At 41.2% G+C, this 72,089-nt stretch overlaps 1 protein-coding gene across 2 annotated transcripts; it reads right to left on the reverse strand.

Moving 5' to 3' along the window:
* Window positions 1-14,011: 14,011 nt before the first annotated feature.
* On the reverse strand, window positions 14,012-39,248 carry CUNH21orf91 (chromosome unknown C21orf91 homolog). Of its 2 annotated transcripts, XM_070406986.1 has the most exons (5): window positions 39,180-39,248; window positions 38,132-38,265; window positions 21,375-21,914; window positions 19,772-19,834; window positions 14,012-18,798 (listed from the first exon to the last, which is right to left on the reverse strand). In XM_070406986.1, exons 2-5 carry the CDS (start codon window positions 38,256-38,258, stop codon window positions 18,641-18,643), a joined length of 888 nt encoding a protein of 295 aa, XP_070263087.1. In that variant the 5' UTR covers window positions 38,259-38,265; window positions 39,180-39,248; the 3' UTR covers window positions 14,012-18,640. The 2 variants fall into 2 exon arrangements, with proteins under 2 accessions (XP_070263087.1, XP_070263088.1); XM_070406987.1 differs by lacking the exon at window positions 19,772-19,834 and having other exon boundaries at window positions 18,712-18,798.
* Window positions 39,249-72,089: the final 32,841 nt, after the last annotated feature.

The following is a 72,089-nucleotide window of genomic DNA, read 5'->3' on the forward strand; positions in this document are numbered from 1 at the left end:
AATAAAAATATATTTTAAAAACTATAGTATAGTAAACGCATAAACAAATCACATAGTTATTTGTTATCATTATCAAGTATTATATACTATACACTAGTAGCCCTGCACACGAATCCATGCACCAGTAGCTCACTGCTGCCCTCCAACAGCTCTCTGCCTGCTGCCCCGCCCTCCTATAGCTCCCTCTCCCCCCCCCCGGCCCCCCGCATAGCTTGCTGCCCTGCCCTCTCCTGTAGCCCTCCGCCGCCTGCTTGTAGCTCTCTGCCCCACCCTCCTGCTGATCCGTGATCCAGTCGTTACATGGTCAGTCGTTATGCTTCATGGTGTAACGACCATTTGCATATTACATCTTTATTATATAGGATAATTGTGTGTGCTCTACTTTATGGGACTGGCAGGGCAGGTTTGTTTACACTAGCATCACCATAAACAGGTGAGTAATGCATTGCACTATGACATTACAGCAGCTATGACATCCCTAGGTGGTAGGAATTTTCAACTCTATTAGAATCTCATGGGACCACCCTGGTCTATGTGTTGCTCATTGACCAAACTTCCTTATGAGGCGCGTGACTATAAGGGCACAGTAGGGTACTGCAAAGAGAAGCCTCTCTCTCTTTTCAGGGAGGAAGAACATCGGGACTGTTTCAGGGGCCTCCTGAGTGATCTCCCCTTCGCCATCACTCTCCCTGTCCTGCCCCAGAGTGACCTTCAATACGAATGTTGGGCTGCTTCTTTAGGAATTTGAAGATCATCAGGGATATAATTAGCAGTTGAAAACTCTCTCAAAGAAAACATCTTGGTCCCGGCCAGCATGGCTCAGTGGTTGAGCATTGACCTATGAACCAGGTGCTCATGGTTGGATTCCTGGTCAGGGCACATGGGCAGGTTGCAAGCTTGCCCCGCAGTGTGGAGCATGCAGGAGGCAGCCAATCAATGGTTCTCTCTCATCATTGATGTCTCTATCTCTATCTCCCTCTCCCTTCCTCTCTGAAGTCAATAAAAATACATGTTTTTTAGAAAAGAAAACATCTTGACTGTATAGGTTACAGGCTCTGTTGGCACAAGTCAACTGGGTGGGACTCATCAGTAGTGATGATGGTCACGAATTCCAGGTGGAGACCAAAACACACCTCCCAAAACTGTACAATTTTTTAAGTGTCACTAGGTTTTCATTGAATTTACTGCTTTAGTTTTCAAGATTCTTACTCTGTTCTGAAAACAAAAACAGTACTTTTACCTTATGGCCAAAATGTAAATATATCACATGTACTTTTCCCCAAACCGGTGACTCACTGCAGATGTAATGACATGCTATTGTCAGCTTGATAGTTGATCAGTGAACTGGATGTGAAACTGTAGGAAAAATTCAGTGTTGGGAAATTAGATAAGCAAGATTAGCTCTATAATAAATCTCTGCTTGTTAAAATTATCTGCTCTAGCCAAAGTTAATGGGTATCCAAATTTGGAAAGTATATTTACAGTTTCAACTCAGCCCTTCAACTTTAATTTAATGAGCATCTACTAACTACCAGTCCGTGTGAAAGGGGTGATAATACAAAGATGAGGAGACACTGTCTTGCCCTTAGGGCCTTTTCAGGTTTTGGCTGAGACTGACCTCAAATCAAGCTCGCCAAAATAGAGCTATAAGCAAAGTGTTATGGGAGCACAGAAATTTGAAGAAATCTTTTCAGAAGATTGGACATTTACAGTGGGTCTTAGAAGGTAAAGATAAATTTCCAGAGAGAGAGAGAGAGAAGTGAGTCCAGGTATTCCAGAAATAGCCAGAGAGCATCTATGGAGGCAGAAAGAAGGGGCCATACAGGTTGTATTTAGGGAATTGGCTGGAGGGTACATGTCATAGAAAAGTGTAGTAAAATTTAAAGTTAGTAAAAGTAATTGGGTCCAATGATACAGAGCTTTGAATACCCTTCTGATGGGTTTGAAGGTTTGAACCCCACCCTTAGGCAAGCTATCATTCATCACACATTTTTAAGTAGGAGTGTGACATGGAGCAACCAGTCTTTGAAAGTGAACTTGGAGATAGCCTGGTGTGTGGATGAGTCTGGAAGAGTTGGGACGTAGGGAGAGTGTATTAGTCAGCTTGGCTGCCATAACAAGTACCGTAGACTGGTGGCTTAAACAGACATTTATTTCTCACAGTTCTGGAGGCTAAGATGTCCAAGGTCAAGGTGCAGGCCAATGTGTTGAGGGTTGTCTTTCTGACTTGCCTAGGTCAGTCTTGTTGCTCTGTACTCACAAGGAGAGAGAGAGAGAGAGAGAGAGAGAGAGAGAGAGAGAGAGAGAAGTGGGAGGAGCTGAAGAAGGGGGAAGGGAAGGAGGGAGAAAAGAAGGAGAGCACTTGTGTTCTGGCATCTCTTTTTATAAGAATGTTAATCCCATCATGGTCGCTCATGACCTCATCTAAACATAATTACTTCTCAAAGGCCCATCACACTGGGGGTTAGGGCTTCAATATAAGAATTTGGCGGGGGAGGGATATGCATTCAGTGCGTAACAGAGAGGAATTAGAAGTTTCCTTAATAACCAAGACATTAACTAGCAGGGTTAGAATTAAGATTGGCAGAGTTACTCACATCTCATAAAGAATTCCTAGTGATGTTTTGGGGGACAATGTGGATAGATAAGACCTTAGATGGCTGATTAAATGTGAGAAGAAACAGAACTAAGGGTTAAGGTTAAGGATTAAAACTGTCAGTGTAATGATTAAACACACAGGTATACTAGTAAGAGTTAAACTACCAAGTTCACCCTTTAGCTGGGATATAGGGCTAAGTTCTTAAATTCTCTGTACCTTAGTTTCCTCATCTGTAGAATGGGGATAATAACTGTAGCTACCTCACAGAGCAGCTGTGAAAAAGTTAAATGTGATAATGCACCAAGAACAATGCTTGCCCTTCAGCAAGACTCTACAATGCTAGATAGTATTTTATTACCTACTAGAGGCCTGGTGCATGAAATTCATGTCCCTCAGCTCAGCCTGCACCCTCTCTAATCTGGGACCCCGGCGGGATCAGGCCTAAACTGGCAGTCAGACATTCCTCTAGAAATCCAGGACCACTGGCTCCTAACCACTCACCTACCTGCTGGCCTGATCTCCCTAACTGCTCTCCCCTGCCATCCTGATCTCCCTAACTGCTCTCCCCTGCCATCCTGATCACCCTAACTGCTCTCCCTGCCTCGGACCCACCACTATGGCTTTGTCCGGAAGGATGTCTGAAAGGTCATCCAGAAGATGTCTGGTCTAATTAGCATATTACCCTTTTATTAGTATAGATAACAATGAATAATATATTCACTAACTTTAGAATTGCTTCTTTCAGTTTGGTAACATTTGAAACCCTAAGCATCAGGATTTGAGTTGAGAACCATTATGTAATTTTTTTCCCCTTGGTAAAAACCTTTTCATTTATTTTTTATTTCAAGCACTAAATAGTCTTAATTGATATTTGTTGTTTATGTTTTAGCTTTCAGTGAATAAGACCTAAGAAAGACAGATGAATTTTTATTAAATTCTACCTTGTTCATTCCACCTAATGGCTCTTGGACTGGATTGTTCCAGGAGTAAAGGGTAAGGGGAAACACAACCATTCTTTGTTTTCCTAGGCCTCTGGACAGTGCCTGAAGATGGAAGGCGGCTCCCGGCCAGAGCGAAGGCAATGCCAGCAGCCAGGGGAAGGAAGGCCTTGGCTGTGGGCACTTCCTTCCCCTGGCTGCTGGCACTTCCTTATTGGCTGTGGGTGCTGCCATCTTTGTTGTGCAGTGACAGTCAATTTGCATATTCTGTCTTTATTAGATAGGATATATGGGGCATTTGGGGCTCTTACATACAGTTGCCATTCTCTTCTGTTGACAGAGGTAATCCCACCCACACAGTTCAGTCTCTCAACAACCATTCTTTGTTTCACTGAGCTGGTGCTATTTCTAACATCTCCTGGAAGGGGATTTTACAGAAGTTAACAGATGGAGAACAGCACAGCGCACGCAGACACGTGGCCAAGCTGCGGGCTGCACTCAGACACGAACTTTTGCTTGGCCCATCTCTACTTCTCTTCTTGTCCGTTAGCACAACAGGAAACCAAACTGTGGGTCATTGGAGAAGTCCTCCTTTTACTTCTAATGAGCATCAGGTTAGAGGTAATGACTAGGAAGAGGATTGCTTAACCAACAGTTTCAGATCTTACTCTAAAGTTTCTTTTATCTGATTAGGTTTCCATTTCAAATTCACCTTAGGTATGGGATTGGAATTTGGTTTCTTGATGAGCTTCTTTGCAGGTCCAGCTACATTAGCCTTCTCCTCATTAGTTCTAGGGTGTGGTACAACATAAGTCATTTCTGCAAAAGAGAGTAATATAATATAATAAAATATAATATAATATAATATAATAATATAATATAATATAATATAATTAATATAATATAATAGAAGCCCGTTGCACAAAGATTCGTGCAATAGGACTTCCTTCCCCTGGCAGCTGGCACAGGTTTTCCTCTGGCACCTGGGACCCAGGCCTTTGGTCCGGCCACAGTGAGGCTTGGCTTCTCCGCTTCAGTCTTGAGTCTTCACTCCAGCCGGAGCCTTCAGTCTTTGCTCCGTGCCTGCGTATGCAAATTAACCGCCATCTTTGTTGGGTTAATTTGCATAGTTGCTCTGATTGGCTGGTGGGCATAGTGGAGTGACACCAATTTGCATGTTTCTCTTTTGTTAGGGTAGATAAACTAGAGGCCCGGTGCACAAATTTGTGCATGGGTGGAGTCCCTAGGCCTGGCTGGCAATCAGGGCCAATCAGGGCCAATCAGGGCCGGGCTGATCGGGGCCTGATGGCAGCGGGGAGGGATGGGGTGCGGGAGGTTGTCTACCGGCCCTGAGGAGGGGGCTGGCCCTCAGCTCCTCTAGGAAAGGGGCCACATCCACCACCACCCATTCCCAGTTCCCAGTCTCAGCCTGGGGCCCGAAGGCCCTGGCAGGGTCAGCAGAGGAGGCCATGACAGCCGGGCCAGGCACAGAAGAAACGGGTGCCAGACACCAACACCGCCAGCCGGCCATGGGAGATAGGCTGTGGGAGTGCACTGACCACCAGGGGGAAGTTCCTGCGTTGAGTATCTGCCCTCTGGTGGTCAGTGTGCATAATAGTGACTGGTTGACCTGTTGTTCCGGTTGTTTGGTTGCTTAGGCTTTTAGATATATACTAGAGGCCCAATGCACAAAGATTTGTGCAAGAATAGGCCTTCCTTCCCCTGGCTGCTGGCACCGCCTTCGCTCTGGCCAGGAGCCGCCTTCCATCTTCGGGCACTGCCCAGAGGCCCAGAGTGTCGGGACGGGGCGGAATGCCTGCGACACAAGCGTCCCAGCCCGGCCGCCACCATCTTTGTCGCGTAAATTTGCATATTCCCTCCTTATTGGCTGTGGGCGCTGCCATCTTTGTCGTGAAGTGACAGTCAATTTGCATATTCTGTCTTTATTAGATAGGATATATGGGGCATTTGGGGCTCTTAAATACAGTTGCCATTCTCTTCTGTTGACAGAGGTAATCCCACCCACACAGTTCAGTCTCTCAAACATATGACTATAATAAAAATATGACTTAACACCTCTGCCTTGAAGAACCAGTCAGGATCAGCAGGGTATATATGTTTTCCCTTTTTTTCCTATCTAATAACAGGGGGCATTTATAAGCTTTGACATTTCCTAGGTATGAATTTTGCTGAAATTGGCCTTTTCCTATAAGAAAGGGCTCTTTTACAATGAAAACAAAATGAAATCAAATCAAACAAAGCTCTGAGATTCTCCAAGGGCCCTTTAGCACCACATATCTACTGGTTCCCTATGAAACTTATATAGCTCACATGCAGGTCCACTTTGTTCTCAGACAGGAGACCAGTCTGTGTCAATCTGGGACAGAAATTCCATCCATACATGGATGAAAAGCGGCGTAGCCCGGCAGGAAGCAGATGTCTATTGGTCTATTGGCTTGTACTTCGTTCACACAGGTAATGTGGCTTTGCAGGTCAGTAGCTCAACTCCCCCTGCATGTTCTCTTCTGTTAAGTGGGGGATACTCCCCCAATCTCTCTGCAGGGCAGCAGCAGTGTGCAGGGCTCCACATTTTCCTGGTGCTTTTGGGAGAAACAGTGTGGGAGCAACAGGAGAGAAACTTCGCAGGGGGCACAGATGCTGCCTTGTCTAGTTCCAGTTATTTACCCAGTAGTCATTGCGGTGTGTGTGGGGGGAGGTCGCCTCTCAAGCCCTCTTACCTCCCAGGACTGTGCAAATTTGTTTCAGGAATGTGTGCTTGGGGCAGGGGTGGTTGAGATTGAGCGGTATCTTCCTCTGATACAAAATAACTCCCTGGAGACTTATTTGTGGGGTGGAGGTGAGAGAGAGGAAGGAGAATCAGAGAGTTACAAACCAAACACTCAGTATTCTAACAACCTTCCAGAATTTATCTAAAATTATTGGGTTTTGGATCTACTGCAGTGGTCGGCAAACTGCGGCTTGCGAGCCACATGCGGCTCTTTGGCCCCTTGAGTGTGGCTCTTCCACAAAATACCACGTGCTCGCAAGCCGCAGTTTGCTGACCACTGTAGGGGCTCTGCATACTTTGTGTATAAAGTTCAGTCTTCAAATAATTTAAGACCAACGTCAGATTAAGAGAAAAAAAAAAGGTTATTTATAGGTGACTGTCTTTGTCACACAAAGGATTATTAAAAAATCTAACGGAAAGCTGTTCTTTGCCCTCTTAGAATAGTGTAAGAGCCTCCTGAGTGCATGTCCTTCTCTGGAGATCATGAAGAGCTGAGCTGAGGGGCGTGGGGAGTGCAGCCTCGAGGACACTGTCTGGTTAAGGCATTGCCAGATCCATGGCTTCCAGATGCACCAAGTTCATGGAGTATTAAAAGAAAATGAAAAGCAGAGATCAACTGAAATGGTTAATTTTATGTGTCTGCTGGGATAGGCTTTGGTCAAACACCAGTCTAGGTGTTGCTGTGAAAGTATTTTTTTTTTAGTTGTAATTAACATTTCAATCAGTAAATTTTAATAAAACATATTACTGGCCATAATGTGGGCGGGCCTCACCCAATCAGTTGAGGGCCTGGAGAGAAAAGATGAAGGCTCCCTGAGGAGGAGGGGTTTCTGCCTCCAGACTGCCTTTGGAATCAAGACTACAACATCAACGCTCGCCAGAATCCCCAGCCTGCAGCCTGCTCCGCACATGAGACTTGCCAGTCCCCACAACTGCGTGAGCCAATTCCTAAAATAACAAACCAACCTCTCTCTCTCTCTCTCTCTCTCTCTCTCTCTCTCTCTCTCTCTCCTCCCCCTCCCTCCCTCCACACACACACTCTATTGGTTTTGTTTCTTGGTTTCTCTGAAGAACCAACATAAGAGGCACCAACATAAGATCATAACATTGTTCTAATTTTTACCAACTAAGGCCTCAAAACTGAACAAAAAGGAAATCTGTCATCTACTGTTTTTATCCCTTCATAAAAGAAAAACTAATTTCTATTCCCACAATAAGAAAGATGTCATATCAGAGTAAAGGAGAGTGTGTGTGTGTATATATATCTTTATTGTTGAAAGCATTACATATGTCCCCCTTTTCCCACCATCGAAGGTCAGTTATATTGATTAAAGAAATTATGTCCTGCTAAATAGCTTACCACACTGCCCTCCACTTTCCATTTCCCATGCACAGCTGGAAGTGTCAGACCAGTCTTCAGGAGTTGTGCTGTAGTTGAGCCGCACATTTATACAAGTTTTAGATTCTCATCTATTTTCAGTTGTGCTCTCAGTTGAGTTTTCTCCAATTGCAACTTCTGATTGTTATTCCTAAGAGAACAGTCCCCCCTCCCCCCCCCCCAAACATATTGTCTCCTGCTATAAGAATGTGGGAGAGCAAAAAAGGACCATAAGCCTTGAATTGTCCTTTTTTCCTTTCTGCAATCAGGACATAAAAGATCGTATCTCTGTTTATGAGCCAGGCTGACTCTTCTGTCTTTTTTCTTTTGTCACAGATGATCATAGAAACAGCTTGCTGTGAAAGCACCTCACAGTTCTCACAGTTTCTTCTTAAATGAGACCACGCTTCCTTTATGTCCTTTGCTCAGCTCAGCTGTTCATGCAGGGGCTGGGGAGATTTTCCATTGCAGGTTTCTTAGAATTCATTATCCTTGGAGAGTGTTAGAGCTGGAATTCCCCTAAAGAGCATTGAGTTCTATTCCACTTGTTACAGATGATAAAAGTGAGGCTAAGAGAGGTGAGACAGTGCGCAGTAGTGAAGGGGAGAGTTAGAACTCAACTTCCCAAATGTCAGTTCAGCAATCGCCTTGCTCATCATGACTTCCTCTTCTGCCTTCATCACTTTCGATTCGGTTGCCACTTTCCCCTAGAAGAGCCCTTCTCATTTTACATCGCCCTTTCCTTGCTTTGAAGATTCACATCCGAAACTCTGTTTAACTATGCCTTGGCGTTCTTCCATATTCTATATATTGACTAGCCTCTCTGAACCTCCTTTTATTTAGGTTAGGTACTTCCCCACATCTCTCTGCTAAGCTGTAAGGGCTTGACCTTCAAAACAGTCTTAGTCCACTCGTGCCCGTGGAGCCTGAGAGGATGACTAAAAATACTTGCTTGAAATGATTGCCTATGTTTGTTAAAGCTACAGAATTCATTTTTCCTAATACAGTATTTTTTAAAAATATACTTTATTGATTTTTTACAGAGAGGAAGGGAGAAGGATAGAGAGTTAGAAACATCAATGAGAGAGAAACATCGATCAGCTGCCTCCTGCACACCCCCTACTGGGGATGTGCCCGCAACCAAGGTACATGCCCTTGACCGGAATAGAACCTGGGACCCTTCAGTCCGCAGGCCGACACTCTATCCACTGAGCCAAACTGGTTAGGGCACTAATACAGTATTTTTAAAATGTCTTTATTGATTGTTTTTGAGAGAGAGAGAGAGAGAGAGAGAGAGAGAGAAAGGGAGAGGGAGAGGGAGAGGGAGAAAGAGATAGAAACATCAATGAGAAAGAAACATCATCACATCATCCATCAGCTGCCTTCTGCACGCCCCCTACTGGAGATCAAGCCCACAACCCAAGCATGTGCACTGACTGGGAATCACACCTGAGACCTCTTGGTGCATGGGTCGATGACTCTCAACCACTAGGACCCATACAGTATTTGCAGTAGCTTTATATACTTGTCATTTTTCTGACACTTGACATTTCATCTCTTGGGTAAAAGGTGTTGCCAGTTTTCTTTTGGAGCCGCACATTTACCCAAGTTTTAGATTCTCATCTATTTTCAGTTGCGCTCTCAGTTGAGTTTTCTCCAATTGCAAAAATGGTCCATCTCGGTCCTTACTTACAGAAACAAAATCTGAACGCAAATTGAGAGTATCTCAACCAACAGTGAGTCATGGACCTCAGCCTCCACCCCTTCTAAGCAGTCCAGCAACCCTTCCTGTTATAGCCAAGACATCTCTCATTTCTCAGGAAGCAGCTATTCACCACTTCCCTTGTGTCTCTCACCTCATCATCTTTTTCTTCTCACTCATACAAAATAGAAGCAGCCAGATAGGGACTTTCTCATGTTACTCTACAATCAATCTCCCTCAAGTATATTCATGTGCAGTTTGACCTATCCTCAGTGTCAAAGCCTGAGGTGATCCTAACCCTCTTGACAGATCATGTGTGCTATTCTGTTCCATCTCTTCAGTACTTCTTTTATTGATGCTACCTCTCCATCTTCAACCTTTCTACTAGATCAGTCCTCTCAGCATTTATTCACTTTCAAATATTTCCCAACTTAGAAAAAAAAAACACAACAATAACCTTGGACACATCCTCTCTGACTTCAGCTTCACTTTATGACCAAACTTCTTAGAGATCATGCCCCAAATCCACTATCTTACTTCCCCATCCACGCTTTCAATCAATTGTGATCAGTTTTTTTGCTCGCAAAGGTCCATTAAAACTGTTCTCATTGAATTCCTGGTTGCTAAATACAACGGACATTTTTCAATCCTTATTTATTTGATCTCTTGGCAGAATCCTTTTCAGTTGACCAACAGTCTTGAAGGCTTTTTAACTCTGACCCAAAGCCTACAGGGCTTGTTAGAGTTCCTGGCACAAAACAAGTCTCAATCTGATGAAATAATTAAAATGGAAAACAGGTAGGAGCCAAATGGTGAAGGCTTTTACCTCTGAGCTGTGAGGATTTTTACTTTCTAGGCAATAGTAATCTAGAAAAGTCTTTGCGAAGGGAGTAGCATTGCCACATCTTCGGGGAAGTAAACTCTGGGGCAATGGATGGTTTGGAGCAGTGGTATGAATGTGCGATTTACATCACCGGGGAATTTGTGAGATGAAAATTCTTGGGTCCCACCCCTGACTATTAATTCTGAAACTCTGAAGGTGTGGCCCACTGATGTATGTTTCATAAAAGTCAAAATCAGAGCCGAAACTGGTTTGGCTCAGTGGATAGAGCATCGGCCTGCGGACTGAAAGGTCCCGGGTTCGATTCCGGTCAAGGGCATGTACCTGGGTTGTGAGCACATCCCCAGTGGGAGATGTGCAGGAGGCAGCTGATCGATGTTTCTCTCTCATCGATGTTTCTAACTCTCTATCTCTCTCCCTTCCTCTCTGTAAAAAATCAATAAAATATATTAAAAAAAAAAAAGGTCAAAATCAGAGAACCACTGGTTTGGAGGAGAAATGGAGACACAACAAATGAAAGTTAGCAAAAGCCTGAAATAGTCGTGAAGGTGGGTGGAGAATGGCGTATGTGGAGACAATGTGTAGTATTCAGTCACTGGATGAAGGCCTAGGCATTTTATTGAGTAGCTACTGACTTTCTTTTAGAGGCAGTCCTGAGGTTGCCTCAGAATTCTCTCATTCTCTCAGCAGATCCTTACTGGGCTGGGAGTCATTTAATATTAATGGGGAGAACACAGGCCAAGCCCAGAGCTAAAGTTATGACCATCACTGTTTCTCCTAGACCAGTGGTCAGCAAACTCATTAGTCAACAGAGCCAAATATCAACAGTCCAACGATTGAAATTTCTTTTGAGAGCCAAATTTTTTAAACTTAAACTATATAGGTAGCTACATTGTTATTAACTTAATTAGGGTACTCCTAAGGCTTAGGAAGAGCCACACTCAAGGGGCCAAAGAGCCGCATGTGGCTCACAAGCCACAGTTTGCTGACCACTGTACTAGACCATCTCCTCCAAGATCCTGGTAGAGTCACACTGTGAGCCCTTTTAGTACTTAGTGGTGGACAGTGGGAAGCTCTCCAAGGTCACCCCACCTGTGAACAATGAACACTTTTAACAGGAAAACTGACATTTGCATAACCAACAGGTTTACTCTTTCCAGGATCTTCCCTTCAGTTTCAGCTGGCCCAACAGGCAGTCCATGTGGTCCTGAGGGACAGCTGAGGTGTATGGTGGCTTGCAACAGTTCACTTTTAGAAACCAGTTTTCTAAGATCTCAAAGTAGGAGGTCATTGGGCATGGACATGGTCCAGTGGATGAAGTTAGGTGTGACAGAGTTTCAGTTGCAAGCTAGAGAAAACAACTAGTTGACTCAGGCTAAAAGGGAATTTATTTAATAGACAGAGAGCACCCAGGAGGATTGGAACCTGGCATGAACAAATGTGGATCAACTAGTAAGTTCATGGCCAGACTTACACAGAGCAATGGATACTCAATACCAGGAGCCTGCACTGGACATAGGATACCAGGTGTTGCCTCAATTGATAGTCAGACACAGCTGCTCTCAACATAGATCCTTTCCTACCCAGTTTCTTTGTGTCACTAGTCAAGGGTGGGGGGAGGTACACCCCAGATTCAAGGGAGGCTGGGGTTGTAGTTTTTTGCTTCCAGAGGTGACGGTGATCTGTGCCACCTGGGATGGACCTGATGCAGAGAACCAAAAACAAACAAGAAAACCCTACTGATGTAATTTCAAGTCATGTGGAGTTTTCAAGATAAAGGGATCTAAGACATCTTCTAGTTCAGATCCCCAAAGTCAAACCTTTGAAAAACCTTTATGAATAGAGGGCAAATACATAAATTATACTAGGGGCCCAGTGCACGAATTCATGCACCTTGAAAGGAACTGTGGGCTGTGAAGCTGCAGTAGGCACAGGGGCTGGTCCTCTGCACCCCCACCTAGCCCCTCCCACTGTGGCCCCATCTGCTGGCAGCCCTGCTCCCGCTGCTGCCGCTCCCACATGCTGACAGCTCGCAGCTATTGGGGCCGGCGCCAGCACGTGCGAGTGGCAGCTGCTGCCCCGATCGCCCCTCAGGAATAGGGGGAGGTGGAGAAGCCCTTAGGAGCGGTCGGGGCTGGCACTGGGCGCTGGCAGCAGGTGCAAGAGGCGGCTCCGGCGCCAGCAGCGGGTGCAAGTGAGGCAGGCGCCAGCAGCAGGTGAGTGTGCCGCGCGGGAGCAAAGAATTTTCAGTAACTACCAGAGGCTCGCCCAGATGACAGCAACCTGACAGCAACGGCGCCCTGCCTTGGTCTGGCATTCCCGCTCACCTGCTCCACCATCCCACTGTGGCTGATGCCTGCCATGTTCTGTGCTCTGCGCCTGCTGCCAACGCCCGCCATGCTCCGCACGTGCCCCTGGTGGTCAGCGCAATCATAGCAACCGGTTGTTAGGCTGTTCCGCTGTTCAGTCTATTTGCATAGTAGGGGTTTTTTTTTTATAAAGATAAAAGGGTGTCTGCCTGCAGCTCCCCCTCAACACACTCACATCTACTTCCAGTCTCTAAGACACCTGCAAAGGATTCAAGGTCTTACAATGACACTGAAAAGTGAGAGCAAATTTTAGTAAGTTTGAGAATTCTCAAGAAGGCTTGGAAGCTGGGCAGGAGCAAAGGCGAGAAAGTAGTTGGCAGGCTTATATTTTACCAATTGTTTGCTTGGTCGAGCTGAGTTAATTCAGGCTTAGAAAAGTGACAAATTTCACTTAAAAGTACTTAAAACTAAATAGAACAACTTCTTTTGTGGTTCCTTGGCCACCATTGTCTCTTCTGGAAAACAAAGCGGTGTGACTCAGACTATTAAAGCTTGTGAAGAGACTTCAAGGACAGTGAAGATCTCTTAGTACCTCATTAAGTGTTTCAATTCTCAAACATCCCTTATTTTGTATTCTGCCTGATCTTTTGTACAATGTCTTTGTTTCCTAGTTTTAAATTCCAATACTACACAATTATTTGTTACTTTAAAAATTATTCCTGGAAAAATGGTAATTTACTATTCAGATTCATAACACTAATCATAAGGGACCTTGAATATTTTGTTACATTTACAAATTCTCTTAAAAGCTAATTTAAAAAATTCCTAACAGCTTCATTCCTATCAGCCCCAAAGTGGAAACAACTCGAATGCCCATTAACAGGTCAATGAACAAATTATAATATATTCAGACAATAATTACGATTCAGCAAAAAAGGGGAATACACTTCTGATTCTTGCATTAATATGAATTTCAATACATCCTGTTGAGTGAAAAAGCCAGAGGTGAATGAGCACATACTGTGTGACAGCATTTATGTCAAGTTCTAGAACAGGCAAACGCAAATTACAGTGACAGGGATGAGAACAGTGGGTGGAAGGGATTGGGGAATAAGGAGATGGAAAGGGGTACAAACAGGTGACGGTTATGCAGTTGTAATGCATTTGTTAAAACTCAAGTATGCTTAAAATCTGTGTATTTACTGTTATGTAAAGTACAATCCAATTTAAAAAGTTACATAAACATCCACTAAGTGACAAGAATTTATTACCTGTGTCTGGACTCTTGGGACAGAGAGAATGTTCATTTAAGTCTCAAGGAAAGATTCTCATAAGAAATTAAGATAAGAAATTGTTAGATAACAATTCTAAGTGTAGATTTCTTAAGCCTGCAAAGCACGCCCCTCCCCACCCCATATAGGTCAACCATTAAAAAAAAATGCTCTCACTGAAAATATTCACTGAAACAGATAACAAAATATTTATTTTATTGTTATAAAATAAAAAATGGTAGACAAGCATAAGTAGTTACAGTTCCAAAGTAGAGCAATACAAAAATGTAAATTATTGCAGTTTTAAAAGAAAAGTGTAACAGCCAAGTATTGTCTAAACTTTTTAAAAACCAAGTTGGTTCTCACCATTAAAGTTGCATTTTCTTTTTCCAAATGTCTTAGCACAATGTTGTGAAATAAATTTCTAACACCACAGAGATTAAGTTCAATGACCATAGTGTAAGCTACTCAGACTTAAAGCAAAGTTAACACACACAACATATTGTAAAAGTGGGAATGGCTTTAAAACAGAAGTTGTTACTGAACATTTCCTAAACTGCCTCTTTTCAAGGTGGTAGAATGGAAATAAGCATTCTACATGTTTGAAAGAAATAAACACATTATTTACTAAAATTCCCTTTGCCTTGTGTGTAGGCAAGGGAAGTTCAACTAACACTTTTTGGGGGGTAAGAGGGTGGACAATACTCATTTCCATGATTTTGTTTCACTCTAGTATGGCTAAGTGCAGTCATAATCTGGACTCATAAACTAAAAAGAATAGAAAATGTATGTTACAAACTAGATGCTAAAAAAAAAATCTTAATGCTAGAGACTTGCTGTGATGTGGTTCTCAGCAACACGACCAAATTGCTTAATACATTGGACTACTTTATGGCAAGAACAATTAGGAAAGGACAAAGGGAATGAAAATACTGGGACGCAAGACAAAACCTTGTTATTCCACACACAGTATTATATTCCTCCTCCAGGACGTCTGCACTTGTGCCAGAGCCCTGTTACCTCAGTACTCAGGTAAGTCAGCCCTCTCTCCTCCCATCACCAAAAGACTTAACTTGGCAAGAATAACCTGTGGAGTTTTGTCTCGTACTGTTTTTTTTTGCCACAAATTTTCTCAAATAATTATTCCCACCAACCTAAAGTGAAAAATGCAATTAAACACTGAAATGAAATCAATTATCTTTGTTTTACAGCCACATCTGAACAAAATATATTTAAGGAAATTGTTAAGAGTACTAAACTTCTTATTAAGTACTTGAAAATACTCAAATATCTTACCTTATCATAATCGATAACATCTGTCAGTAAACTCACCGGCACAAATCAGAAAAATAACACTATAATAACTTTACACTATACCCTTTAAAAGTTTTCATGTCATGTAACCTAATTTTATGGTCACTAACCTGAACCTCCTATTAAGCTACACAAATAATTTATCCTTTAAAAGTTCCCAAAGTTTAGAGCACATACATTTTGTATTTCATTTTACAATAATGCAAGAAAATGTCTTTTAAAAAATCAAAACTCAAAATGGCAAACATACACAAATAGATCCAAAAACAGACTCAAATGTAAACTCCAAAGTAAAGATACATAAACAAAGAAAGCAAGCACTTTAAACCATCTTCAGTGGTAAAGAATATAGTAAAATGAAAATCCCGAGGAAATCTCAAGATGCCAACAAAATAGAATATATTTTGACTATATCTCTGAAACCACTTTCCAACATGAACTTATTTTAAAAATAATTCTCAAATATATATAAAAATGGGCACTTTGTGGTGAATTGAGCATATAATTTGAAAAAATAAGAGCATTTCTTTGCTCCAACATTATGCATAAGAAACTAAAAAATACTATTCTGCTGACTGCATCATCTATTACTGGGGTCTTAAGTACGTGACTTTTAAAAAAATGTAAGACAAATTAGGATATTATATATACTAAGGCCAAAGGATGACAAAAGCCTGAATGGATTTGAAAATTTCAATCAAGAGAATAATCTTGGATAGTCACAACCACTTTGACTTTAGACTGGTTTTTTAAAAACTGAATTAAACTTGTTTAATTATTACTTATAACATAAAAAAATATCAGTCTTATTTCACTCCCCTTAACCATATAAGCTCTGAAATTAATAACAGATAACTTGCCTCTTTTGCCATTTTTGAAACTGAAGGTATAGGTAAGATTTCCTCCTAAACTTCCTCAGAAAGTACCACCAACTGTACAGAAGAACAGCCAAGTATGGTAACCAATACTTGTGGAATTTCATAGTCTTTCAAGGTCAGTGTCCCTTAGCCTTGTTTTAAAATATATAGGAATTTCATATTCAACCAAGAAAACTAACATTAGAATATAAAATAAGTTTATCAAATGTTTGGAAAAACTGCTGTGCAAAATAACAATTTTTTTTACTAGAATATTTTACCCAAATAAAGTACTAGTGTGAGTACCAGCACCACAGACATTTTTAAAGAGCACCTTTCCCTTGAAGACTTTAAGTAGAAATATCTAAGTGGGATAAATCAGAGTCCCTAATTAAGACCTTGGCACAGGCATCATCCCATCTAATTGTCCTAACTCATTAGTAAACCTGCACATTTGCCAGAAATGCTTTAAGAAGCAAGCACATACTTGCTTTGGATAGCACTGTTGTGTTCAGGGCCGCACCATATGGCTCCCATTCTGGAAAATATGCAACTACCATCAAATGCAACACATCCCAGACTTTCATGGCTGTCCCAAAGTGATCTAAATAGAAGCACAAATGTATGCAAGCACACTGGCTGGTAACACCCATAATGAATTCTGCCAAAAGAGAGTCAAGTCAAATTTGAAAATGTGACCAAAACATCTAAGCACTGAGATACCTACTGGCATCATCCGGAAAAGGTTTTATTTAATTTGTAAATGTATGGATTTTGATATTGCACGTATTCAATGTAAAGCTTATCAAACACTAAGGCAACGTGTCCCCACTCCTGGATTTTAAATTCATTTTGGATAACTCAAAGAATTGAGAGAAATTGAAAGCATCTTTCAAAAGCTCCCTCCAAAAAAGCAGTTACGTCATACTTCAAAGAAAACAAAACAAAATGAATGAGATTAGCAAGCAATACTCTTGGGCAAATTTAACACATTCTAGCATTATAAAAAGTTGTTTCTATTAGTTTGAGGTGTTTCTTTGCTTTAGTCAAATAGTGTCTGTGTTTGACTAAAATCTGACCCAAGTCAGGGCAGGCTGCCAAATTTAAGGCAGAAGTCATTTATATCTTTGTATGCATATGCTACCAAATTATGGGTTTCCCTGTAGATTCTTTCAAGCAAAGGATCTTACCTTATAAACACATTCTAAACACCAGCTGAAAACGAACTTAGAGCCCATTTGAGTTCTACATTGGTTGAGGCTTTTACTATAATAAATTAAAAACTTATCTAGCTGTTTGAGACAAGCCATTAGTTCACAGCTCTTTGGAAACATAGGCAACATATAAAATCCTTTCAAAAATGAGCTTCCTAGCCTTGGCCGGGTAGCTCAGTTGTGAGCATCATCCCAATATGCCAAGGTTGTGGGTTTGATCCCCAAGAATCAACCAATGAATACATAAATAACTGGAAAAACAAACTGATGTTTCTGTTTCTCTAAAATGAAAAAAAAATGGGCTTCTTTTTTTTGAATTAGAGTTTTGTTTTTCTGGGTCAAGCAATCTTCTCTTTCCCTTTAGATTCCAAAGTTTAGAAAAATGCCCCAGAATGCTTTCTTTGGGCACTAATTTCAGTGATACAGAATTTGGACAGTTCAAGGATTTTTGAACTTTGATCTGAAGTGGCACACAAAATAATTTTAATTTTTTTCAAAGGCAGGGCAATAATTTAACAGTATATTCAATTTGAAGATAATCCATTTGACTTACAAGTGAGGCTTGACTTACTCTGTCCAAATTCTAACACATCAAAGTCAGTAGAATGAAAATAATGAAACAGAAGAGGCTCTAACTTCTATGTAGACTTGTTGACATACAAAAGCTAGATTAGCATTTTCTTCCTGAACAAACTCAGAACTGCTTTTGTTAGAAAAAATTATATATTTTATTTTCTTGGATATTTGCTTTAAAAAGGTATTAATTCCTCTTTATAAGAGTTATCAGGAGTCAAACAATTCAACCAGATAGATTTCTACTCCAAAATACATTTATCTTTGGAAAACAAGGTAACAGTTGTAAAAGCAGTGTAGTAAGAGAATAAAATGCAGTAAGATCTGAAACATGGGTAAGATATTCACACATGAAAGTGTAAATATAATACACAGAGCCATTCAAATACACATTTATAAAGAGAATGGAAAGGTACCTAAAATAGCATTTTTATATATAAAATTTTCATATTAAAATATTGCTCATAATAAATAAGAGGTGATATTATGAATTTAACTTCCCTCTTAAAATTTTTATCTTTAGTAGTTCAGACTAATCTAAGGTATTTGTTAACCTTCTATTGGTTTGAGAGGTGAATTACATTAAACTATGTTTCATAAAATCACACTGTAACAGTATACTTAAATAGTCACATGTGGTAAAAGTTAGGGAGGGCCACTTAGTAATTATGGGGAAAATAATTCCCCAGATAAACCAAAATGATGAACCCTAGAAGACTAGAGTGTGACGATCCGCTTTTTCTAACAAAGATGTTCAATACTGCCTTTAAGTTCTGCAAACTTAATGACCACATTGCAAGTGGCTGACCAGGAAGTGGCGGGGCACAGGAAGTGAGTGTAAGTTGAGTTCCGTTGCTCATGTCAGGTGGGACTTCATTCCCGTTCGCCCCACTTGCAGACATGGTAACTTGGAATAGTTCTTGAGAAGCTGTTCGATGGCGACGTGGCGGACATGGAGCTCTGAGGCCAGAGAATCTTTTTCTTGCACTTGGCGTGTTAACTCTTCAAAAACTTCTGTAAGGATTTAAAAAGAAGTTCCATTTGAGTACACAGAAAGCTAACCCTATGATTTATACTTCAAGTACTTTAACACACATTGGGTGAATGTTTGCAATTAAAGTGATTTGATACCGCCCTGGCTGGGTGGCTCAGTGGATAGATCATCGACCCACAGACTGAAGGGCCCTGGGTTCAATTCTGGTCCAGGGCATGTACCTCAATTGCAGGCTTGATCCCCTGGGCTGCATGTGGGAGGCAACCAATCAACATGTCTCTCTCACATCAATGTTTCTCTATCTCTCCCCCTCCCTGCCACTTTCTCTAAAAATCAATAGAAAAATATCCTCGGGTGAGGATTAATAATAGCAACAACAACAAATATATATATTTGAAAAAAATAATCCATGCTAGGGGTGGGGTAAGGGGAATGAGTGAAAGTAGAGATGAAGGAAAATTTAGCTATGCTTTTTGTACTAGTTGAAGCTGATGAAGATAGGTCAAGGGGTTCACTATGCCAGTGGTCGGCAAACCCATTAGTCAACAGAGCCAAATATCAATAGTACAACGATTGAAATTTCTTTTGAGAGCCAAATTTTTTAAACTGTATAGGTAGGTACATTGTTATTAACTTAATTAGGGTACTCCTAAGGCTTAGGAAGAGCCACACTCAAGGGGCCAAAGAGCCGTATGTGGCTTGTGAGCCGCAGTTTGCCGACCACGGCACTATGCTATTCTTAATATTTTTGTGTTTGAAATTGTTCAAAGCCAGGGCTAATACCTTAAAGACCTGTTACGGAGTTCACCTGCATAGTAAAATATTAGTAAGAACGTAGAGATTAAAGTTGTAGTATCCATTTTCACTTCCACTCTAACAGGTTCTAACCCAATTTTCAAATTTAACTGCAGATGAAGCTAATAGTACCCTGTTATAGGGGATTTCTGTATCAAAATTTTCACAGGCAAAACACCACTGACATTGATTCTTTACCCTGTATTTGCTGTTGGAGCTTTGCATTCAGTTGCTTTACCTCACCAGGAGTCATCGAATTCACTGAAACATGAAAATATATTCATTATTACCACAACAATTTGGGAAAATAAGTTGCCTACATCACTAACACAATATCCTATTTTTTAAAAATTTGTACTTATCTGCCAATGTAACGTTCAGCAGTATCCTAGGATTCATTCATTAACTCCTGCAGTGTGGAGTTTTCGAATCATAACCTCAATCCACAGGAAGATTTTATATCAATCCCAGTACACCACCACCACCACCCCCCCCTTCCCCCCGCCCGCAACAGAAGTTTCACTGAAAAGCACTTAGGTTCACTGGATTCTGATATATCCCATTTTGTTTCAGTTTTTAAAAAGTGCCAGTCACTACCCATCAAGTCAATTTTGCTTAAACTCTACAAGGTTCATGATCCCAAGTTAGAAACTTTGGGAACAGTCTGGAAAATGAAGTTATCTATCTAGTTATGTAATCTTAGATATGTAGAATCAAGAAGTCTTATTAAAATACTAGAGGCCCGGTGCACAAAATTTGTGCATGGGGGGATGGGGGTGGGGTGGGTCCCCTCAGCCCAGCCTGCACCCTCTCCAATCCGGAACCCCTCGGGGGATGTCCGACTGCCTGTTTAGGCCTAAACTGGCAGTCCGACATCCCTCTCACAATCCAGGACCGCTGGCTCCTAACTGCTCACCTGCCTGGCTGCCTGATCACCCCTAATTGACCCCTGCCACTGCCTGTCGACCTGATTGCCCCTAACTGCGCCCCCCCCCCCCCCGCCTGGTCTCCCCAACTGCCCCGCCCCCATCAACCTGGTTCCTCCAAATGCCCAACCCCCACCCCCCCACCGACCTGGTCGCCCCCAACTGCCCCCTCTGCCAGCCTGGTCGCCCCACACAGCCTGCTGCTCAGTCATTTGGTCGTCCCTCACTAACACCCCTGCTGGCCTTGTCACCCCACTCAGCCTGTTTGGTCGTCCATTCGGTTGTTTCGGATGTGACAGCCCCTGGCTCTTTATATATATAGATACCCATGGTCTCTTCTTGCTCTAAAATAATTTGATTTTAAGTCAACTAAAATTATCTCAGCTTCTGTAGCTGCAGACTGAATGAGTCACTTTTCCCCCTTTAAACTAACACATTACCGTTGGCCTTCAGTAAAATATCATACTTTTGCTTTTGAAATGCCACTCCCAGTCCATTAATCTTGAAGGGATTAGCAATATGACAATGTGTGTGAGCCAACTGTTGAGGCTTTATTTCTAAATTATATGAAGTCTGAACTTTCTAATTACGTTTGTTGACTCCATTTATTTAATCATTTAAATGGCAAAACAAATCATGGTACTGCAGAATTCTAATGCATAGGACATACTAACGAGTATTCCAGAGAGTTGATGGAGAGTTTTAACTCACCCCATTTTTTATGGGGTGAATTTATTATCATTTAAATACTTTATTTACCAAATCTATGATTCTACAGCAAAATTGCTGAAACATCCCATATGTAAATATGTAAAAAAAAACCACCCAATGAAATGCCAACCTCCACCTTTCCGCCTTTCTCCCACTTTACTTACACTCCTCCCTGCTGTAATGTGGCTGCTGGGTCTGGACACTAGCCTCTGGATTAGAGATGGTCTCTTCTTTCTTCTGTGCCTGGTTGTGACTAGGAGGCCACAATACACTATTGTGGCACAAAGTGGCACCTGACCCTTGTAACATAGCAAGCCCGAAGTCTGAGTTTTCCCTCTGCTGCAATATTCTCTGTGTACAGTCTGAGAGGCCACCCGTACTTCCATCTAGCCATTTTGCAGAATACTTTGGTACTTGGGAGTCAAACTGTGGGAGTAGCTTTTTATCTGGCTTATGCCTGAAATTAAACAGGTGATGCTGGGGAGGTTTAGAACATTCTGAATCTGAATCCACATCCTTATTTTGTGCGTACTGTACAATCCAGTTTATCTTCTTACTCAAAATGGCTTTAACGTCTTCATAATAAGTATTTTTTGAAAGCTTAGATCGAGGACAATCCTGGTTTGCAATCAAATGGTATTTTTCAAAGCAGTCTTTATGGCCCCTTAATGATGTGGTGTGCAAGAGATTAGATTTTGGTATTCCTATAAAAAAACAAGATGAGAAAATTTCATTTTCTAAATTGCATTACAAATCTTAGTAAATCAAGGAGTTACTGATAGTTTGTAAATGAGGGGAAAAATTCTAAAGAAGATTGGTATTAATAATACAAAATATGCTCTAATAATTCTGCTTTAATTTAACTATATATTTAGTAATGTTAAATTCCTATGAATAGCAAAGCCTTTTTAAGAGCTTAAAAGATTCAATTTTAACATTAGTCTAGGTATGTTATTGTATACAATATAATATAAAAAATAATAATAATGAACCAGCAATTTACATCTACAGACTCTTGGCCTTTACATTACAGGTAGCTCTACGGTATTCTGCTACTCGATTCTAATCCTTATAGCTCAGGATACATAGCAGTAGATAGAAAGAACTTGAAACCCGCCTACTTTCCTATCTTCAAAAGATTTATTAAAGAGCTTCCTCACGCTCTATAAACTCTGTTAGGTGTTGTTGCCAAAAGATGACTGCCAGTCCCCGCCCAAACAGTAAATGGTCTCATTCTTATTCCATTGCCACAGCTCTAATCCATGTAGCAATGATTTAGTTGGATCTAAACAGTAAATTACAAAAGTCTCCTTCAAGTCAATATAAAAAAAAAAAATTCTTTAGCATATAAAAAGGGTTCTAGGTTCTAAACTAGGCTACACAAAGTAATTTTGCTGTTAAATTTTAAAAATTTATCTAGAAACTTCAGAAATTGTATTAAAAATTATATGAAACAATAAATTTCCCAGTGTACCCCAGAGCTTTAACAACAGGTCAATGTAACAGATGTGTACTATTAAAAAAATGATGTGGGCTTTTAAAAGTTAAGGCTTTTCTTATTCCAGATTGTTCTTAGTAATTAATGTAAAATAACTTTCTTTCTCCATAAATAATTTTTCTTTTAACTTTTGCTTAAATCCCCAAATGAATGCTAGGAACCCAGCTACCTACATAATAATGTGCACATAAGTAATCTGTTGAGATGAACAGCAAATCAGAGAACCACCGTATTCAATTTACTGTGAAAATATATATATATGTGACTAATATTTCAGATTCTTTCAGACATTCAGGAGAAAAATCCCCTAAAAAAGACATGAAGAAAAAAAGTGTCATGGCAAGAGTTCTGATACAGCGTACATTTCCACTTAGATGTCCTGTGAGCTTCTCAAACTCATCCTGTTTAATAAACTCCTCTTCCTTCATTCTCACTACCCAATCCCCAAACCCAGATCCTCTTCCTGATCCTGGCATCACCAGCTACTTAAGGAAGAAACCTAGCATCCTCCGTGGCAGCTCCTCACCTCTCCCCCAACTTTCTGAGGTGGTTTGCTGCCCATCTTAATAGATTTTGCCCCATAACATCTAGTAATACAATAATTCAAATCCTGCTTCACTCCATTACCACTCCCATTACACTGTCTGGATCATCTCATGTCTAGTTCTCATTGCCTCGAAGAAACCTTTTCTGACCAATACATCTACCAGTTTAATACTGGATTCTCCAATTGCCTCTCCACCTGCCGTTAGTTCCTGTAGTAAGTTCTGTGAGAAAGGGTCCCTATCTGTCTTACATGCATCCTCAATGTCACAGTGCCTGGCACACAGTGAGTACTCCAGAAAAAGCAGTTAAATGAATGAAGGAAAATTAAAATCATATAAAAAAACAAACAACCCAAAACTTATTACCCAGTATCATTCAAGGTCTACTGAAATGAGACCTTCTGCCCATCCTAGCCAGGGAACCAGGAGGGCAGTGTTGCAGGCTGCTCGAGGTTAACAGAGGCATCTTCCAGGGAACTTGCTCCTACAGTTAGTCTGATGGGCCATTAGCCTGAAGAACCGATGAGAGGCACTGATACAGAGATGCCATTGCTGTGGCATCAGTCAACCTGCCAAGCAAAATCAGGAACTTCTACTCAATTACGTACTTCAACAGAAATTTACATATACTGAGGATTTTAAAAGGTTGCTTTATGTAAACCACAGCTTGTTCATCCAGATCTGTACCTCTTCTTTTAGCTCACTAAAAATTTAAAACTTGACTGAGTTTTGAAGTTCATTTTGAAAATATCTGCTATATAAACATAGCTTAAAACATGCCAGGCAGTAGCAAAGGACACAAAATGTTAAAAAATATAATGCATTGACTATTTCAGATACCTGAACAAATTATTTTTAATCTAGAAAATGGAAGTAGGCCACTTAATTTGTATCCAATATACATGCCATTTTATAAACTCTTGAAGTTATTTTGTTATTTTTCCACCTCATCAGTTCAAATTAATATAAGAGGAAAAACAATTGCTTTTTTCAGAGATTCTAGAGGTTCCTAACTGACTCTACAATTTCAGTTGCATTTACAAATATAAACAGCTCTGAGCACTAATGTTTCCTCAGCAGCTTTTGATAGGAACAAATCTAAATGCGATGAAATGAGCTGATAATTTTGAGGAGCTGAGTTATAAGGAACGTCTAAACCAGTTCAACAAAAACTGCACTACAACTTGCTTACTAATAAAAATTTTGAAGACCAATGTAACTGACATCCTAACTATTATGATAATTTCTTTAAAAAATACTTCAATGATGTCCATGTGACTTTGTTTTTGTCATGAGGTCATTACTTTTAGAGAACCAAGACCTTAATTGGCAATCATAATTGCTAATTTTTTAAAAGTACTAGTTTTAGATAGAGGCTTTTAGAAATTTACATAGGCAGTTTATTTCCATATGAACAGTGGCGTTTTTAAAGTTAATCTGTCTCTATTGAATAGTTCTCTTTCTTATTGTTTCCCATTTTCATCTGATTTTGTTATACTACTCTCACATCCTTTGAGAACCCTCCCACTAACCCATCTGGCATGCTAACACCATTTCTATTCTTTAAGTTCCCCTCAAAGATCAATTCACTTTAAGAAAACTTGGTTAAAAATACAACCTTCCAAAACTCAATCAGGAAGAATCTAAGAATCTCAATAGGCCAATAACTATGGAAGAAATTGAAGCAGTCATCAGAAAACTTCCAGCAAACAAAAGCCTGGGGCCAGATGGCTTCAGAGGGGAGTTTTACCAAACATTCAAGAAGAACTAAAACCTATCCTCCTCAGACTATTCCAAAAAATTCAAGAGGAAGGAACACTTCCAAGCACATTCTATGAAGCCAACATCACCCTAATACCAAAACCAGATGAAGACAACACAATGAAAGAGAATTATAGGCCAATATCCCTCATGAACATAGATGCCAAAATCCTCAACAAATTCTAGGAAATCAGATTCAGCAGTACATCAGAAAGACCATACACCATGACCAAGAAGGATTTATCCCAGAGATGCAAGGATGGTACAAAATCCGCAAATCAAGAAAGGTGATACATCACATAAACAAACTGAATGAAAAAAACCACAATCATATCAATTGATGCAGAAAAAGCATTTGACAAAATCCAACGCCCTTTCTTGATAAAAAACTCTCAGCAAGGTGGGAATAGAAGGATCATACCTCAACATAATAAAAACCATGTATGACAAACCCACAGCCAACATCATACTCAATGGACAAAAACTAACACCATTTCCCCTAAGAACAGGAACAAGACAGGGATGCCCACTCTCACCACTCCTGTTCAACATAGTCCTGGAAGTATTACCCATTGCAATCAGATAAGAAGAAGAAATAAAAGGCATCCAAATTGGAAAAGAAGAAGTAAAACTGTCCTTATTTGCAGATGACATGATACTGTACATAGAAAACCCTAAAGACTCCATCAAAAAATTATTAGACTTAAATGAATTCAGCAATGTAGCAGGATACAAAATTAACCCCAAGAAATCTGAGGCATTTCTATACACCAATAGTGAACTTTCAGAAAGAGAGATTAAAAAAACAATCCCATTTACCATCGTACCAAAAAAATTAAGATACCTAGGAATAAACTTAACTAGGGAGGTAAAAGACATATACGCGGAAAACTACAGGACACTGAAAAAGGAGATAGAGGAAGATATAAATAGATGGAAGAACATACCGTGTTCATGGATTGGTAGAATCAACATCATTAAAATGTCTATACTACCCAAAGCAATTATAGATTCAAAACACTCCCGATTAAAATACAAACGGCATATTTCACAGACCTAGAAAGAACTCTTCAAAAATTCATCTGGAATAAAAAAAGACCCCGAATAGCTGCAGCAATCCTGAGAAAGAAGAACAAAGTAGGTGGGATCACAATACCAGATATCAAGCTGTATTACAAAGCCACTGTTCTCAAAACTGCCTGGTACTGGCACAAGACCAGACATATAGATCAATGGAATAGAATAGAGAACCCAGAAATTGACCCAAACCACTATGCTCAATTAATATTCGACAAAGGAGGCATGAACATACAATGGAGTTAAGATAGTCTCTTCCAATAAATGGTGTAGGTAAAATTGGACAGATACATGCAAAAAAAAATGAAATGAGACTACCAACTTACACCATACACAAAAATAAACTCAAAAGGGATAAAGGACTTAAAAACATAAGACGGGAAACCATAAAAATTCTAGAGGAATCCACAGGCAGCAAAATCTCAGACATATGCTAAAGGAATTTCTTCACTGATACTGCTCCGAGGGCAATGGAAACTAACGAGAAAATAAACAAATGGGACTACATCAAAATAAAAACCTTATGCACAGCAAAAGAAACCATCAACAAAACAATAAGAAAGCCCACTGCATGGGAGAACATATTTGCCAATGTTATCACCGATAAGGGTTTAATCTCCAACATTTACAGGGAACTCATACAACTTAACAAAAGGAAGATAAACAATCCAATCAAAAAATGGGCAACGGACCTAAATAGATACTTTTCGAAAGAAGACAGAAGGAAGGCCAAGAGATATATGAAAACATGCTCAAAGTCACTAATTATCTGAGAGATGCAAATCAAAATGACAATGCGGTACCATCTCACACCTGGCAGAATGGCTATCATCAACAAATCAACAAACGACAAGAGCTGGCGAGGATGCAGAGAAAAAGGAACCCTTCTGCATTGCTGGTGGGAATGCAGACTGGTGCAGCCACTGTGGAGAACAGTATGGAGTTTCCTCAAAAAACTAAAAATGGAACTCCCATTTGACCCGGTGATCCCACTTCTAGGAATATATTCCAAGAAACTAGAAACACCAAGCAGAAAAGATATATGCACCCCTATGTTCACAGCAGCACAATTCACCATAGCTAAGATTTGGAAACAGCCTAAGTGCCCATCAGCAGATGAGTGGATTAAAAAACTGTGGTACATCTACACAATGGAATACTACGCTGTGGTAAAAAAGAAGGAGTTCTTGCCATTTGCAACAGCATGGATGGAATTGGAGAGCATTATGCTAAGTGAAATAAGACAGTCAGAGAAAGATAAATACCACATGATCTCACTCATACATGGGATATAATCAACATAAACTGATGAACAAAAACAGATCCAGAGACAGAGAAGCATCGATCAGACCATCAAACCTCAGAGGGAAGGCAGGGGAGGATGGGGGTAAGGGGGAGAGATCAACCAAAGGACTTGTATGCATGCACATAAGCCTAACCAATGGACACAGACACCAGGGGGGTGAGGGCATGAGTTGGGGAATGGGGGGGGCAATGGGGATATAAGGGCATATATGTAATACCTTAATCAATAAAGAAAATAAAAAGATGTAACTAGGTAAAAAATAAATTGTAAACAACAAAAAATTTGGTTAAACCCGCAGAAGAGCAAAAGCCACTCAAATGTTTTCCTACTACTGTATCCTTATAACACTTGGATTGCGGGAAACGAGTTAAGTCGGCTCCCGTGAATTGCGCGTACTCCGCGGGAGCCGTCTTAACTCGGTTCATATAGATTTGCGGTGGAGTGCGGGAAACGTGTAAACTCGGGCCGATTGTAACTGCGTATTACCAAATATTTGTTTGTTTGCCGTTCACAAAGATACCTACCTGCGTATGCGAACCGTTTCATACCCATTGGGGTAATAGGTATCTTAAACTAACTCTGATTTTGCGCGGGAAACCTAAATAATTGCCCGCGCCATCTTATATTTTGGCGGGAAATTCACCCGACACCATATTAAAAGAAGGGTATTTCCATGCTTACATTTAATCTATCATAGTGACATAATACTAGAAAGATGACACTCCAAATGGCACTCCAAAATGGCCCCCAGAACACTTAGGATCTATCAATTTCCCATTATCCTCGTCTTTTCCACCTAGCCTCTGCAAGACCTTATTAAGATTTGGTTGCAATGAGGGAAGCCAAGCAATCTTTGCTTGCTGGTTCACCAGCTGATCTGTTACACAGCAATGTCTCTCAGCAGACCACACTCATACTGATGGCTTTGTAGTTCACATGCTTGACTGGTATCATCTGACTCTCAGATTTCACTTTGAATTTGATTACTAGATTCATTTCCCAGTCAAAGGCATGGCTTAATGTAATGTGGTATTCCACAGGTAGACTAAATCGAATACAACCAGCAGTTGGAGGTAAAGTTGTAATACACGGTAGCAAGCACTTCAACTGTAACTTCAGAGTTAAAACAGAATTAGAAAATTGGCAGTATTGGTTTCCCAAATGGTGGTTTTCTGTGTTCTTCTTTAATACTTAAGTGAGGCAAGAAAATTTCGTTATGATTTAAGTTCTAGGTTGTTAACATGCTGTGAAGAAATTGTAAACATATTGCCTTCAAACAGGATCGACAATGTGTGCGGTACTGCTCCAAAGTCTTTTTTTATGAAGGCTCACATTTTTCCCAGCTTAAAGACTTTTCCAAGAGTAAGGTGTTTTCCTTTTTATGATGATCCTCTTTTGGCTGCTAAGAGAACAAGCACCTGCATGCTGATGTGCTGCCCATATCAAGACTTCTGAGCTTCTTTAAGTAAGTGCTAATTGCAAAAACGGGGAGATAGCTGCATTTTGTTGTACTAAGATTCAACGGATTGAGATGTTATGTCTTTGTTTTGGGATAAGATTCCCATCCTATATAATAAAACCCTAATATGCAAATCGACGGAGTGGTGGAACGACCGGTCTCTATGATGTGCACTGCCCCCCTGAAGTCTGGATCCATAGTGAAGTTTTGTTTAGACTCTGAGTGTTTTAAAAGTAAAAAAAAATAGACCCACGTCCAATTTTCAGTTTCTTGGTTTCTCTTAAAAAACAACAAAAAAACAAAAACCACAGAAGATCTGGCAGTAACTGGTTAGTAATGAGCAGTAGCTACTGGCTGAAATAGGGCAAGTGCTTTTCAATTCAAAAACAGTTATCATTTCCCTCAGATGAGTCTGCAGGTACCTGTGACCTAGCAGGCTCTGCAGCCGTGTTGGCTGGTGACACATGTATTATTCTAAGGCTGTGCAGTGACATGGGTCTGGGTGGCTTCTGTGTAAATAACCGCTAGTTCCAATGATGCTTTGACACCCAATTCAATCAGGCTATTCTGCATTTGATGGGCAAGAAGCAGCAACCAAGTCATGATTCAAGAAGCGTTATTAGCATTATATCTATTTCCAATCCCGGTCACTCAGTGGGAAGATGCTCAGATGGTCTATCCTGCCATGGGACTAAAGGTAGGAGAGTAGACCAAAGGTGAGAAGGCAAGGATGGATAGTCAGAGCACTGACTTCCTTTCTAAGCCCACAACGGGTTGTATATGTACCATAGTGGGTGCTGTGATAAAGACTGCCCCACTTCTCTCCCGGCAAGGCCTTTAGCTAACTCAGGAGTCACTGAAGAGTCAGTCATGCACAAGTGTCCAACATACTGTTTATAAGTAATAGGCAGTGGCTTATTTTTGCATTGCTAACAGATGGAATTACTGGCAACCACACCAAGCCAATATACAGATGGGCTTAGCAACTTGTTTTTTCATATTTTGAGAATCACTGCCCTAAAGAAAGATATACCAACAGGTGGTCTTTAGACAGCAGATTTCAGCTTAGAGATGTTTAGTTACTTTTTTAAAGATTTTGTGTGTGCTAAGGGAAGGATTAAGCAGTTAAAGCAGTTTAATTCAATAAGTGAAATATAAGGGCAAATTTCAGTGAGGCAGGAGTGCAGAGATAATCCTATTTAATAAAAGCCTAATATGGAAATTGTCCCCTTGGGCAGTTGTTCGACCGCTCGCTATGACGTGTGCTGACCACCAGGGGGCAACATGGAACATGGCGGGTGTTGGTGACGCACTGCAACCTCTCACCGGCTACCTGGGGGCAGGGGTGATGGGGACGGAGGTGCGGTGAGAATGTGGGGTGTCTGCTGAGCTCACTCTCACTCTCCCTGCTACCCTCCCCCAGGATGCCAGGGCTTGCACGCTGGGGAAGCCCCTGCGCTCAGGTGCCGGGCACCTGTGAGGAGCCTGCCCCGCACCCCTGCGACAACTTCCAGGTGAGCTGGGCTAGAGCTCCTGGGATCACAGGGGCCAGTCAGGCTCCCCGTGGGTTCGCACAGGAGCCGGTCTTCAAGGTGGACCAGGAGAAAGCACGCTGCCCACCCAGCTTCCATTCAGCGCCGCTGGGTGGCCCAGAGGCCCACACTGTGCCTGGCCATGCTCACCACATCTCCGTGTGGGGACTCAGGCTGAAGGGGGCGTGTGAGGGCCCAGGGGCCCAGGTACTAACCAGGGCCTAGAGGTCAACTGGGACCTGCCTTTCCATGCCAGATGCTACAGCTTCGATCGCCCGCCAGGCCTAGGGACTGCAACTGTGCATGAATTTCGTGCACCGGGCCTCAGTGTTAAAAGATAAACTTAACCTCAAATAACCAAGGAAGCCAGGGTAGATCTGAGTTCTTGTGTTGATAGGAGATGCAAAAATTGCAAATAACTTGTCAAAAAGAAAAACCTCTCTCAGTGAAACTTACATTTTCATTAGAACAGTGGGGAAGCTGGGGAATCACACCTACATAACAACTGTTTATTCTAACAGGGTATGAAAATAACAATCCATACTCAATTCTACCTCCTAATGTAGCTACCTGTTTTTTAACCAGCAGTGTCCAACAGAACTTTCTGTGATAATGGACGTGTTCTGTATCTGTGCTATCCATTACGCTGAAATGCAGCCAGTGTGACCGAGGAACTAAACTTTTAATTTACTTAGGTTTGAATAATCACATTGTGGCTAGGCTCTCAAATTGGACAGGGCAGTTTGTCTATAGGTAATTTATTATGCAAAAGGGTAATTGTAATGAGAACATGATGGAAGCTGTCCACGTTCTTCCATGTTCTTACTGATAGTCTAGTATGCAATACTTGGTGCATAGCAGCATAGAATATAAAAAGCTAAATTTGTTTTTCTAATACTTAAAATATATCAAATTAGACCACTACTTCAACTGACACAAGTAATCTTCTACTTGTTCAAATTTCCCCCCTAATTAGCTCTAATTGAATGTACTGACATTTATTCTAAAATTTTGGATATGAAGGTGTCATAACAGGCTCCTAAAAAGCTACTGAAATGAACTATAATATGACTGAGTTGTCAGTTTTAAATATCCACTTACATGTGGCATATGGAGACACTAATTTGCAGGAAAAAAATCTTTCCTAAAGATAAAAAAGGTTAACAGATACTGAAAAAAAAAAATGCCTTCATAGTAACACCAGCTGAATGGGGGAACAAAGTAAATTCAGAGGTTGGAAAGCAAGAAATGTGATAGTCACATGAACTCTTTGTCCTTCATCTCCTGGAATGCTGTCTGCCCAAAGTTGTGCATGATTTACTTTCTTACAAATAAGAAAAACAAAATGAAAAACTGTCCTGCAGCTATTTTAAAACCTGTTTTGCATCTCAACTTCTTTGCATACATCTGAGTCACTGTTCTTGAAATTCTAGTTGACTATACCTTAAATAAATGCTTTATAGCAGCATCTAATAAACAGAGATATACTAGCTTGTGAATTTGAAGGCATTTATAATTCAATCACTGCTATAGGTAATGATAAACATTACGGCTGATGGGAAACAATCACTACAACCCACCAAACATTTGGTAAGAAAAACTAAAGCTAAAAAAGCAATAATAATTGATGCATCATACTGCAAAATGCTAAAATATAAATATTTTGACCATGTGTTATAATTGTATCATAGCAATTCTAGAGTAAAAAGAACTGTGATCTAAACAAAGAAGTTAAAAAACTGGCACACTAAAATTTTTTCATTAGAAAACAAATAGAGTTTTGTTGGTGGTTTTTTTATGCTGATTACATGGTGTTAATTCAGTAGTAATGATAGACATAACAAATGACAGGACTGTAACTCAAGACACACCTTTGACTCAAAAGTCTTCCTCTGGGCATTTAAGCTACAATGAAATGGAAATTTAATCAGACAAGCAAAAAAGATGTACATATAAGAACATTTTAGTGCAGGTAAACTGGGAGCAAGCTAAACATTCATCAAAGGAACTCTGGTTAATTAAATTATGGTACAATGGGACGCAACTTTTAAAAAATCAACATGATAGTATTTTACCTACAAACATGAAAAAGATGTATAAAAAGGCTGGTTGTGAAATATTATCTGTAGCCTCATTTCTTAAACCTGACTCATCACACATGGGAGTGTGTGCGCACATACACACACACTCTACTGCAGAAAATGGTTTAGGAGAACCAAAAATATTAAAAGATTATTGGTGGATATGTGGGATTATGATTCTTAAAATTCTTTTTGTTTCCTGTATTTTAATTTTCCGTAACAGGCAATCTGTTTTCTTTTTCAGTGAAAAACGTTTAAAAATTCCCACAAAGAAATACATTTTGGGTTGGGAAAGAACAGTGTTATTTAGTCCAAGACAATTTAGTCTTTATGTACTGCACTGTATGTTCCAACAAACTAAGTGACACAAAAAAGATTAAGATGCTGAAATCGTAAAAGACACATATACTTACCTAAAATTCTGAATTTCTTTTAAGATCGTGAGAATTTCTTTTAGGCTAAAAATGTATCTAGCAAAGAAAAGTACTTAACCTTCAAGTGAAAGCAGTCTTCCTCCCCAGTAAAATCATAACCACATTATAGTTTTATCTGGCAATCCTTGTTAGAGATCCAAAGGCTGAAAGAGTGAGGGAAAAAAGACTAAACACAAATCACCAATCACATTGTCCATAAAAAACAAAGAAACTAGGGACGTGCTGAGCAGCTACTACAAGGGAAATATGGCAGCTAGAGCAGAAAAACCTACTGAAACCCCTTGTCAAAATCCTAAAGATTTGGTGTGCCAAATTGGGTTAGAATAATTATAACCCATCCTAACTAGAACTTTGCTGGTAACTTTGATAATTTTACAGTGTTACTTAGGCACTTTGATTTCAATCACTTAGTATTACCTTATTTGAAATTCACACTTAATGTTAAGTAACTTCCTATATAATATGAAGATTAAATTTAAGGTGCTGTAAAAGTGCCTTTTCAACCTCTCAAGTGCTATGCAAGTATAATATCTTTATATTACATTTACTAATAAACACTGAAAGACGTAAGTTTTATTAGAATGTCAACAGAAGGACACTTTCTAAGTATGTTTTAAATATTTCTAAAATGTTCTATTAATGTTAGTAAAGTTTAATGCTCATTCTCTTCTAAACTCGCATTAGGCTTTATATTTTAAAATGCTTGTTTAGGTAATAACATTGCATTGTTTGCCTTTATGGGAAAATAAGAGAAAGAAGCTAATACCAGATGGAGTTATCTAGACTGTACATAGCTTCCCTACCAAAAACGGTGGCCCCCTTTATTTAAGTGGAGAGATGCTATCAAGGATTTAATACTGAGATTCAAACTGCTCCTGGACTACTGACCATATGAACAGCATTTCAGTCAGATACAGATAATCAAGAATGAGAGTAAACATAAGCATTGGGTTCACCAGTGCCTTAACCAAGAGAAAACCGATAGATTTTTCATTTTGGAAAGATTACTAAGGATCTGAATTTGGGCAGGCTTCTAGAAAAGTTCAACAAATTAGGGGAGAATCAAAACGCAGATGGGCTATAAAGTCTGAGCTGGACTAGTAAGAATTAGTAACGCACACTAATCAACTAGCAAGATCAACCTACACTGGAAACTTTGCTTAGGAATTGACCCAATCTTAAGTTTTTAAGGTTTTTTTAAAATTGATTTTCAGGGAGAGGAGAAGGGAGAGGGAAGAGAGAAACATTGATGTGAGAGGAGAACATTGATCAGCTGCTTCCTGCATGCCCCCCAACAGGGATCAAGCTTGAAACCTTGGGATGTGCCCTGACCGGAACCCAACCAGCAACTCTTCTGGGCACGGGATGAAGCCCAACCAACTGAGACGCACTGGCCAGTGCTAAGCCAATCTTATAAAAAAGCTTATCTCTATAGAAAAGGAAGAAAGTAAATTATTAGAGAAAGGTAGAAACACTAATTATATGCACAGCATTTTGGCACAAAATGAAAACAGAGAGCATGAAGTAACAGATTGGAGCCCTGAATCTTTTCCCTCTCTAGTTCATTTCTGCCTCAGTTAGATTACAGTTGAGTTTCTTTACTGGCTCCTGACCACCCTGGGCTACCTTCCTCCCAGCCTCAACAGCTTAGGGATTATACTCATTTGGTCATTAAACAACTTTAGAAGTTTTAGCACAATGAATTATGAAGCATATTAGTGTATTTAATCATATACTCAAAAAACCACAAAACTTTATGGCGTCTTAAGGCCAAGGACAGGCTACAAATATAAGAAGTTTATGCGTCTGTCTCCTAATCCTAGACACATACAAGTTATTTTATTTTAATGGTGAATTATAGGTAACAATAAAAGGAATCCTGTGAACATTTAAGTCTTCAAAGTATAATTTTTAGGTCCCTTATATATCACCCATGTCTTTTAAGTATCTAAAATGTAGATATACCCATTTCCTTTTTTTTTCTTTAATTTCTTTATTGGTTAAGGTATTACAAATGTGTCCTCATCCCCCCAATAACGCCCAACTCCCCCTCCCCCCGCCATTTCCTTTTAATTACCATAAAGTCACAGAAAAAAAAGGCAACCTAGAGCCATACTCAGAATACAGAATCTCTCATGCAAGATTAGGCTATCTTTTGTTATTTCTCTTTTGTCTTCATTTTATAAATATATGCAGGCATACAGCTTTTAAAAAAGAGGCCATTTGATTAGACCAGTTTTGATTCGATGTAAGCAATAATCCAAAAGGTGTAAAACATTTTTGTTTACTACAAGTATGTGGGCTCTAAACTAGCCTAATTCTGGACTCAAAACCTAGCCTTGGGCCAAATATATGGTGATGGAAGATGATCTTTCTTTGGATGGTGAGAGCACAACGCAGTATACAGATCATTCATCATAGAAATGTACACTTAAAACCTATAATCTTATTAACCAATGTTACCCTGATAAATTATAAAAACAAAAAACAAAGTAGTCTAAAAATTCCTTAAGGGAATTTTTAATTAGCCTCTTACCTGAAAAAAAAAACAAAAAACAAATAGAATGCCTTCGAGTGAATTTAGTAATTAGTATGCTAAGAAACCAGGCAATAGCAACATTATCACATTATGAAATACTTATACCAAACTAGTAAAGTTAAATATCATAGTTTTTAAAATACCTTTTACATTCTAACATTTATTGGCTGGCACTGTGCTCAGAACACAGTAGAGGGAAGGAAACTGCAAAAACATTTAAAAATGTTTACTGACATAGACAAAGAATATACCTTGTTATTTTTAGGTACGGAATTATTTTATTACCACTTTTTTTGTTGGTTTCTAAAAACCTGTACACTGATATAAAAACAAAAATTTTGTGCGTTTCAGGGTCCTCACTTTCTTCCTTTTTTCCCCCTAAAATTCCTAAGATTTCAAAAATAATCTTAGGATACTAAAATGATTATATTGTTCCAGCTCATCATTGTGGTTGATATGAAAATGTATTATATTTGCGAGAACTGAGAACAGACTTCAGATAAAGTGAGAAGAAAATTTATTTTTAAATTAATTTTCCTCACAAAGGTTTAACTGGCATTAAGAACATAAAACCTTGAGTGTAGATAGAATATAACATAGTCCTGATTCAAACTGAGATAGCTGTTGTATTAGAGATGAAATATTTATAAGGATGGTATCTGAGAAATATTTGTATATTCTTTATATAGTGATTAAGAACCAGTTAAAATACATATTTAAAAAAAGGCTAGAAAAGTAATTGTGAAAGTTTAGATTTCTGTAGAAAAATTCTATCACAGCATGAATACCATTAATGATTTTGCAGGAAGCACTAGTTAGAAAAAGTTGGCTAACCGAATAGCAAGGGTAGCCAATTAGGATTCAGCAAAACAGGTTTCCAATATTAGCCCTATCAGTTGAAGTAACTATTGACAGCAGATCAATGAAATTAACATCACATATACTAGACCTAAATGATCAGGCTTCAAAGTCCAGGACCGTCAATTACTGCTCTGCGACTTCAAAGTATATTTCTTGGGTCTCAAAGGTTAGATTCCATCACCTCTAAAATGGATAAAAAGGAGCTATCCCAGAGCTATTTTGAGCTAAGATAATCCACGTAAGGTGCTTATTTAATACAGTGCCTGGCACAGAATTGCTCACAGTAAATGCCTGGGACTTAACAACAGCTTGCCATCACCATTGGTGCAACCTTGAACAGTCCAACAGTCTGGCTGTTTCCTTCAGTGTAAAATATAGGTTTGAATTAGATCATTTCTAATGCTTCTGCCCATCTAAAATGAAAATCTACAAGTAAAAGAATATATAGGGCCAACTCTATTTCCAAAAAACATAAATTTATAATCTTTCATGCTAGCATGATAAAGGGCACAGTAAAATCATATTTTATAAGCCCTCTCTTTGAAATCAGTTATATTTACTACATTTATTAAAGCCAAAGTTATATGTGTGAAACCTACAGGAAATCCATGAGCTTCTGTCAATTATCATGTTCAGCAACTAGAATTCTTCCAGAGAGTATCATAGCAAAACTGTCATAACCAATTTGATCTTAAATGAAAGATGACTGTCACATAAACAACTCTACATGTTTTTAGCAGTCTACTTATGGTTATAATTTTGACTTTTACTATAGAATATCTATACATATTGATTTGTTGCCTACAACAATTTCTGAAAAGTAAGTCCTAAAAGGAATCTCAAGGTATATCATCCTAATGTGTATTTTTTTCTTTCTCTTTCCTTTTTCTTATTATAGGAACATTTCATATTTCCTACTGAATTAATAGAAAAAGATAATGAAAATTATCAAATATGCAAATTGGCAAAAAGAATGAAATACTGCTTTGAAACCACCCAAAATCTACATGTCTAAAAAAAAAAGTCTCTGCTGTTACAATTCAAAATTCAAAAGACTTAAGGTAAACTTTTTTATTATCAGAATATTCTTTTTAGCCTGACTCAAATATTTTTAAAAATCACAGTTTTATCACGATAACATCAAGATTTAAGAAACATCTCCCACATGTTTCTTGGGAGCAAGTTATTGCCATCTATAGACACATTAACTGTGCACTAATCCAAATAAAGAGTCTCAATAACAGAGATTTTTTAAAAGGTATTTGGAGAACTCTTAGAAATACTATTAAGACATTTTAAAAGCCTTTTAAGAAATTATTAAAGGTGTGAGTCACCACTAAAAATTAAAACATTTTTTTCTAGATAGTAAGATAGCACTGGGGAAACCAGCATGGAATACAATTACATTTGCCTATCAAAATAAATGTTTGGTTACCTTAGTTCTCAATTAATTAAATCAAAACAAACCACACAAACACACACACTCACACACACACACACACACACACACACACACAAATGTCTGTTAAAATCCCATAACTTCATAAACTCTCAAAGCACAAAACATATTACCAGTCAATACTCCTCATTTTTATATTAGCAAAAATGGGGTTAGCACTGTGGGAGCTTAAAAAATATATATTTTTAAAATAAATTCTTGGCTCTGCTAACTTCAGCTTTGTCTCCACAAGCTCTTATCTTTAACAGATCTCCACACTTCACACAATTTGCAACTATATAAGAAATTTCTGTTTTGCCTCAACACTAGTTCCCATACAGCAGCTGTATCAAGTTCATGCCACCAAATGAACCTCTCCTCTGTACGTACCCTCAATGTTCAGCTCAAAACAAACGTGGCAGAAGGAGAGGGTTTCTCTGTCTGTCCCCAGTTTACAAACACTGCAAATGTTGTCATCATTCAAGTCGATGTTTACAAACTGCTCCTCTGCGTTCATAGTGCCCCTGTGAAGAAACAGAAAAGGAAAGTTACGCAATTGCAAGGGCTTGTCCTCAGGGCAACACGGGCCACTTCTAGGAAGAGAAGGATGCTGAGCAGTTTGTCTAAGGCCATAGTCCCATCCAACTAGCACTTGCACTTCAGCACCATACTTTCATCGAGCAGAGACACAGACCTAATAACCCTTAGCCTCGCCTAGCAGACACTACGCCCTTTTGGCCCCATATTTCCATGGGTCGGGGAAGAGGGGGTATGAAGGGAGGCGGTTTGCGGGAATTCCAGTCCGAACGGGCAGAGAGAACTTGGGCGCGAAGCCTTCTCCGACGCTGGGGGCTGGCGACCTACTCCGCGCGGTGAAACGCAGGAAAAGCGACCTGTTCCGGGCGCTGCTTGCTAACTTCATCGTGGGAACCTTAGATGCCGGCTCGCTAACTCCGCGGCGTAGCGGGGCTTCCTGCCGGAGATCGGCGGCAGGGAAATGCACGTGCGCACGCCAACACCGGGGCTGGGGCGTCCCCTCTCGTCCAAAGCACCCGCAGGGTCCGAAACCGGGCAGCGGCTCCCCCGCGCGGGTCGGGTCCCGCGGGCGGCGGGGTGACCCAGTCGCGCCGGGAGGAGCCGTGGGTTCCCTCGCCCTGGGCTCCCGCCCATCCAGAGAAGGCGCCCGAGAACCCAGGCCACCGGACTCCGCGCCCGGGGGAGTCAGTCGGGCCCCCCGCCGTCTCCGGCGTTGGGGAGGCGGGTCCACCCCGCGGGGTGCCGCGGTCCCCAGTCCATCTCTCCCCGTCCGTTCGTCCGTCTGGGCGCCCCCAAGCGGAGCAGCGCGAGCGGCCGCGGACAGCGAGCGCGAAGTCGGCGGGACCGTGGGATCGCGGCACAGGAGGGTCGGGAACCAGGGACCGGGGCGCGGGGTCTTTACCGTCCAACTCCGCGCGCCGCCGCCGCCGATCCGCGCGGCTCGGGCTCCTGCACTATTGTTTCCGGCCGCGGCGAGGGCGGCCCGCGCACCCGGCCCGCCCTCTCCCGCACGTGCCACCCTCGGGAGGCTCCGGGGGTGCTGGCGCGCCGGGGCGAAGGTGCGCACTCGCCCCGGGGTGGCGGGCCCCGCGCCTCCGCTCCGTCCCCGAGTCCGCGTCCTCTGCTCGGACGCTGTCGGATCCCCGCGTCGCTTCGCCCGGGTTTCGCACGGTTCCCCGGAGCGCGGCGCCTCGCGCGCCCCCGCCGCCCGCGAGGAGGTGGAGGAGTCCATCGCCACCTCCCCCTTCGTAGTGGAAACTCCGGGCCCGGGGCGGGGGGCTGCGGGGTGCGGGGGCAGGACCGTGCCGAGCGGGTGCGAGCCCGGGACGCAGAGGCGTGGGGAGGACTTTGTGTGAAGTCAGCAGACCGAAGTGAAAGAGTGGCATTGGACTGCGGTGCCCGGGGAAGTAGGCAACGGGGGAAAAGTTCCAATTTCAAGTTTCATCATTGCAGGGTACTGTGAGAAAAGCAGAAGCTGACATTTTACAGCTTTTTTTTTTTTTTTGAAAGGGGCGCCCCTCTCTTACAAGATGGCACATTCCTAGCCCGCCCAAGGGGATTCTCCCGGAGCCCCACCTCTTATTTTAGGTCCCGGTCCTTTTAAAAGTGTGGTAAGTGAAACCTCGTTCTGCGGACGTTGCTCGACATTTGAAGTCATTCTTTTTTTCTTTTTCTTTTTAGGGTTTAGTTCATGCCACTGCTTGCGCTTACATTTTCTGTTGTGATCCTCACGACAGCCTAGAGAGGGGGAGCCGGGACAGTTCTCGCATTTTGCAGCCTAGAGGTGGTAACCCAGATGGTCTGTTGGTTAGCACCAGAGTCTGGACTTGAACCCACGGCTGCAGGTGTAAAGTCACTGCGATTTTCCAGAGCATCCTGTGCACCTGAACTGGTTACATTCACAAATAGAAAACGGGCTGAGTTGTCAATGTACATGTAACTAACGGGAGGAATGGATTCCATACATCTTGGGAATCTATAGACCAAATTGTCACTTGATATAAATCATCAATGCGATGTGTGTTCTTGCTGCTTAAAGTTTAGCAGATGTACCAGCAACATCTACATCACCTGGCATCTTGTTAGAAATGTAGACTGTCCAGTCTCATCTGAGGCTGAATCAGAACCTGCATTTTAACAAGACCTCCCCCCAATGTTTGAGAAGCACTCATTAAAATAGAAAAGCCCATGTGTTTTCTATTTGAATTTCTCATTCTAGGTAAATGAGACTAAGATGTCTTGTTTCCTGGATTCTACCCATCTTTTCAATAAAAGTGTTTTCTAAAATCCCTAACAAGTTCCTTGTAGCAAAACAAGTTCTTTTCAGTTCTCAGAGTTATCTTTCGTTCTGCTAACTATCCTTAAAACTCTGTTTTTATTTTAAAGGCAACATATTGAGATATAATTTAGAGAAATAAAAATTTCCCATTTTAAAAGTACACTGGTTGAGTTTTGAGAAATATACTGTGTTATCTCAGCTCAAAAAAAGATGTAGACCATTTCCACAACCCCCAAATTCCCCATGTCTCCTCCTAGGAGGATAATCCTCAACCTCTGATCTAATGTACATCACTAAAGGCAAGTTTTACATGTTCTAGAACTTCATAAACATGGCATTAAACTGTATGTATTCTTTTGTGATTGGCTACTCTCATTCAGCTTGTTTTTGAGATTCACAGTGATGTTTTGTAGCAGTAGTTCCCTTTTATTGCTGAATAATATTCCACAATTTGTTTATTCATTCATATATTGATGAATATTTGTGTGGTTTCTAGTTTGGGGGTTATCAGAAAGCTGCTGTGAATATTCTTGTAAAAGTATTTTTGTGTACTTCTATTTTCTTTCTTGTAGGTACATACTTAGGAGTGGCATTGCTCAGTCATACTTTTAAAAGAAATTCCCAACAGCTTTCCCAAGTGGTTTTACAGTGAGAGCTGTTATGTCTTCTTGATATACAAGTTCTTTTTATTGCTAGTAATATTTTTTCTCCTGAAATCTACTTTCTCTGATATTAATATAGCCACTCCTGCTTTCTTATAATGTTTCCATATGTATCCTTTCCCCTCTTTTTACTTTTACCTGCTCTGGCTTCATATTGACAGTGTGTTTTTGTTGTTGTTTGTTTGTCTTTGTTTTTTTTGTAGGCAACGTAGTTGTCTTGCTTTTCTGATTTATTCTGTCAATTTGCATCTTTTAATTGGCGTGTTTAATTAATTTACATTAAATGTAATTATTGATATAGCTGGGATTGAGTCTACTATCTTCCAAGTTGTTTTCTATTTGTCTTATATGTTCTTTATTCCTTTTTCCTCTTTTCATGCTTTCTTTAGATTAGTTGATTTTTTTTCTTTTTAAAATCTTTATTATTGAGATTATTACAGCTATCCTTCTTTTTTCCACCCAGTTCCCACCCTGCCCCAGGCCTTCGTTACCCTATTGTCTGTGTCCAGAGGTAATGCATATATGCATATAAGATCTTTGCTTAATCTCTTCCTATTTCCCCTTCCCTCTGAGAATCATCAGTCTGTTCCATTTCCATGCCTCTGATTCTATTTTATTCACCATTTTATTTTGATTTTTAGATTCAATTGTTTTCAGGTATGTATTTGCTGCCATTTTCTTGTTCATATTTTTTATCTTTTTCTTTTTCTTCTTCTTCCTAGTCTTAAAGAATACCCTTCAACATTTCATATAATACTGTTTGGTGATGGTAAACTCCTTCAGCTTTTTCTTGTCTGTGAAGCTCTTTATCTGACCTTCAATTCTGAATGATAGCCTTGCTGGATAGAGTAATCTTGGTTGTAGGTCCTTGCTATTCATCACTTTGACTATTTCTTGCCACGCCCTTCTGGCCTGCATAGTTTCTGTTGAGAAATCAGCTGACAGTCCTATGGGTACTCCCTTGTAGGTAACTAACTGTTTTTCTCCTCCTGCTTTTGAGATTCTCTTTGTCTTTAGCCCCTGGCATTTTAATTATGATGTGTTGTGGTGTGGTCATCTTTGGGTTCCTCTTATTTGAGACTCTCTGTGTTTCCTGGACTTGTAAGGCTATTTCTTTAACCAGGTAGAAGTTTTCTATCATTATTTCTTCAAATATGTTTTCGATATCTTGCTCTCTCTCCACTTCTGGCACCCCCATAATGCAGATATTGGTATGCTTGAAGTTGTCCCAGAGGCTTCTTACACTATCTTCATATTTTTGGATTTTTATTTCTTTTTGCTCTTCTGGTTGGGTGTTTTTTGCTTCCTCATATTTCAAATTGTTGATTTCATTCTCAGAATCCTCTAGTCTACTGTTGAATCCCTGTATGCTATTCTCCATTTCAGTCAGTGTATGCTTAATTTCTGACTAGTCCTTTTCCATGTATTTGGCATTCTCACTAAGATCCTTGAAAGTCTCACTAAGTTCCTTGGAGGTTTCTAGAAGATTATTGAGTAATCTTATAACCACGGTTTTGAACTCTAAATCCAGTAGTTTGCTTTCTTCCATTTCTTTCATTTGTGACATGTTTCTTTGTCTCTGCATTTACTCTACTTCCCTGTGTTTGTTTCTATGTATTAGGTGGAGCTGCTATGTCTCCTTGAATTGATAGAGTGGCCTTGTGTAGTAGGTGTCATATAGGGCCTAGTGGCTCAGCCTCCCCAATCACCTGAGGTGGACACTCTAGGTGCACCTCTTTGTGTGCTGTGAGCACAGTCTTGTTATAGCTGAGACATGATTGCTGTTTGTGTCACTGGGAGGAATTGACCTCCAGGCCAGTTGGCTATGTGAACCAGCTGGGACTACAGTGAGGCTTTGGTGCTCACTGAGTCTGCCCCTTGAGTGTGTCTCTTATGGATGTGTAGAGTTGTAGTCTGGTATGGTCTGACACTGACCACTGGGTCCACTGGTTCTTGGGTCTCCAGGGAGGTGCAAGGTCATCCACTGCCTGGGGCCACCCAGCAGGAGCTACAGAGAGAGCTGCAGATTCCTCCTCTTCGTATCAGGTTTGGAAGTGCCCAGACGAGGCCCAGCTGTGAAGCAAGGCAGGCTGGTGCTGTTGCTGGTTTTGGGGCCTTTTATTGATAGGTTTGGGCTCCCTGACCCAGCTGCAGCTTGTTTGACAGATTTTACCCTGAGCAAGGAAAGGCCATTCATATGCAAAAGCTGTTGCAAGTAGCTTGGGTGGGGTAATAAATTGGATGAGGCCAGGTCTCAGGGAATCAACAGGGTGGAGCAAACAGAAATGGCTGCCAGTCAGCCCTGTGATGGGTAGGTCCCAGTATAGGAACAGTGACCCCTGCGAGCACCTCCATCTGAGATAAAGCCACCCTCGAGTTCCTGCCCAGATGCCAGACAATCCAGTTCCTCCTCATATGTGTCTGGGTCCCCCAGAGCCTCGCCCTGGTGCTGGAGCTCAGAGGAAGCAGGATCTTGTAAGTTCAGTTCGTGGTGCCGGCTTTTTAAGAGGAGTAGCTGGGTCTCCAGCAGTCTCTGTGTTACTGAGCTCCAATCTGCACTGGTTTTTACAACCTGTAGTTCTTATTGCCCATAGGGATTTCTTTTCCCAGCTCTGGGACCCTGAGCTGGGGGTCTGGTGTGGGACTGGGACCCCTTGCTCCTCTGGGTGGCCTCTGCAGAGATGATCTCCCTCCTGATTAAAAAAGCAGCCCACGTGGGTGCCAAACCAGCCCGTTCTGTGCCTCTGCCCCTCCTACCAGTCTCAGTGTGCTTTCTTCCTTACTTCTCTAGTTGTAGGACTTCTATTCAGCCAGCTTTCAGATGGCTCTGGCTGATGGTTGTTCTCTATTTTAGTTGTAATTTTGATGTGGTTGTGAGAGGCAGCGAGTACAGGCATTTGCCTATGCCACCATCTTGTTTCCCTTTTTTAGTTGAGTTTTTTTGTTTAATATGTTTTCTCCTCATTTTAATATCCTGTACTAGCTACATTTTACATATGTATGTATGTTTTCATGGACATATTTATGTATTTTGGGGCTGCAAAGCTTTAGGGTTTTTGAAATAATACTATGCTATTCTGAAATAATATTTATACCATGTTATGTAAAATATAAGGAGGTTACAATAATACAGCAATGGGCAAAAGTATGTTAATAAATAATATAATAACTAATAAATAGATAATACAGGAATAAACTGTTTCCTGTACTGAGAAATATAAACTTAATTTTGCCCACCCCTGTATATTTCTCCATTCTGATTATTGTCATATATTTACTTTACGTGCGTCATAGACTCCAAATATATTGTTATTTTTTCCTTAGTCATTATATCAATCTGTACCTCCAGATTCCATCTGGGATCATTTTCCTTCACCTAAACAACTTCCTTTATGATTTTTTGTAGTGTTGTTCTGTTGACAGCAATTTCTTTCAGGTACGGTTTGTCTAAAATGTCTATTTTTCTTTTGCTTTTAAAGGAATCATTCTGTAGATATAGGATTCTATGATGATAATTTTTTTTCTTTCCATTTTTTAAAGATGTTCTTTGGTGTTGCATTATTTCTGATAAGAAATCAGCAACATAGTTGACCCTTGAACAATGCAGAGGTTAGAGGAACTGACTCCCTGCACAGTTGAAAATCTACTTGTAACCTTTGTCCTGGCTGGGTGGATTAGTTGGTTGGAGCATCATCCCATATACCAAAACGTTGGGGGTTTAATTCTTGGTGAAAGCACATACCTAGGTTGCAAGTTCAATCCTGATCAGGACATACACAGGAGGCAACCGACCAATGTTTCTTTCTCATGTCAGTGTTTCTCTCTATCTTTCTCACTCCCCCTTCCTCTCTCTCTAAAATCAATAAAAACAAAACAAAAATAAAATAACATCAATAAAAACATATCCTCTGGTGAGGATTAAAAAAGAAAAAAGAAAAAAGAAAAAAAAATCCACTTAAAACTTTTGACTCTCCAAAAATTTAATTGTACTAATTCTTGGGATACTAACCCTTGGAATCCGCAGAGGATTGGTTCCAGGGACCCCGTTCTTATGCTTGTTCAGTGAAAATTTCGTTTCAGAAAATGTGTTATTAACAAAAATATTCCATTTAGTTCTCTTAGATAGTTCCCATTTATTTCCTTAATGCCTTCATGTTTTTTCTTAAAACATTTGATATATTTATAATAGCTATTTAACAATTCTTATCTATTAATTTATCATCTCTGTCATTGCTGCCTGTTTCTATTTTTTGGTTATTTAATTTTGTTAATTAATTTATTTTTAAAATATACATCATTTGTATATTGTATTGTATGTTTACCATCTCAAGTTGAATCTCCTTCCATCACCATTTATTCCACCCTTTATCCTCTTTTACCTTCTCCCACCTTATCTCCCTGAGTCTTTCAATTAACAGATTATTTTTCCCTCTTAAATATGAGTCACATTTTCTTGCTCCTTATCTGATATGCATTAATTGGATGCTGGACATTGTAAATGTGACATTCTTGAGTATGGTAGCAGAATAGCTCCCCAAAGATCATACCCCAATTCCCGAATCCCGTGAATATGTATGTAACATAGCAAAAGGACTTTCCAGATGTAATTAAGGTTATGGATTTTAATATAGGGAGATTATCCTAGATTTTTGAGGTGAGCCCAGTCTAATTGCTTAAAAGCAAAGAACTATTATTATTATTACTAGTGGCCCAGTGCATGGATTTGTGCACCTTGAAAGGAAGTGGGGCCCTAACTGGTTTGGCTCAGTGGATAGAGCGTCGGCCTGCAGATTGGAGGATCCCAGGTTCAATTCCGGTCAAGGGCATGTTCCTTGGTTGCAGGCACATCCCCAGTAGGAGGTGTGCGGGAGGCAGCTGATTGATGTTTCTCTATCATCGATGTTTCTAACTCTCTATCCCTCTCCCTTCCTCTCTGTAAAAAAAAAAAAAAAAAATCAATAAAATATATTTAAAAAAAAAAAAGAAAGAAAGGAAGCGGGGCCGTGCTCCCTCCTCTCTCATTCTGGGGTGCATCACCCGAGAACCGCTGCTGCCAAATTACCACAGCTCGGCAGTAAACCAGATTTGGGGCCGACAGCGCCCCAGCAACAACATAACCCACGACTGAAGGTGGAATCGTGTGGCCCCGTGAGGAATCGGGCTCCCTCCTCTCTGGTTCTGGGGTGTGTCACCCAAGAACTGCCACTGCCAAGTCACCGCAGCTTGGCAGCTCCTGCATTGAGCATCTGCCTTCTGGTGGTCAGTGCGTGTCATACCTACCAGCTAATTGGATGGTCGGATGGTGGGACAGTTGCTTAGCCTTTTGTATATATAGATTATTTGCAAAGAACTTTCTCCAGCTGAAGTCACTGAAGTCAGAGATTAACAGATTATTTTTCCCTCCTAAATATGAGTCACATTTTCCTGATCCTTATCTGATATGCATTAATTGGATGCTGGACATTGTAAATGTGACATTCTTGAGTATGGTAGCAGAATAGCTCCCCAAAGGTCATACCCTAATTCCTGAATCCTGTGAATATGTATGTAACATAGCAAAAGGACTTTCCAGATATAATTAAGGTTATGGATTTTAATATAGGGAGATTATCCTGGATTTTAGAAGGGGAAGTCAAGGTGGTTGGAAGCATGAGAGGGCTTTGAGCCCCCATTGCTCTAGGAGCAAAGATAGACCCTGGCTGACAGCAAGGAAATGGAGACTTAAGTCCTTACACCGCCAGGAACTGCATTCAGGGCACAAACTAAATGGGCTTGGAAGTTCATTCCAATATCCTGCCGACCCCTTGATTCTAGTCTTGTGAGATTCTAAACAATATTCAACTGAACCACTCTGTACCTGGACTTCTTACTGTTAGAACTGTGAGCTAGTAAATGGGTATTGTTTTAAGCCATTAAATTTGAGTTGATTTGTTATGGCAGCATTGTAAAACCAAGACAATGAATGGATTTTAAAATATTGTTGGGCTTTGTTTTAGGAGGCTGTTAATTCTAGTAGCTGATCAGCTTGATCCTTTTGAGGCTCATTTGTAAACTTTGTGAGGGTGTAGAATACCTTTTGCTATAAGGATTTTCTAGACCTCTCCTGAAGAAGTGGACAAGGCTTTCTACTGTATGTCACATGTCTTCAATAAAGTTTCTATACTCTAGTTGGATAAAACTCAAATGACTCACCTGGCTGATAGGGCTCAGTGATTGAGCGTCGGGCTATGAACCAAGAGGTCACGATTCAATCCCCCTCCAGGACATATGCCCAGGTTGCAGGCTTGGTCCCCAGTGCATGAGGCAGCCATCAATTCTGTCTCATCATTGATGTTTCTCTCTCTCCCTCTCTGAAATGAATAAAAGTATATTGAAAACACACACACACACACACACACACACACTCGTCCCCAAAACTCAAATGACTCCTTTCCCTGTGAATTCCAGCAATTAGTTGTTCAGATTCTAGTTCACCAGTAATTCATTTTTTCCTGGTAGTTAATTTTTGCCTACCCTCTTGGAGCTTCATCCTACATATCCACCTCTTAGTATTCAGGAAAAGACTTAAAGAGTATTCTGAAATCCTATATATAGTTCTTTCTTTCTAGCACTTTTTACAAATTCCAGATATCCCATAATCCTCAAATTCAGTCTTTGTCTTCTCAGCCCACCTTTGTTTTGGATCTTCCTCTGTGGACCGTGGTCTGAAAGTACCTCCAGTCATAAAATCAGGACAATTGTCGGGCTCACCTCATTTGTTTCTTTTTTATTTGGGATCACATTTTTGTTCTGCCTGTGTCCCATTATCTGAAAATAGATATTTCATATATTTTGGCCTATTTTCTAACTTTTAAACACATATTCTGGCACTCCGTACTCCATTCCGGCTAGAACTCCTTGCTACTTTTGTCAGTGGAGTCTTCATTCATTAAACAAGAGCATCTTTGCAGTTCTCTTTGCTTCCAATCTAGTTTTTTCAGTCCATCATTCAAAGTCTATCTCTCTATATAAAAGCCCAGCAACCGGAATGACCAGAACAACTGGTGGCTATGATGTGCACTGTGGCAGCCAACCAGCCTGATCTGGGCCCCTATCGGCCCCCAACACCCCGATCAGGGGCGGGGCTGGCCGGCCAACCACCCGAGGCCCCTCCCACCACTGGTCCTGCCTGATGGGTCCCCATCGGGGCAGGCCGGCCGGACCCCACCTGTGCACAAATTCGTGCACTGGGCCTCTAGTTCTTAAATAAACAGAAATGAAATCCCTTCCTCAAAAACTTGTCATGGCTTCTTGCTTTTCTCATAACAGTAATACATAAATGTACTAGTATTAGCATTTAGAGAGGTACAGTGGGCTTTCCAGTTTACTGTGTCATTGAATGAAACTTATTTATTTGCATAGTCAAGGATTTTATCTTTTTATTTTTTTTATTTTTTAAAAATATTTTATTGATTTTTACAGAGAGGAAGGGAGAGGGATAGAGAGTTAGAAACATCGATGAGAGAGAAACATCGATCAGCTGCCTCCTGCACACCTCCTATTGGGGATGTGCCCGCAACCAAGGTACATGTCCTTGACCAGAATTGAACCTGGGACCCTTCAGTCCGCAGGCCAACGCTCTGTCCACTGAGCCAAACTGGTTATGGCAAGGATTTTATCTTTAACTAACTGTAATCCTTTCTAATATAGTCATTCAGTAAAATGGGCAAAAGTGTGTTACAAACTGTTAGATGATATGCAAAGATTAGGAACAAAATTGGTTGTTGACTTAAAACACCCATTACCTTGACTTTTAGGCTTAAATCAGCTAGGAATCCTTACAGATGCAAGTAACAGAAAACCTGGTAACTGTCTCTGAATTAAGTAAGGTTTTATTTGTTTCACAGAACAGGTCAGAGGAGACAACTTCTTGCAGTGGTTCGCTGACTTATTGCCACTGGCTCATTGCCACTTATTGCCACTAGCCGGGCCGGTGTGGCTTAGTGGTTGAGCATCGATCTATGAACCAGGAGGTCATGGTTAGATTCCTGGGCAGGGCACATGCCCAGGTTGCAGGCTAGATCTCCAGTGTGGGGCGTGCACGAGGCAGCCGATTGATGATTTTCTCTCATCATTGATGTTTCTATCTCCCCCCCCACCTTCCTGAAATCAATAAAAATATATTTAAAAAAAAATTTAAAAAGACTACCTACCCTCTCTGCAGCTATTCTGGCTTTCCTCTCAAAGTGCAGAATGGCTGCCCTACAATTAGGCAATATGTTTTCTTCTGGGCAAGAAGATGGAGATGGAAGAGGGAGGGAGAAGTGGGATAGGAAGCTGTCTCTTTGATCTTTGCAAGGAAGGAAAGCTTTCCTGAGGGACCCCAGCAGATCCCTGCTTATATCTGATCACCAGAGTTTATATGGCAACAACGGATTCTAGGAAAGTGAGTATGTAGTTTTTTAAGCCTCTGTGACACGAAGGCAAGGAAGAGATTGGGTGAATTAACCAGCAATGGCTGCTAGAGAGTTTGCATAATTTTCTTTTCTGAAAATCGCATTCATATCTGCTCTGGTGAAAATCATCTTTACTCATTCAAATGAATGTAGGCTACAAACATTTCTCTAATCTTATTTTTCTGAATCCTTGCAACTCCTGTTAATGCCATTGCTATTTTTGGTCATTTTTCTGGCGTGGTCCCATTTTAAAGTAAAGGTTTACTATGCTTAGTGTATCTACCCATTCATCTCTCCCCCTGCTATCTTTACTTCTCTTCCTGTGTCATCTCAGTCTTTGTTGTTGGAGATGCGCTTCATCCATTTAGCCCGCGAGGTTGGCACATTTAGCCCCGGGCATAGAGCCTCCTAGTACCATGACCTTAAAGGTGCCAGAAATTCAAGATGTGTGCATAGCCAATTGCATTCTTACTTCCACTTCTTCATACCCGCCGTCATGTGGCCTGATAGTTCACTACAGTGGGCAGAATCTATTTCCCCACCCCCATGAAACAGTAATGAACATGACTCAAGCTGACCTTACATGTGTTTGTGTGGTTTAGCGTGGCTTCTTGCGCCTCTGTCATATACCACGAGTACTTTACCCTGATAGTTGCTGGTCTGAGGGGGATGAGAGAGAGGTGGTGCAGACCTGGGCCCAATCTGCAGCCTAAGGCTGGGTAGGCCCACCGGACCTATAGACCCATGATAGACATTTGCTGTAAGCACTGAGTTGTGGGTGGTTTTGTTATACAACCTATAGTGATATCTGTTAATACAGCTGGATTCTGAATGGCCATGTTTAATACATACTAGTATGCTCACTTCTGAATGAGTTACAATGGCTAGTGCTTTGTAACTGTACTAGCTAGGCCTGCATTACATTTCACCCACCTTCTCCCATAACTGAAGATGGCTCAGGAGTCGGGTGGGGCTACAGGGATTAAAATGTGATCTCGAGATTTGAGAGAAGAATTTCTCCAAAGGAAAGAGGTGGTTGTTATCAGAAGAAGGGAAGTGATTTGAAAACATAACCAAGCAAAAACGGTCATAATCCACTCTGGCGCTCTTTATACTTCAGTATTCATTGCTAAGTTTTACCCTGGTTGTGTGCAGGTACTCTGCCTTACTCATCTTTTTTTTTTTTTTTTTTTAATAAATATATTTTTATTGACTTCAGAGAGGAAGGGTAAGGGAGAGAGATAGAAACATCAATGATGAGAGCGAATCATTGATTGGCTGCCTCTTGCATGTCCCCCACTGGAGATGGAGCCCGCAACCCAAGCATGTGCCCTTGACTGAAATTGAACCTGAGACCCTTCAGTCCTCAGGCTGAGGCTCTACCTACCCACTGAGCCAAACCAGTCAGAGCTGCCTTACTCATCTTGTATTTATTTTAACACGTCAGACCTTACAAATTGTGCTCAGGTCAGTTAGGGTTAGAATTCACCACACGTAATATAAAACCTGCAAATAACAGTGACCCTGAAAAGTGGGACTTAATTTTTTCCTTTTGCATATAAATCTAGAGGTGGGCCGTCTAGGGTGGTTGTGGTGGCTCAGATCCAGAGTCCTCAGGCACACATGCTGCTTTTAGCTTCTGCTTTGTCATCCCCAGGATGTGGGTCTTATCTTTATGTGCAAGAAATAGGCCTTTTCTTTCTTTCTTTTTTTTTTTTTAAATTTTTATTGTTGAAAGTATTACATAGGTCAGCGATTCTCAACCTGTGGGTCGCGGCCCCTTTGGGGTCGAACGACCCTTTCACAGGGGTCGCCTAAGACCATCGGAAAACACATATATAATTACATATTGTTTTTGTGATTAATCACTATGCTTTAATTATGTTCAACTTGTAACAATGAAAATACATCCTGCATATCAGATATTTACATTACGATTCATAACAGTAGCAAAATTACAGTTATGAAGTAGCAACGGAAATAATTTTATGGTTGAGGGTCACCACAACATGAGGAACTGTATTAAAGGGTTGCGGCATTAGGAAGGTTGAGAACCACTGACATAGGTACTCCTTTCCCCCCCATTCTCCCATTTACCTCTTCCAGCTGGCCCCGCCCCTCCGCCCCAGGCCCTCACCACCCCATTGTCTGGGTCCATGGGTTATGCCTATATGCATACAACTTCTTGGTTGATCTCTTCTCACCCCTCCTCCCTTCCCTAGAACCACATTCTGAACAGCAGCGTGGAGGAAGGTGAGAAGACTGGGTGAAGAATATAGACCAGCTGCTTTTAAGACTACTTCTCAGGAGCTGCCACATAACATTTCTGGTTACTCCCACTGAAGGGAAACTTGGGGTCAGGTCTTGATTCCAGCATCCAGGTGTCCAGCTGAAAGTCAGCTTCTCAAGGAGGGAGTGTGGATATTGGCACAGGCACAAGCAGTCTCTGCACGGTGGTCAATAAATCCTTGCAGGAAATTGTGAGTAAATCGAATATTAAAACTTAATATTAATTAATGAACACTGAAGACTAAATTTTCAGTCTGAGATTTAATGCTGGCTTTAAAGAATTTATTTAAGGTTAAAATACCCATTAAAACTTTCACATTTGTAGTAAGAAAGCAAACGTGAACTATTTGTTTTAGAATTCTTTTTACTTTGTGGTTAAATTGAACAGTGTAGCAGGCTTACTCCAGTTTTGTGGATCCATTTTCTAAAAGTAATCCTTACATGAGTCTAAACAGTCTTGTGCTGCTCTGTTGAAATCTTTCACTCTAAAGAAAATGTCTTTGTTAAAATTATGGCTCCTTTTAAGCTTAGACAAGCGTCCCTTTGACAGTTTGGGATACAATATTTGCATTACAGGGATTTACCACCTATAGTTTCACTATAATGCTGACATGATAGGTAAGCTGTCTGCTGATCCATTGTCCTCTTGTAAAAGCAGAACAACCCAAAGCCTTTTCCCAGTCTGTGTTTAAATTCACTGTTGGCATTGCTGGGAGGAGATTGGGAGTTAAACTACCAAGCTATTGATTTTGTTTTCACTGTGGGCCAAATCCAGTCTTTAGTAATGTGCACAATTCCCACCGTTCAATTCAAGGAGATAAAAGGAAAGTTTAGGATTGATATCTGAAGTTAGAAAATCGTTGGTTTCATAACATCCTACCAGCGTTTTATTTTTGTATGTGATTGTATAAATATCAGATGTATAGGCTATGGAATACTCAAACTAGAAATGGAAATCCAGACATATTTCTGAGTTAGATATTGGTGCACCCATTGAGTTAGAAATAAAATGTAAACATTCAGCACATTAAATTGTAAATTTTCAGAATTTTCTGTAATTCAGAAAGGTTTGTTGATGGGAAATGATAGCATTAAGGGTAAGTGAAAAAAATACAATTTTTTTGAATTTCTATTACATATTACTTTTCCACAAAAGTTAAAACTAATTTCAGAAATTAAATACTTTTTTCATTCATTTATTCAACATATTTTTATTAAATGCTTATTATATTTGGGATACTGTACCAGGTATTATACAATAGTGAGCAACACAGAGTCCATACTCTTGAGAAATGGACTACTTAGTGTCTCTGGTACCACCTAGTACAAGAGACGTTAAGTAATTGGTTTTGGAATGGAGCTTTTAATGGCATTGATATATGTTTGCATTTTAATTGCTGTCGTACTATAAAGATATCTAAATACCACATAGGCAAATAATATTTTTCTGTCCTGTTTTTTTTTTATTATTGTAATAAATCTTAAATGTCAAGTAGCATAATGATTTATTAATTTATAATCTGTAGGAAATGAGGGGTTCCATCATAGTTTTCCCCCTCCAAATAATTGGAAAATGACGGTTTCAAAACTTTAAAATATTTTAGCTATTTTGAAAAAAACTTACATAGACTGAATGTTTATGCCCCTTTCCCCTAATTCATATGTTGGAATCCTACCCCTCAATGTGGGGCTTTGGGAGGTGATTATGTCATGAGAATGGAACCCTCATGAATGGGCTTAGTGCCCTTATAAAAGCAACTCTGAGAGCTCAGGTGGATCAGGGTGGATCAGATAATTATTACTCTTATTCAGAAAAGAATGGGAAACACAGCAGTCACTGATCCGTAGCACTGATGGAAGCCAGCTAAGTAGGGTCTCAAAGACCTCAGCTCTCCAGGGGAGGAAGTTTCTGGATTGGGCTCTGTTTCTGCTCTCTGGGAGGGACTTCTTGTCCATTGATCTGTGTGGCCCCCTGCTCTGCTCTACTGAAGGACCTTTCTGTCTATTCTTCTTCTTGGGCACGTCTAAAATGGGTTTTGAAAATATATTCCACTTGGAGGCTCTATCAATTTTGTAGCTCTTTGTTGGCTTGTGGGTTGTTTTAAGGCTCAAAATATCATATGGCTATTCAATTGTTAGCTTCATAGATTTTTTTTTAACAACAGGATTTGCTTAATCTTAGTAAGCTCTTAGTGTATTTGCTTCTATTGTGTCTGTATCTACAACCAAAAATTTTCTGGATATATTCAATACAGTACTTCAGTTTTTGCTTCCTTGCTCTTCTTCTGACGTGTTCTTTCATTTTAATGGCAGCTGTTTTGAGGCCATCTGAACAATGAGGCGGGACGAAAGGCAAGAGTCTGACCTTCTGCCATTTGGTATTCAGAATGTCAGTTTTTCAGGCCGGGAGGCTTAATCTTAGGCCTTTTCACCTTCAAGTCATTGTCACTTTTTCAGGTGGCCTTCTCTGATCATCCTATTTAAATCTTTCACTATGTCCCACCTTACCAACTGATTTTTTTTAAAAAATAAAACAGGGAACAGTGGACAGCAGCAGTTCCTCCCAGGCAAACCTGACCTGTTTCCAAGGCCCCCTTTTTAATATATTTTTATTGATTTCAGAGAGAAGAGAGAGATAGAAACATCAATGATGAGAATCATTGATTGGCTGCCTCCTGCACACCCCCTACTGGGGATCAAGCCATAACCCCAGGCATGTGCCCTGGACCCGAATCAAACCCAGGACCCTTCAGCCCGCAGGCCGCTGCTCTATACACTGAGCCACACCGGCTAGGGCACCAACTGATCTTTAAAAAACAACCCCCCCCAAAAGAAAACAACCCCCCACTTATTTTCATGTATACATGAAAAATGCACATATGATATGTATCTTTATTATTTATCGTAATTATTATTTATTGTCTGTCTTCCTCATCTAGAATGCAAATTCCTATATTTTGTTCTCTGATGTAGCCCAGGGAGGAAGAACAGTGCCTGCCACATAGTTGTTGTTCAATGATTTGTTGAATGATTTGAGAGCCTGCTGACTTTTCAGGATCTGCTGTAAACATGCTGTTAGTGAGCTGGGCAAATAACTGCAAGTTATAGTCATTTCTTCCTCTTCCAGGTAAACAGAATCCTCATTTGTTCATTTGGCCAAGTAGGGCTGGAAGAATCTATCTCTATTCTCCAGCCATAGAGAACTGTTCTATGCCAGTTATGCAAAGTCTGTTTTTCTTCGTCTAGTCTAATGATGGACCAGTGACCCAGTCTTGGCCAGTGAGAGGTAAGCAGAGGTGTGGTAGAATGGAGAACCTATTGAAATAATTTGATTCTGCTCGCTCTGCTTTGGCTATCCTTCATTCTTGCGATGATGTGGTGTTGAAGCGTTAGCAGCCATCTAGTGATCCTAAAGGCAGACATTGCTAACATACTGAGGTTGGAAGTGTGGGAAGATAGAGGAACTTGGATCAATATGACATAATGACATAATTGAATCACTGTACCTACCTTGGAATCACTTCCTTTTAAAATCAGAAAATAAATGTCTACTGCAATCGATATTTGGTCTACTCTTCTGGTACTTGTTGACTGCAGCAGAAAACATTCTGATAGAGTGGCAGTGTCTTCAGTAGCTGCTGAGACTAATTGGCCACCATTCTGCTGCTCATTCAGCTATTTGTCCGCTCATTCATTTCTTAAGTTTACTATATATCAGGCTATATGCAAAACTTAGAGTGAAAAGATTAATTACATACAGTTCATGCATGTCCTTCAGGATTTGATCATAGGGGTATAAATAAATACTTAACAATTTGCAGTTCTATCTATTTAGCACACTTATCGCAGAGCAAGTGTTATCAGTGTTCATGTTCAGTAGAACCAGTAGAACTGGTTAGTCTTCTAGGCAGACTATGATGGGCAGAGGGAGTCTGTCTTACCATCTCTGCAAAGGGACCACAATGATTCTACTCTCAGTCATATTTTTGAGGGAGGCTTTTTTCTGTTGCCATAGGAAGAGTGGGACTAATGTAGGCAATTTTGGCCATATTATTAATTTCCTCTCTATCAGATATGAACTCATTAGTGGAGAAGATTATAGGGTTCATGAATCAGGTCGGATAGTTTGCCTCTTTCTTCTCACTGTTTACTTAGAGGTCCTTCTGAAATACCCAGAAAGATGAAACAGACTGGTTAGAATGTGTTGATCAACCATGGCAGCTTAAATATGCTGCTACAGGCTATTGGTAAAATTTGCCTGTAGGCCTAGGACACAAGTTAGAATTGCAGATTGTTAAGTATTTCAGTTTAATCTATCTGGAAAATTATAGTGTGTGTGTATGTGTGTGTGTGTGTGTGTGTGTGTTTCTCTTCAAAAACAAAAGCAAAAAAGCTCCGCAGCTTTATCATCCAAAACTAGCTATCCAGTCATTATTATACTGAACCATTTTTTCCCCTGAAAAGCTGTTCAATATGTGCAAATGGTAATGCTAGCTGCCAAATGAGGGTGTGAGCTTTATACCTAGAACTCAATAAGGGAAGTTGATTGTGTCCAGTTTTTTTTCATGACTAGAGTTCAAATTACAAATGCACGTATGCTCAGGATGAGTCTTAATCTCCCTTAAAGTGTGTCATATAATATTAGGTTCACTGGTTTACTTTTTATGTTAGGCTCATTAAAAGTTTATATTGGAAAAAAAGTTTATATAGCTAACTCAGGAAAAGGTAGTGACTTAGGGCAGTACACTGATTTCTGACAGGCCTAACAGGTAGATTAATTTATATGCCCATGGAAACTGTTCAGGACCTATTCTTAGTTTGCTTTATCTCTTTAAAGCTCAAGTCAAGTACCTTTAAGTTTAAGTGTACTTATTTTTTTTTACTCTCTGCTTTAGGATGATTTTGGGATTTTCATTCTTTGTTCCTGTCTACTCTATGGTCACCAACTTCTCTAATTGTATTTGTTCCCTTTGTTCCTTTTTGGTTTGTGATAGAAAATGGTGAGGTACAGTTTACCAGGTGTAGAAGAGAGATTGTAATTTTCATTTTTGGTACATGTACACTTATTATTTTTAAAAAGAGGAATGGCCCTTATCTGGTTTGGCTCAGTGGATAGAGTGTCATCCTGCGGACTGAAGGGTCCCGGGTTTGATTCTGGTGAAGGGCACATGCCTGGGTTTTGGGCTCAACTCCTAGGAGGGGGCGTGCAGGAGGCAGCCGATCAATGATTCTCTCTCATCATTGATCTTTATATCTCTCTCCCCCTTCCTCTCTGAAATAAATAAAAATATATTTTATTTTATTTTATTTTTTTTTAAATTAAATCTTTATTGTTCAGATTATTACATTTGTTCCTCTTTTTTCCCCCCATAACTCCCCTCCTTCCAGCTCCCACCCCACCCTCCACCCTCACTCCCCACCCACTGTGTTCATCCATAGGTGCATGATTTTTGTCCAGTCACTTCCCGCATCTCCCACACCCCTTTTTCCCCCAAGAATAGTCAGTCTATTCCCTTTCTATGTCCCTGATTCTATTATAATCACCAGTTCATTCTGTACATCAGGTTATTTATTCACTTGATTCTTAGATTCATTTGTTGATAGATGCATGTTTGTTGTTCATAATTTGTATCTTTACCTTTTTCTTCTTCTTCCTCTTCTTAAAGGATACCTTTCAGCATTTCATATAATACTGGTTTGGCGGTGATGAACTCCTTTAGCTTTTCCTTATCTGTGAAGCTCTTTATCTGACCTTCAATTCTGAATGATAGCTTTGCTGGATAAAGTAATCTTGGTTGTAGGTTCTTGGTATTCAGCACTTTGAATATTTCTTGCCATTCCCTTCTGGCCTGCAAAGTTTCTGTTGAGAAATCAGCTGACAGTCGTATGGGTATTCCCTTGTAGGTAATTGAGCCTCTTTCTCTTGCTGCTTTTAAGATTTTCTCTTTGTCTTTTGCTCTTGGCATTTTAATGATGATGTGTCTTGGTGTGGTCCTCTTTGGATTCCTTTTGTTTGGGGTTCTCTGCGCTTCTTGGACCTGTAAGTCCATTTCTTTCTCCAGGTGGGGGAAGTTTTCTGCCGTTATTTCTTGAAATAGGTTTTCAATATCTTGCTGTCTCTCATCTTCTGGCACTCCAATGACTCTGATATTAGACCGCTTAAAGCTGTCCCAGAGGCTCCTTACACTATCTTCACACTTTCGGATTCTTTTTTCATTTTGCTTTTCCAATTGGGTGTTTTTTGTCGAATCTTTGGTTTGATTATTGTACTCCTCTGGTCTGCTATTGGGTATAATATTCTTTATTTCAGTCCGTGTATGCTTACTTTCTAATTTCTTTATCGTAGCATCGAGGGTCTCATTAGTTTTCGTGAGGCTCTGCACAAATTTATGGCAAGCCCTCAAAATTGCGATTCTTAGCTCCATATCCTCCATTTCTGTCATGTTTTTTTGTCTCCGCATCTTTTATGCTTTCTTGGTGCACCCCCTTGTGGTCTCTGTGCGCAGTCTTGTTCTAGCCAAGCCTTAATTGTTGTAGTTAACACTAGAGGGATTTGACCGCCAGGCCGACTGGCTATAGGAATCAGCTGTATGGAAAATGTCTGCCTTCTGGGGAGGCGCTAATCCAGCCTTTGCCTGAGGCGGTCGGCAAATGGCTGTGCGCAGGCTTTGGGCGGGGCGGGATCAACAGGGCGGGCGGAGGGAGCAGTTATGGCCACGCTCAGTCCTGTTCCCAGAGGCTCTGCTTCTCAGAACCCCGGCAGCCGCTGCAAACCTCGGAAAGAAAGCTGCCCTCAGGTTCCAACTGATGCCGGATAATCCCGCTTCTCCCGTTTGAGTCTGGGTCCCTAGAGACTCGCCCGGATCTGGAGCCCAGAGTCTGAGACTCACTCCCGACAGAAAACGACAACCGCGCCCTCAGCCACCAGCCCGCTTTGCACGCGCACCTCGGTACCTTTGTATTTTCCACACTGCGCCGCCTCTGAGCCTCGATTTGCTGTTCTCTTTCCTTCTAGTTGTAGAGTCTCTCTTCAGCCAGCCTTCCTGTGGTTCTGGGTGATGTCCGTTCAGTCTTTTAGTTGTATTTTTGAAATGGTTGTTTGCGGCAGCCGTCTCCGGTGTTTACCTACGCCGCCATCTTGGTCTCCACCAATAAAAATATATTTTAAAGAAAGAATGACTTATGTATATGTTTGTGAGGAAAACATAAAAAATAGATGATCGAAAATGTCAGAGGAAGTAAAACTAGCAGCTATGCCTGTACCAAAGCATATTTTGATTCTTCCAAGGAGCTCAAAGTAATTCCTGCATTACTTTCTGTTCACGATATTCCTACTATGGTACAGGAGCAGATGCCATCTCCCCTCTATATTGTGGCCTTGAAGAGTGACGTATCCATGGGACAGAGATGAGGATGACTCCCAGAGCTGTGGATTTCCCAGCAATCACAAAAGACATATTCATTCACTACCATTCCATATACGGTGTCCTGCATTGCGTACTGAGTTACTGCAATGCCCACCAGACTGTCTCTAAACCTCCTGACTCACAGACTTCCATGGGCCCACTTAGCATCAGATTCAATGAGAGGAATACAGGGCAAGAAATGCAACTTGCTGGAAGGGCAGCATTGGGCATGCCTCTTCAGTAAGACTTCTTGCGTCAGTCCTCACAGCAATGAAGGGGCTAATCTCTGGCTTCCAAGTTGACAGTTCAGGTGCAAGGAGATGAGACATGTACATGTGGTTCGTCTTGGCTTGAAAGCCTCATGTCTCAAATAGGAACCAGTATCGCTTATGACAGTGTTGGAGCCAGAAATTCCAGAGTCCCTGCAGAGGGCCTGCCGAGCTGGTAGAGACTCAGGGAGCCCTAAGCTAGCGTTTCCCACCAGGTATTTATAACCCATACATAGTTTCTCTCCTGCCAGATGTGATTTGTCATTTTTTATCATAAGAAATATTGCCTAGGAGCACCACTTCCATTCTGCCTTTTTCAGGTTTCCAGGGAAACAGTGCTTTAAAGTTTGTTCATAAAGGACCAAAGGTTTTGTTAATGCTTTACCCACAGTTATGCAGCCCCTTTTGTATTATTAAGACTAGGTTGGGCCTGGCTGATGTGGCTCAGCGGTTGAGCATTGGTTGACCTATGAACCAGGAGGTTATGGTTTGATTCCCAGTCAGGGCACATGCCTGGGTTGCGGGCTCGAGCCCCAGTGTGGGGCGTGCAGGAGGCAGCCTATCAAGGATTCTCTGTCATCATTGATGTTTCTGTCTCTCCCTCTCCCTTCCTCTCTGAAATCAATAAAAAATATATTTTAAAAAAAGACTAGGTTGGAGGTTTAGCAGATCTTGCTCATTGATCAAGTGATACTTTCATGGGCCCTTTAGAAGAGGAAGTGGGTTGCATTTAGTTTTGAAATGCACAGAAATATTTTCCAACCTTGTTATTTTATCAATAAAATTCTGTTATATTTTGTCTTTACAACTATGGGTAGAGATAGAATGACTCTTAGCACTTGCCCCACAGTACAGATCAAATGTAGTGGAGAACACAGCCCCACTGTTGGGAATTCCCACTAGATAAAATGTTGTAATGCACAGTAAAACAACCCCCAGCACATAATTCAACTCTCTACTTACATCTGAAAGGGCACAGACAAGGACAAATCTTTTCAGGCATACAGAAAATACAGGCACTGCCAACAGAATTTCTCCTAGTTTACTGTTTTTCCAGTAGAGTGCCTATACCTTTATATACTCAGATATCATAAAGTATACATATCTCTCAGCTGGGTACATTCAGGGCAGGTTTATACTTACACATCTAAACAGCAATATTATGAATATTTTTTGAGGTGTAATTTACATGTGGTGAAATGCTCACATTTTAAGTTTACAACTCCATAATGAATAAATACACCCATGTAATTCACACCATTGTGAGATACAAAGCATTTCCATCCCCTTAGAAAATTCCCTTTCTTTCCCTCTACCTCATGGCAACCGCTATTCTCAATTCTATCATTGGCAATTAGTTTTACCTGTTTTGAACTTTATATCAATGGAATCATAAAGGATGTGCTCTTTTGTGTCTGGCTTCTTTTGCTCATCATATTTTTCTAATTCATCCATATTATTCTATGCAGCAGTAGTTCATTCACCATCGAACGAATATACTACAATTTGCTTATCTGCTCCCTGTCATTGGGCAATTGTGTGGGTGTGAGTCTTAAGCTATTGAATATGGCTGCTCTAAGTATTTCTTCATAAGCTTTCGGTGGACATGTGTTCACTTCTCTTGGGAAAATAACCTAGAGGGGAATTGCTGGGTCACAGACCAGGTGTATGTTTAACATCTTAAGATCCTACAGGGAGTTTTCCAAAATGTTTGTACCATTTTTTTTTACCCCCAGCAGCAACTTATGAGAGATCTAATTGCTCCACATTCTTGGTTGTGTTAGTTCTTGTCGACCTCTATTTTTAGCCATTCTAGTGTGTGTAAAGCTGGAAGAAACACCAGACTACCTTTGTGGCTTTGAGGTAGGTGAATTTTTTTTAAACAGGATATAGAAATCACTTGAGTAATTGGATTAATCAACACTAAAAGCTTCTGGGGGGCTCAGTGAAATAGGTAAAGGGAATTAAACAAAAAAACTCCAAAAACCTCATACAAAGACAACGGTGTAGTGATTACCAGAGGGAAAGAGGGGTGAGGAGAGGTAAGAGAGGATAAAAGGAAGATAAATAGTGATGGAAGGAGACTTGACTTAGGGTGGTGAATGCGCAATGCAATATACAGATGATGTATTATGAAATTGTATTCCTGTAACCTATATAATTTTATTAACCAACTAGAGGCCGAGTGCACGAAATTTGTGCATGGGTAGAGTCCATAAGCCTGACCGGCAATCAGGGTCAATCTGTTTGGCAACTGGAAGGGGGGTCCCCGCTGGTACCCACCTTGGCTGGCTTTGGGCTTATGGGCTGGGGACAGCTCCTGCATTGAGCATCTGCCCCCTGGTGGTCAGTGCATGTCATAGCGACTGGTGGTTCCATCGTCCTTCTGTGGTTCGGTCAATTTGCATATTAGGCTTTTATTATATAGGATGTCACCATAATAAATTCAATAAAAAAAGAGAAAAATGGAAAAAAAATATTTTGAAAGCTTCTGCTCTTTGAAAGACATAAATAATTGAAATAGCTAAAATACTTAAACAGGCAACAAAGGAAGATATACAGATACACAATCTATATCATAAAAGGCTAGTGGTCATAATGCTGCAACACCGTAATGCCGTAACAACCAAATGACCGGTCACCAGGAGGTACTTTGATGTGTCTCACGGCGTGGTGGGTCTCGGTCTCATGGCGTGGCAGGAGTCAGGCTGAGTCCTGCCGGTGCGACGGGAGGGAGTCTGGGTCCCACCGGTGTGGTGGGTCTTGGTCTCACGCGATTTCGCGCGCTGGGCCTCTAGTAAGTATATGAAAAGATATGCCACACCATTTGTTACCAGCAAAATGAAAAATCAACAAAATGTGCTCAGTGAAACTATTTATTTATTTAAATATTTGTTTCTATTGATTTCAGAGAGAAGAAGGGAGGTAGAAACATCAGTGATGAGAGAGAACCATCCATCTGCTGCCTCCTAAATGCCCCACACTGGGGATCGAGCTTGCAACCCGGGCTGTGCCCTGACTGGGAATTGAACTGTGACCTCCTGGTTCATAGGTTGATGCTCAACCACTGAGCCATGCCAGCCGGGTCAGAAAATTTATTTTGAGTTATTTCAACTACACCTCAGCATCTCATGTCGATATTTTGAAACACTCCTGGGCTTCAGAGAGGAGATGTTTAGTATATTCTGTGAACCAAATGATTGGTTGTTACCTATATTAATCTGTTGGTTATTAGGAAGTAATGTTTTAAGTATTTTACATTCTAATATGGTATTTTTTTTATTAACGATGCTTTACTGAGTTTTAGGGAATTGGCTGCAGGTTTGTTGTTTACTGGTACATATGCTAAATTATAATTTTCCCCATTTAAAAATCTTGGTAATTAGGTTCACAGTTAGTGTTTTTGTATAGATCTATGCAAAATCACATTACCGAAATTGAGGGATATGGCTGTATTTATTGATTGATTACTTGAATTCTACATTTAAAGGGGGAAAGGAAAATATGTAAATAATGTCTGTACTTGTGTTTTTATTTAGAAGTTAAAATAATTTTTAGAACAATGACCATTGTATTTTATTTATTTATTTTTTAAAATGTATTTTTATTTATTTTAGAGAGGAAGGGAGAGGGAGAGGGAGAAGGAGAAGGAAAGGGAGAGAGGGAGAGAGTGAAATGTCAATGATGACAGAGAATAACTGATTGGCCACCTCCTGCATGCCCTGTACTGTGGACCGAGCCCGCAACTCATGCATATACCCTGACTGGGAATGGAACCATGACCTCCTGCTTCATAGGTTGATGTTCAACCACTGAGCCATGCCAGCCAGGCCAAAGCAATGATCATTTTAAAATTTAGAGTCGACATTTTTCAAAGCTAATAGTACTAAATGACCTAATAATTTGTTTCCCAGTATTATAGGAATGATACTATTGAGCTTCTCTCTCTTATAGACTTCTTCCTTCTCCCTTTTCTGTCTAAATAGACAGATGAGTAGATTATCTGTGTCTTCCTTACTCTGAACTATAACTAGAACTAAGTTTACCCTCGTATTACCATCATCATCAACAGCCCATTAAAGGATAAAAATACTCTTGCAACAATTCTAGCACTCTGTCCAAGCCATCTCCAGAACGAAAGGCCTTGTGAATGCTAAATTTCTTTTATTAACAACTCAAGATGATAGCTAGGTCAACTTTGTGAACTCTCAGGGTCCTGAAAGTATGTAGGTTTCTAATTTGCCGCTAGAGCACGTTTTTCAACCTTGGCATTATTGACATTTTTCACAAGATGGTTCTTTGTTGGGGGGACATCTGTGCATTGCAGGATGTTTAGCAGCATCTCTAGCCTCCACCCACTAGGTGCCAGTAGCACCATCCTCAGTTGTGACAAAACTATCAGACACTGCCAATTGTCCCATGGGAACCAACTTTTCCCTTTGCCACCTGCCCTGTTGGGACCCACTGCTCTAGAGTTTATCTTAGCTATCAAGTCAGCTTCAATACCTAAGGCATCTTTTTCGGAGTCCTCTAGATTTTAACTCGCCCAAGAATAGACTGGAAGTTTTTGGAATGCCCTGGACTGAAGAATATTGGCTAGTGGCCCTTATCACCTTTGTGACTCAGACCCGGCATTGAATTAGAATCAGAACATGCCTCACAGGGAAGGTCAAGGCTGCCAGAACAATTACTATTTGTTCCAGCCAAAACCTGGTAACAGATAGATAGGTCTCTTAGAGCAATTACTTTGGAAAGCTAACAGTTGTAAATCTTTCTCTCTTTTTTTGTAATTTTTTAAATTGATTTTTAGAGAGAGAGAAAGGGAGAAGGGTATAGAGATAGAAACATTGATGAGAGAGAAACATCAATCAGCTGCCTCCTGCATGCCTCTTACTGGGATCCAGCCAACAAGTAGGAAAAGTGCCTTGACCTGGAATCAAACCTGCGACCTCTTGGTTCATGGGTGGAAGCTCAACCATTGAGCCACATCCGCCAGGAGTAAATCCTTTCTTTGTGCTTTGAGTAGATCTTCCACTATCTTGAGAACTATCTTCTCACAGGTAGACCCTAGAGCCATCTCTTTGAAATGCAAACATTCAGGGAAATAACTCCTGCTCTCCTTCCCAGCCTGGGGGGTGCCTGGCTCTAATGTACACTACTACCTCCTGTCCTAGAGGTACAAGAAGTTTGCTTCTCCTCCACATAAGCACTGATTAATAAACCCAGTCTCTGCTCCTTCCTCTCTTGACTCCCTCATTTCCCTTGAAAAGGCCATGCACCTATGGGCAGATCAGAGTTGAGTTCACGCTAGAACCTCTTCCTCATTGAAATGGTTATTATTGAATAGAGTCTATTCTTATAACTTTAACTGGTACCCAGATTTATCTTTAGCACAACCCATTTCAAAACCTGGTAGCCTATTTAGCTTATGATTCTATGGAATCAGCAATTTGGACTGGGTTTAACTGAGCAGCTCTGGGCTCATGCACATGTCTTCAGGCGGCTGCTGGTCAGCTAGTCAGCTCTGTTTCTGTGGTTTGGCTGACAGTCAGCTGGGGCTATGGGGACACCTGGACTAGTACGTCCCTGTCACCCAGCTTGCCAACCTGGGCTTGTCTACATGACAGCTCAGCATGGTCCCAGGAAGGACTGCTTTGTGAAGCCTACCTTAGCACAGATACAGCTATCACTTCTGATGCTTCTGTTGGCCAAAGAGAGTCACAAGGCCAGCCCAAAATCAAGGTGTAAAGAAATGCACCCTACTTCCTTTTTAAAAAAAATAATATATTTTTATTGATTTCAGAGAGGAAGGGAGAGGGAGAGAGGATAGAAACATCAATGATGAGAGAGAATCATTGATTGGCTGCCTCCTGCATGCCCCACACAGGGGATCCAGCCTGCAACCCGAGCATGTGACCTGACTGGGAATCAAACCGTGACCTCCTTGTTCATAAATTGAAGCCTGACCACTGAGCAACACCAGCCGGGCAACACCATTGGTATTTTGATAGGGATTATGTTGAATCTATAGATTATTTTGGGTAGTCTGAACATATAAAAGATGTTAATTCTTTCTATCCATGATCACAGTACTAGTATATACTTCCATTTTTTTGTGTCTTCTTCAATTTTCTTCTACAATGTCTTGAAATTATAATGTTAATAATACATTTTATTTAACCCATTGTATCTAAAATAACATTTCAGTTAGTTAATATAAAAACTATTAATAAGATACTTTGCATTCTTTTTTTATTCCAAGTTTTCCAAACCTGCTGTATAGTTTACACTATCATCACCTCTCAGTTTGGACTAGCCAAATTTCAAGTCCTCAATAGCATGTCTGGCTGATGGCTACCATATTGGACAGTTGTATATAAAGCATTGTTTTGCCAAAAGTGAGTCCTTGATAAGTACTAGAAAACTGATTTATCAGTATAATGAATGGCATTTATGAAGAGTTGCAGAGAAAGGGAACATCATGTACTAACTACATATTATGTACTGGGCACTGTTAAAAACGCTTTGCATAGCATCTTAGGTCTGGTTTTCCCCCAAAGCAGAGCCTGATACAAACATTTGGGAGAAGGTACTCTATTTGAGAGATGATTCCAGGAAGCCAATAAAGGGTGCATTAGTAAGCCAGTTATTGCTGTGGACAACTGGTACTCAGTTCCACTGTGGATCTGCATAGAATGGGCTTCAGAATTGTCCCTCCAAAAAACAGAAGACTGAGAAGCTTGTCCACTAGCTCATTTCTCATTGGTCCAGGGTTTGCCCTTCTGTGTGTTAACTCCCTCATGTTTCTAGAGTGTCCTGCATAAGGCTGAAAAACCTTATACCTTTAGAACAAGTCCTGATGAAAAAAAACTGAGACATTAGACAGACACTGGGGTGGAATTTTGCCATAAGCATGAGAATTGTCTATTACCAGTTGGCCGTTTCTATACAAATATGACAACAAAGTCCACAAGGGACATATTTTTGGGGATTTTTCTTTTTTTAGGGAACTCTCTAGGACAGTGGTTGGCAAACTCAGTCAACAGAGCCAAATATCAACAGTACAACGATTGAAATTTCTTCTGAGAGCCAAATTTTTTAAGCTTAAACTATATAGGTAGGTACATTGTTATTAACTTATTTAGGGTACTCCTAAGCTGGCCTAGGAGTAGCCCTGGCGCCGCAACCTCCTCCTGGCCTAGTGCCGCGACCCTTTAATACAGTTCCTCATGTTGTGGTGACCCCCAACCATAAAATTATTTTCATTGCTACTTCATAACTGTAATTTTGCTACTGTTATAAATCGTAATGTAAATATCTGATATGCAGGATGTATTTTCATTGTTCGCGACCCACAGGTTGAGAACCACTGCTCTAGAGACTTTCCCCCTTTATTGCATATTATCTACACTAATAAAAGAGAAACATGGTAATTAGCGTACGACCGCTACCCTTCCCATTGGCTAATCAGCATATCCTTATGCAAATTAACTGTCAGCCAAGATCGCAGCCGACAGCCATGCACTGAAGCGAGCAGGGAGGCTTGCTTACTCCAGTGACTGCAGACTCCAACGTTCCCTGCCTAACTTGCCGGCCTCTCAGCTGCAACTCTAAGCAACTATGTACTATGGTGCAAATAAGAAGCTAAACAAAATCCCAGAAACCAGCCGGACTGAAAGCCAGCCGGACCGCAACATTGTATCGATGTTTTCAGCAGCGAGGCCTCAGAGCTAAAGCTGGCCCAGAATAAAAAAAAAAAAAGAAAACAAGGAGCAGTTGGAAGCTTCAGTCACTCGCCAGCCGGAAAACAGCCCTCAGCCCTTCACCCAGACTGGCCAGGCACCCCAGTGGGGACCCCCACCCTGATCCAGGACACCCTTCAGGGCAAACCAGCCAGCCCCTACCCATGCACCAGGCCTCTATCCTATATAGTAAAAGGGTAATATGCCTCCTGGCACCGGGATCAGCGTGACAGGGGGCAGTGCCCAAACCCCCTGGTCGCTCTGCGGCTCTGTGTGTGACAGGGGGCAGGGCCATAACCTCCCTATCCGCCCTGCTCTGTTCGTGACAGGGGAAGGTGCCCCAACCCCCTGATCAGCCCTGCTCTGTGCCTGATAGGGGGGAGCTCCCCAACCCCCTGATTGCCCTGCGGCTCTGTGTTTGACAGGGTGCAGCACACCAACCCCCTGATCGGCCCTGCTCTGTGTGTGACAGGGTGTGGCGCCCCAACCCCCGCTCCCCCATGGGCCCTGCTCTGTGTGTGAGAGGGTAGAGCCATAACCTCTCCATCGGCCCTGCCCCGAGTGTGACAGTGGCGGCGCCCCAACCCCCTGATCGGCCCTGCTCTGTGGTTGATAGAGGGTGGCGCCCCAACCCCCCTCCACAGGCCTTGCTCTGTGTGTGACAGGGTAGAGCCATAACCTCCCCATTGGCCCTGCCCTGAGTGTGACAGGGTGCAGCGCCCCAACCCCCTGATCGGCCCTGCTCTGTGAGTGACAGGGGGGAGCTCCCCAACCCCCTGATCGACGCTCTGTGTGTGACAGGGTACAGAGCCCCAACCCCCCTGATGGGCCCTGCTCTGTGAGTGACAGGGGGTAGCGCCCCAACCCACTGATCGGTCCTGCTCTGTGAGTGACAGGGGGCAGCGCCCCAACCCCCTGCTCGGCCCTGCTCTGTGCGTGACGGGGTGGCGCCGCAACCTCCCCATCGACCCTGCCTTGAGTGTGACAGGGGCCAGTGCCCCAACCCCCCAATCGGCCCTACCCTAAGCGTGACTGAGGGTGGCATCGCAACCTCCTGATCCGCCCTGCTCTGTGCATGACGGGGTGGCGCCCCAACTCCCCAATCGGCCCTGCTCTGAGCCTGACCAGGGGCTGCACTTAGGGATTGGGCCTGCCCTCTGCCACCTGGGAGCAGGCCTAAGCCAGCAGGTCATTATCTCCCGAGGGGTCCCAGACTGCGAGAGGGCACAGGCCGGGCTGGGGGACCCCCCTCCCCACCCCCCCCCGAGTGCACAAATTTTTGTGCACCGGGCCTCTAGTCCTATATAATAAAAGCCTAGGTGGCATTATGCCCTTCCATGACGTTGTCACATGATGGCTGCCGCAAAGATTTCCGGCTCAGGATGGCCACCACAAGATGGACGGCAGGGGAGGGCAGTTGGGGGCGATCAGGCCGGCATGGGAGGACAGTTGGGGGTGATCAGGCTGGCAGGGGAGGGCAGTTGGGGGCAATGAGGCCAGCAGGGGAAGGCAGTTGAGGGTGATAGGGCGGCAGGAGAAGGCAGTTGGGGGTGATCGGGCCAACAGGGGAAGGCAGTTGGGGGTGGTTGGACCAGCAGGGGAGGGCAGTTGGGGCTGATCGGGCTGGCAGGGGAGGGCAGTTGGGGGCAATCAGGCAGGCAGACAGGCGAGCGGTTAGGAGCCAGCAGTCCCAGATAGTGAGAGAGATGTCCAACTGCTGGTTTAGCGGGATCGGACCTAAACCGGTAGTCGGACATCCCCCGAGGGGTCCAAGATTGGAGAGAGTGCAGGCCGAGCTGAGGGACAGCCCCCCCCCCACTCGCCCCTGTGCACGAATTTCGTGCACCGGGCCTCTAGTTATTTCATAAATTTAGACAAATCTACAAAGTAGGTTCTTTTGAAATGGTAGCACCATAAACTTTACATTGGTCTTAAAAGTATATGATACGCTATTTAAAAAACATACATTTGCTTTCATACTTAATATATTCTTTGACCTTCAGAAAGAAATTTCCATTACACTTTGTAAGCTCACTTATTTCTGGTATTCACTGCTGAATTTCTGGTGCAGAGCTCATTTTCAAATCAATTATTAGTACAACAGATCCTCCCTCAGTGGAAGAGACTGGGCACAGACTGGACAGCTCCCATTATCTGTAATAGCCATAAGTGGCTTTAATGTTAGAGAGTTGGTTTAAAGGATTGTCCATTTGGAAGACTGACTGACTGTGCTTGTTTGTGAGGCAGAACAAATTATAAAATGATTATGCTTCAGAGATGTGTGTTTCTCAATGATTGCTTCACCAATCCATAAAATGTCTGCTTTATAAAACGAGTGAACTGTGCCTTAACAGATGAGATCATTGAGGTCCATTACTAAAAATGTCTTTCTAGGGCCTGGATGCAAGGCCACTGGGGTGTGTAACTTACCAGGAATACTGACAGGAAGTCATCAGCATAAAGAAAGAAAGGCATATTTAAAAACAAAAAAGAGCCTGGCCACTGTGGCCCAGAGGTTGAGTGCCGACCTACGAACCAGGAGGTCATGGTTCCACTCCTCCTCAGATCACATGCCTGGGTTGCAGGCTCGAGGTGAGAGGCAGCAGATCAATGATTCCGTCTCATCATTGATGTTTCTGTCTCTCTCTCACTCTCCCTTCCTCTCTCTGAAATCAATAAAAACATTAAAACACACACACACACACACACACACACACACACACAAAACAAACAAACAAAAAAGCCTTAAGAGCAAAGTAGCAAATAACCTAACCTAGAAAACAGTTAAAAGGGCATGACCCAAACCGTTAGCTGTGCTTTCCTCTGCAGGGGGCTGTGGAATTGGAGGTACTCAGGGATGAGAGAGGTAAGACCACAGGACCTTTTTTCTTTTCTCTATATGCTTTTGTATTTACTTGGATATTTATTTATATTTTTTAATTAAAGTTTTGTATTTACTTGAATTTTTAAACACAAAAAACGTGTACAATTTGTGCTGCTAACAGTAATCTTAAAAGAGAATGCCACTAGAGTTACATTCAGTTTTGCCGTCCTATTTTTGCCTCCAATCTAACAATCAAGTCTAATAACAGGCAGGAAATCAACGCTAGGCATTTACCAAAGACAGGCGGGAATCTTCAGAATTTTTTATGTTGTCAGCAGTTTCATTTTGCAGTTAGGGATACATTCTAGCTTCTAGATGTTTTCTTCAAAAATGTAAATATGATAAATGTATGTATTTAACAAAGGTATGTATTTATCATATTTTCTTAAATATGATATTATGCTTGTCAGACTCATTCTGTGCGGTGAAGGACAAGGCACCCTGTGCTAATGGGGACTCAATCGAAGCTTTTTTAGGAAGCACAGTGATGAAAAACCTGCCTGGAACAGAGAACGAGTATTGGACAAAAAAAAGGGGAAACGGAATTTTTAATATTTTATCTCCCTTTGATCTCTTTTTAAAAAAATATCTTTTTTATAAGTATTTTTTTTAAATGTTTGTTTTTATTATTAAAGTCATACATGCTTTTAAATATATATATATATATATATATATATATATATATATATATATATATTTTATTGACATCAGAGAGGAAGGGAGAGGGAGAGAGAGTTAGAAACATCAATGAGAGAGAATCACTGATTAGCTGCCTCCTGCATGCCCCCTAATGGGGATTGAGCTTGCAACCCAGGCATGTGCCCTTGATTGGAATCGAACCCAGGACCCTTCAGTCTGCAGGCCAACGCTCTATCCACTGAGCCAAACCAGCTAGGGCATACATAGTTTTTTAGAGTCATGTTTGGGGTCCTCCTTGGAGTTTGGAGTTCCCACTTTCCCTGACATACAGCTGCAGGAAAGGGGCTGGTGTCGGCAGTATCTTGACCAGCTGACTTCCCATTTCTGGTCCCAGCTGGTTGAACCAAGCAAGGAGCCCGATTCACACTAGACTCAGTCAGGTGATGGTGGTCTCTGGAACTGTGGGCTGAGACAAGAGCAGGCTTATTGGGACCTTGCGCTTTAATCCACTGATAGAGGGAATAGAGGGAAGAAAACAAGAGAAGATGGGCTTAGTGTGAGCAGGGACATAAGAATTGTCTTGTTGTATTGCTTTCAGATAGAAATTTCTTGTGAGACTGGGCCCTACTTCCTGCCTTTGGTTATATGGGGTGGTCCCAAATACTAGATTGTTTAAGACAGATTTGAGTGAGCTTTGATTTTTGCAAAAACAGAGAATATATAAGAAATGTAATGTGTCTGTAAAGCCATTCCCACATATAAATTTCCTTTAGGTCTGTTTTGTTTCTACAGAGGTGCTATCATTGTACTCTATGTAAAATCGGTCTTTTTTAAAAAATTGTATTTTCCCATTTTGTTAATTCCAGCTCTGCTTAAAGCCAACTCTTAGTTTTTTAGAGTCCACCCCTATGGCTGAACAGGAGAAAACAACACCTTGCTGACTGGTTTCGCTTTCAATTCATCGGTACTAACCACCAGGGGGCGCTTAATCCTTCATGGCAACTACACTACATTCCTCTAGTCTGGCATGTGCCCATTGCCTGGAGGCTGTTTTTTTCTGTATTCTCCTCAGTGCCTCCCCTCCATTCTTACTCTACGCTGAGACCTTGTTTTCTATTTTACTAGGATATTAAAAGCCACCAGAGGACACTTCCAGCATGCTCCTGCTACCACACTACACCCACACACTCTGCTTTTGTTACTCCAG

Source organism: Myotis yumanensis, unplaced genomic scaffold (genome assembly GCF_028538775.1).
Source record: "Myotis yumanensis isolate MYYU_CA2020_CCGP unplaced genomic scaffold, mMyoYum1.0.hap1 SCAF_2, whole genome shotgun sequence".
Lineage (NCBI taxonomy): Eukaryota > Metazoa > Chordata > Mammalia > Chiroptera > Vespertilionidae > Myotis > Myotis yumanensis.

Coding starts and splice junctions, on each gene's coding strand:
- CUNH21orf91 (XM_070406986.1), bottom strand. CDS start 38,258: ATGAACGCAGAGGAGCAGTTTGTAAACATCGACTTGAATGATGACAAC. Junction 21,915..38,131: donor TTTTGAGCTGAACATTGAGG/GTACGTACAGAG, acceptor GTTTTTTTATAG/GAATACCAAAATCTAATCTC. Junction 19,835..21,374: donor ACATTACAGCAGGGAGGAGT/GTAAGTAAAGTG, acceptor TTCATGTTTCAG/TGAATTCGATGACTCCTGGT.